General features: G+C 37.4%; 1 protein-coding gene across 1 annotated transcript; it reads left to right on the forward strand.

Annotated features, from left to right (window-relative positions):
- The first annotated feature begins 5586 nt into the window (after positions 1 to 5586).
- Positions 5587 to 23625, forward strand: LOC149772961 (uncharacterized). Its single transcript, XM_089947032.1, has 4 exons — positions 5587 to 5721; positions 10314 to 10482; positions 14388 to 14614; positions 23321 to 23625. Exons 3-4 carry the CDS (start codon positions 14572 to 14574, stop codon positions 23623 to 23625), a joined length of 348 nt encoding a protein of 115 aa, XP_089803158.1. The 5' UTR covers positions 5587 to 5721; positions 10314 to 10482; positions 14388 to 14571.
- The last annotated feature ends 48464 nt before the right edge of the window (positions 23626 to 72089 follow it).

Below are 72089 nucleotides of genomic sequence, written 5' to 3' on the forward strand. Positions count from 1 at the left end.
ATTCTGAGCGCCTAGGGAGGCAGCTGTTTAAAAAAAAATTGTATGAATGGTATGACTTGGCCGGGGTTCGAACCTGCGACCTCCCGCATTCGAGTCAGACTGTCCATCTTCTGGGCAACCAGTGCGGTTCAGTCGGTGTCTACTTGGCTTTGCCTTTGTTCGATTGGTGTATATGTGGATAAGTCTTTGTTCAGCTGGTGCTTATGTGGATAAATATGTTCAGTGTCAATTTCTTCCTTTAACTGCATTATTAAGCCTTTAGTGTTCTTTTAAGGATGCCAGCAACTTTGCATTCCGATCGCGTATGTCATAATTATGTTATTACTTGACATCCTTTTGTACCTTGTCATCTTGTATATCATAATTTTGTTATCGTTTATACCTTTGTTTCCACTTGCCATCTCGTATATCATAATTATGTTAGCACCCGATAACCTTGTTTTACTTTGTTATCTGGTATATCATAGTTATATTAATACTTGTCATCCTTTTGTACATTGCTACCTTGTTGGCATCAGTTAGTCTCGAGAGACGATGGAACTGCGCCCATGAGAGATGTCCCGGTTTGTGGTTGTGCAGCGCCTGCTGTGGCTATGTAGTCCAACACGGAAATGGCAGTTCTTGCTGCACTTGAAGGTTGCGTCTGGTGTTGGTTGGAGCTGCTCCTTCTTACTTTGCGATGATTTTTCATCAGATAGCAAGCGTAGCTTGTCCTCGTCGGCTTTCAGACCAATCATCAGAGCATGTCGCCAGGTTGATCTGTCTTGAGAGAGCTCTTCCTAGGTGTTGGCATCGATGTCAAGGGCTTTCATGTGTCGCTTGAAGACATCCTTCAAGCGGAGATGTGGCCGTCATAAGCGAGTTTCGGATAAAGAATGTCTATGGGGATCCGTCCGTTATCCATCCGACGTACGTGACCCAGGAATCTGATGCGACTGTGAAGGAACAGTGTGACCATGCTGTGAATCTTGGCACGCTCGATCACCGCGTTGTTTGTTACTCGCTCGCTCAAGGTGATCCCGAGTATGCATCGGAGGCATCTCATGTGAATGGCGCTCAGTCTTTTGTCTTGTATGGCGTACAGACTCCAGGTTTCACTGGCGTACATGAGAGTGCTGAGCACGCAGGCACGGTAAACGGTGATCTTAGTGTTCAGGGTCAGCATGCTGTTGTTCCACACACTCTGCGACAACCTGGAGAGAGTTGTTGATGCCTTTCCATTCCGCTTGTTGAGCTCAGAATCGAGCGAGAGGTTGTTGGTGATTTAGAGCCGAGGTACATGAACTGAATGACCACGTCAAGTTCGTAGTTGTTGATGATGATGCTTGAGGGGTCCGCGTCCTGAACCATCACGTTTGTTTTCTTTAGGCTATTGTCAATCCAAACGCATCGCATGCTTTAGAAAAGCTGTCCATCATTCGCTGAAGCTCAGCTTCTGTGTTTGTGGCTAGAGCAACATCATTTGCGAAGAGCATGTCCCTGATGGTGGCTTCACGTACTTTGCTCTTTTCCTTCAGACGTGCCAGGTTGAACAGTCTGCCGTCTGATCGCGTGTGCAGGTAAATCCCTTCTGTGGACGTCCCAAAGGCGTGCTTGAGCAGGACAGCGAAGAAGATGCCGAAGACCGTGGATGCAAGGACGCAGCCATGTTTAACTCAAAGGCGTCGGATGTTTAGCCATCGTACTGCACTGTGCCTTTCGTGTCATCGTGGAAGGACTGGATTACGCTTAGCAGCTTTGGAGGCATCCAATTTTCTCCAGGATTGTGAAGAGTCCGTCTCTGCTGACCAGATCGAACTCCTTGGTGAGGTCTATAAAGGCCAGGAAGAGGGGTCTGTGTTGTTCTCTGCTTTTTCCTGTAGTTGCCTGACGGAGAATATCATGTCGATTGTGAACCTCTGCGCGGAATCCGCACTGCGACTCTGGATACACCCTGTCAGCAAGCGTTTGCAGTCTGTTCACGATGACGCGAGCGAAAACTTTACCCACTATGCTGAGAAGACATATCCTCCTGTAGTTGTTGCAGTCGTTTATGTCGCCCTTGTTCTTGTATAGGGTTATGATGTTGGCGTCTCTCATGTCCTGAGTCACTGCACTCTCGTCCCAGCACTGGCAGAGGAGGTCGTGCAGGCGTGTGAGCAGCACGTTACATCCGCACTTGATGATTTCTCATGGGATGCTATCCTTCTCTGGGGCTTTACCTAAGCACAGTTTCTCTAAGGCATTCTTTAGTTCGGCTACAGTGGGTTTCTCGTCCAGGTTGGCCATGAGACGGAGGTTTTCAATGGCGTTAAGGGCATCATTGGTCACGTGGTTCTCTCTGGAGTAGACTTCAGAGTAGTATTCCACCCAGCGCTCCATCTGCTTGCCCTTGTTGTGGATGGTATCGCCTGCGGAAGACTTCACTGGTGCTATCACTTTCTTCGTGGGACCCATTGCTTCCTTTATACCATCGTACATGCATCTGATGTTTCCGATATCTGCTGCTGACTGGATGCTCTGACAGAGTTGAAGCCAGTATTCACTGGCACACTGCCATGCTAATCTCTGCACTTTGCCTCTGGTAGACCTGTATGCCTGTAGTGTCTTTGGCAGGGGGTTGCTTGTATTGCAGGTGAGCACTCATCTATGGCTGGCATGAGTGTGGTGGAGTTAGCCTCAAACCAGTCATTGTTCTTTGATTCCTTCTTACCAAAGATCCGCATGGCTCTGCTGTACACAGTCTCTCTGATGTGATCCCATCTTTCTTTGGCACTGCCGTTGGAGGGTTCTGAATTAAACGTCTTGGAAAGAGCATAGATGGATTCCTCAGCCTTGTCTGGATATGATATTTTGCTCATATCAATGCGTGGTTTACCCTCTTGCCTAGAGCGGTGGATCTTATTCGGCTGAAGCTTGATTTTGCAGCGCACCAGTGCTGTGGCTTTGCCTGAAAGAATGAATTGGTGATGTGAGATCGTGGTACGAGCACATCTCTAGAAGCCGCTGCCCATTCTCATCCATATTCCCAACGCCAAACTTGCCAAGACATAAGGGCCAAGAGTCATGGTCGGCACCCACCCTAGCAAAATCAAGTTCTCTTCCTTTGGGAATTTTGTCAATGAGCGAGTTTATCTCATCGTAAAACTCATCCTTGGTATATGTGGAGGCGCTTAGTGTGGGAGCGTAAACGCTGATCAGGTTGGCTGGCCCGTGTGTGGTGTGGAGGGGGAGAGATAGCTGTCTTCCATTTCCTTGTTGGCAGGGTTATATCATCCCCAGCAGAGCGTTCCTGACAGGGACTGCAACACCAAACTATCTGGCTTCGTCGGCGCTCTTTCCTTGCCAAAAGAATGTGTAGTTCTTTTATCTGAGGGACCCGGAATCTGGTAGTCCTATCTCCTGTAGCGAGACGATGTCGACCTGGAGTCTTGCAAGTTCGTCGTTGGTGACTGAAGTCTTTCGAACATTGCTGTCATCTGAAAGCCCAGTCAGCATGGCCCGGACATTCCAGGTACCTAGCTTGAGGATTGGAGGTTTCCTTATTGGTTTTCTTTTGTTATTTCTTGGTGCAGTAGTTGCAGTCCGCTTGTCTTACGCACCCAGCAAGACAATCGAACTGTGGCGAGACGGTACCTTATTGGCTGGGGCTGCTCAGTTTGAGGCGGGCGGTAGCTGTCCAGTGAAACCTGTTGATTTCTCCCACCGTCAGAAACAACCCTCGGCGCGTGGCTCTACACCAGTCGAGTGGTGACTTATAACCGGTATACTGCTGCCTCCCGTGTTGTATCGACGCTGTGGAGTGAAGCTGGAGTGTTCTCTCCAGGGCGCAAGCCTGGGCAGGGTGATATGGAGAATCAACAGTTGCCCATGCAGCTGATCCCCCCTCTCCACGCAGCTGATGGATCCATGGGAAAGGACAAGCCGATACATCATAGCACCAGCTGCGTCGCAGGAGTTGCCGAGATGACACTTAAATCAATGCCATTTCGCCTTAGGGACTCCGTCTCCGGATTTTCTGTTGGGATTTACTCCCTTAGCCTTTCCCATGAGAGGGTATAGTCGCAAGGCAGCGAAGGTTTGAAATCGGAGGTTACCTTCTTTTAGGTGGGCGACCATCCAAGGTTAACGAACCTCATCTGCCCGAAGCATCTGGTTTTGTTGCGCCAGAAACTCGCCTGTCATCCCTTCTCCAGTTAGTTTAAACAGGTTCCGCCACTCGTGAAGGCCTGGAGCTGGATTTGGTTGTCAGAGGCACTATCGGACGCAAGCCATTGGGAGATTTCCAAGGGAAGTGGGTGCTTATCTCCCACATCGCCTCCGGCGATGACAACCCTTGGAACCTACGTTGCTACCACGTATATCTTAATTATGTCATCATAATGATGTTACCACTCGATACCATGGGTTTATCTTCCCACCTTGTAAATCATAATTACGTTACCTTGTTCTACCTTGCCATCTCGTATATCATAAGCATGATACCAATTTATCCCTTGTTTCACCTTGCCATCTCGAATATCGTAATTATCTTACCACTTTGATACGCTTTTTTCACCTTTCCGTCATGTGTATCATAATAATTTTAGCGCTTGATACCCTTGTTTTGTATTGCCATCTCGTGTATCATACTTATGTTATAACTCGATTCCCTTGTTTTGTATATCATAATTATGTTACCCTTGTTTTACCTTGCCATCTCCTATATCATAATTATGTTAACACTAAATATCCTTCTTTCACATTGCTATCTCGTATGTCATAATTATCATATCATTTGGTACGGTTGTTACACCTTGCCATCTCGTATATCATAATCATTTTAGCGCTTGATGCCATTGTTTTATATTGCCATCTCATGTATTATAATTATGTTAACACCCAATGCCGTCGTTTTACGCAGCTAGTTCGTATATCATAATTATGTTACCCTTGTTTTACCTTGCCATTTCGTATATCACAATTATGTTACCAATCGATACCTTTGTTGCACCTTGCTATCTTGTGTACCATATTTATGTTACCACTTGATACACTTGTTTCACCTTGCATTCTCGTATCTCATAATTATGTTACAACTAGGTATCCTTGTTTTACGTTCCCACTCGTATATCATATGTATGGTACCCTTGTTTTACCTTGCCAATTCGTATATCATACTTATGTTAACACTTGTCACCTTTGTTTCACCTTGCCTTCTCGCCTATCATAATTATGCTACCACTTGTTACCCTTGTTTCACCTTGAATTTCTCGTATATCATAATTATGTTACCACTCAACATCCTTGTTTTACATTGCTGTCTCGCATGTCATAATTATCTTATTATTTGGTACGGTTGTTACACCTTGCCATCTCGTATATCATAATTATGTTGCCATTCGATACACTTGTTTTATATTGCCATCTCGTGTATTATAATTATGTTAGCAATCCATACCCTTCCTTTATTTTGCCACAATACTTACGAAGATTAAACCCTTTTGCTCTCGATACCGCCGCTATCTCCGACCCATTTTAATCATTGTGCCAACATGTTATCAACATGTTATAAACTAATCCCCCCGCATACTCCAGACAAGGTAATACTCGAGGATGTGGTGATCATTGACTGTTCAAAACATACAATAAATACCTGCATTGGGTGGCAGATCCCGCTTTAAAGTTTGTAGCCTAAGAGACCTTGTGCTAAAGAATATATTCAGGATATTCTGAGTGTGCAAACAGATGACAATAAGACAGGTAAATATAACAGTAACGTTTTGGTATACATACAAGGAACGGTATATGTTAATGTATTAATAATTATCTGAAGTAATGAGTATAAGTGGTAATCAGTAAGTTTTTTAAGTAATGCATAGTGCTCTCGGAAGAAAAGTTGAGCTGTTTTTTGACAAATGATGCAATAAGTTTTTGACTTAACTGTTATTTAGAAACCGCAGTATCTGTTGAATATGAATGAGTCTAGATTCGCTTTCGTTTCATGATTACGGTAAAACGTGTTTCATGATGTACTGGAGTTATGTTTTTAATCATATTTATTGTTTGTGTACTGTTTGTTCGATCCCGTTTTTGGAATTTATGTAATGCATGAATTTCTTCTCGTTTATTGCTATGATTCAACTTGCCATTTTTCAAACCTGTTCTACAGAACGTCCCACTCACACAAGCACACACACACACACACACACACACACACACACACACACACACACACACACACACACACACACACACACACACACACTTGCTCTCTCTCTCTCTCTCTCAAATATATACCAAGGGTATTACATATAATTTTAGCAAGGTTCTATTTACAGGTTATATGCCCTATTAAGCGACTCGATGCGCTTGTTGCATGGAAGGGTCAAAATATAACATGATTATTTGGGCAACCTTTGCGTATTTAGTATTGTTTCAGTAACGCTATATATGTATTACATGCGTCGATATCAGTACATATGACAAGTGCAAGCGTATGTGTCAGTACACATTGCCAAAAGTAAGCGTTGATTACTGGGAATGTACCATCTTCTCACACGGAAGAGGCAAAACTTGTATCTACGTGGGTGATAAGTTAAAACTACTTAAAGAACAGAAGGTTCTTTCTGTTTTAAATACATATTGCAAGATCGGTTGTATGCATTGCCAACTTGTAAGAAAGGCTTTCCCTAGTATTATAAGTACATGTCAGGATATCTTTATTAAGGAAGGGCATATTGCTCAAAACATGGTTAACAGATATATCTCACCCTATTTTAAAACAGATTTTAAAAAGCGCAGTTTAATGTAATCCAAAGCTGATTGGGGATGTTTATGCTCTAAATGAAACAGATGCAGGCAGAAATTACAAGGATGGGGTGATTCACGAGTTCTTAAGAAAGCATGATTTATCGAGTGCTGGTCATTTAACAATATGCAGTGGTCCCGATATATATATATATATATATATATATATATATATATATATATATATATATATATATATATATATATATATATATATATATATATATATATATATATATATATATATATATATATATATATATATATAATCATGTTATCTACAAAACAGTTTGAGAAATATATTAACGAACAGAATGTCACTTGGCTCAAGATATTAATTCTAGTATTCCTAGTTCATAGCATATGGTTCATTATGATATGGGATTAGTCTGAGACTTACACTGCTGTTGTTATCAGTACAGTGTAAGGTCGCGTTGGGTTAACGTATTTCAATATTTATCTTGATAAATGAACAGCATTATACACAATATCGCACAACTGCTTTATTTTTAAATTATTCACGTTGGGCATTAGGGCAAAGCTCTTGTGATATTTCTAAATATGCACCTTTCCTGTCAACGGACATTTTTCGGTCTGCTTGCCAATTGGCCAATTAGTTAAGCAAGGAGTAGCTTGGTCAACATAGATGATTACAATATTTCTGAATGGCTTACTAGTCCAGTTTGAGGGTTGTGAATTTGGAACAAATATATATATATATATATATATATATATATATATATATATATATATATATAACTTGAGTAACACGTGGCAACGTGAGCGTAGTGCCACAGAGTTATATGATGTTTTTGGCAGTGTGACATAAATGAATTATGACAATATTATATGATACCTGAGATCGTCCTATTTACCTGATGCTAATATGGAGAACGGATTAACGTACAGCTTACTCTACCTGTCCCATCAAAGGGGCGTCAAGGAAAAAGTCATTTGTAATGTTCCTTTGGTATCAGCATAAATGCATCTAGTTTTAAATTTTCCGTTGCTGCAAAATGATTCGAAGTAGTAGTATGTCCTTCAATGTTTATGTTAGTGAATTATGGTGTAATATTTCATAAAGAGATCTCTTCACGGAATAGAGAATGGATGTATTTTGCCAAATATTGACAAGGCTTCTCAACACATATACGATCAGACGTATACGATCAGACATTGCACTTTGAGGGCCTGGGTGGACATTAGCGCAGTTCGAAGTTTATAGAAGGAAACTAAAATATTTTTTCATTACACACAATAGAATTGATGCATAATGATATACATATGAAACGTTTGTTTTACAATGCGCGATTTCACATCATTTCGAACGGATGCAAGTCAAGCTTTCGGTTAATTTCAAATACGTATGATAGACTGAAGAAGTTTCATTTACATCAGTATCTGGCTATTTACAAAAGCTTTTAACATTTGTTTTGCATCAGTATCTAACTCGTTATTGGCATCAATATCTAACTAATTATTTGCATCAGTATCTAACTCCTTATTGGCATCAGTACCGAACTCATTATTTGCATCAGTATCTTACTCCTTATTTGCATCAATACGTAACTGATTATTTGCAACATTATATATCTCACTATTTGCATCAGTATCTATCTGGTATTTTTGCATCAGTATCTAACTCGTTATTGGCATCAGTAGCTTACTCGTTTTTCGCATCAGTATGTAATTCGTTCTGTGTATCAGTATCTAACTAATTATTGGCACAGTACCGAACTGTTTATTTGCATTCGTATCTAACTGGTCATTTGCATCAGTATCGAACTGGTTATTTGCGTCAGTATCTAACTGCTTATTGTCACCAGTATCTACCTCGTTATTTGGATCAGTATCTAACTCGTTATTTTTAATCAGTATCTAACTCATTATTTACACCATTATCTAACTCGTTATTTGCACCAGATCTCAATCGTTATTTGCATCAGTATCCCAATCGATATTCGCAACGTTTCCTTAACTATGCGCGATTTTGCATCATGTAGAACGGATGCAAGTAAATATCTGTTAATTTAAAATACTTATGATAAACTGAAGGAGTCTCATTTGCATCAGTATCTGGTTATTTACATCTCTTTAAATAGTTTTCTTCCATCAGTATCAAACTGTATATTCGCACCAGTATCTAAATGGTTTTTTCTCACTAGTTCCAAACTGATTATTTGCATCAGTATCTACGTGCTTATTTGCACCAGTATCCAAATGCTTTTTGTCAGTAGTATCTAACTGGTTATTTGCATCATTATCTAGCTTTTTATTTGCACCGGTATCTAAATGGTTATTATGAATAAGTATCTAACTGGTTATTTGCATCAGTATCTAACTAGTTATTTGCACCCGTATCTAACTGGTTAGAGTCGACGTAACATTAATTTTTAAACAAATATAATGTTAAAAAATAAATTCAGCGAATGTGAGTTAATGGTGAACCTGCTTAAAATTGTCTTTGGTTAAAAGGACTTGTGACATTTGATTCAAAACATGGAAAAAATGTTTAAGCTTCCAATATATTTATTAATACATTTCTGTTGTGGGAGATGAATCTTCACAGAACAATATGTTAACAAACATTATGATTTTTTATAGACGTTTCTACGATTTTTAAATTATTTTGTTTGAGGTAGATAAAAAGGACGCATTTTTCCAAAAGAATATATTTTGATAAAATATTAAGGCAGAGAAATGTTAGTATTGTCTGGACAAATCTTGGTGTATGCATAACAATATTGGTTTCGTAGATAACTTTATAAATGAAGATAAATCGTAGGTGTATTTAAATGGTCTTTACAATGTTCAAGGTTCAGATTAGATGCTGGCACTCCATTATATATATATATATATATATATATATATATATATATATATATATATATATATATATATATATGATATCAAACATTTTTATTTTATTACATGTACAAGTGAAAAACAGATGAATTTGAAACGATTGTGGTGTTTTATAGTTGCCATAGTTGTGTCCATTTTTCTTGTGCAATATGGCGTATACATATATTTATTTTTACCTGCTTCTCATAGCCTTCTTAATCTGAAAGCGGTTGATGAAAGTCAGATCGAAAGAATCATTCCATTTAGCGGGGGTGGTTTTGAAAAGATGAAGCCAGTGAATCTTGTCAGCTGTAGAAAATTATTTGATGGCGATTCCATTGAGATGAACAAGACGTATACACTTATGGAAACCTTTAAGCCAAAATCTATAAGCGACACAGAGTATATCAATATGACCAAACATTGCGACTCTTTTCTAGACAAAAGAGGATATATCATGAGCTCACTAACGTCAGTTGAAGAAACCTTTCCACTTGCCTTCAGCATCTAGATGTACAAAGACGTTTATCAGGTAGAGAGACTCTTTCGAGCGATATACAGACCTCAAAATATATATTGTATACACGTGGATAGAAAAGCTGCACAGGACGTGAAAGACGCAATGACAAGCATTGCATCCTGTTTTGAAAATGTGTTCATTGCTTCTCAGTTATATGATGTCCAGTGGGGTATACTTTCAGTTCTAGATGCTGACCTGTCTTGCATGAAGGATTTACTGAATAAGCACAAGTCGTGGAAATACTTCATCAGCCTTACTGGACAGGAGTTTCCACTCAGGACAAACTACGAATTGGTCAAAATACTTCTTACATACGATGGTGCCAATGATATAATGAGTGGTAAAGAAAGGTAAATTTTCAAAGAATTTTGACCTCAGTCATCTCTTAGGACTAAAGAAAAATATGAATACTTTCTGACACTTAGTTATTTCATTGGTACTTACATTTGATAATGTTTAATACTAAATAATTTAATCATCTTTTCCGTCACTTCCGTTATCAAATAAGGCCACAATAGTAATATGCTATCTTAGATTACATTAAGACGTTATGCATAACACGAAACTCTATCATATGGATACTATAGTGTGTGTCAGGTCCTCTAATAATCATTCTCCACCTCGTCTTCCAATGAATTTACTTAATTATAGTCTTGCTGAATATTATTTAACATTTCACATCCTTGAAAATTTCAAGCCAAATTTTGGTCCGTCGCTGGAAACGTTTGTAATCTGGAAATATAAAGTCGAGAACGGTGAGTGCAATGATAAAAAATCTTCATCCCCCTATCTCCCAATAACACTTTGTATCCCCTTCTTTCCCAATATCACTTTGCAGCCCCCTATCTCCCAATAACAATTTGCACCCTCTCTCTCCCAATAAAACTGTGCATCCGCCTCTCTCCGAATAACACTTTATACCCCATTATCTCCCATAACACTTCGTATCCACCTCTCCCAATAACACTTTGCATCCCCTTCTCTCCCAATTACACTTAGCATCCCCCTCTCTCCCAATAACACTTTGCACCCCGCACTATCCCCAAAACACTTCATTTTACGTTGAAACGTTGAATGTTTGCTATTGTATCAGACTATATTTAACAGTGTTTGTTTCTGATTATGTTATTTTGTTGGCAAATTAGTTTAAATTATAGATAAATGAGCGTTGTAATTAATACAAAGTCTGGAGGAAAATGTATGCACGAGACAATAATCCGCGTAATCGACGTCGTATAATCGTCATTTTATTGAGGTGTAGGCTAAACAATGTTTATGTGTAAAGAAATTTGAGAATGTTGATAAATTCGAGACTCTCATTTAAATGGTGTCTTCGTTTCCTCGTTTGTTTTGAAACATTTAAAATTGCACTCTGTCATTTAAAAAATGTTCCGTTTAATTTCATAGCTTACAAGATTTCCAATACCTGTTCATTCAATTCACACGAGGCATCACATAAAAATCGCTCCGGTAATACTTCATCATCACGGGACTGATAAACACCAGTCAAGAAGAACTTGCTGATAAAGCAGAGCTCTTCCAGTCTCGACTTGTTCAATATTTCTGTTTACAGAATTCGCTAATTTAGGACACGAAAAGAAAAATTATAATGCACAGTTGAATTATAAGAGTAAATTTGCATTCAATATAAATTCCTGAACATTCCATCCTAATATTTTACATACGAAACTTGTAAGGATAAGCAAGCTAGTGTTGTTTTTATTGTTGTTGTTGTTCTTCTTCTCACTACTACTATTACTGCTACTGCTGCTACTACTACTGCTACTAATATTACTACTACTACAGCAATTACTATTACTATTACCAATACTACTACAGCTACTATTACAGCTACTACTACTACAGTTACAACTACTACCAGCACTACTGACGCTACTACTACAGATACTACTGCTACTACTACACCTAATACTACTACAGCTTCTACTATTGCTACTACTAGTATTACTACTGCTGCCAACTACTAATATTACTACCACAGCTACTAATGATGCTACTGCTACAGCTACTTCTGCTATTACTACTACAGCTGCCACTACTGTTACTGCTGCTACAACTGCTACTACTACAGCTACTACTGCTACTAATACAGCTCCTAATGATACTATTACAGTTACTAATACATCTACTAATGCGTATAGTACCATCGCTACCACTACTACTGCTGCTACTACTACAGCTTGTACTGTTACTACTACTGCTACTATTACTACTGGAGATAACGAATCGCAAAAGGTGACCGTTTTAGTACCATGTGAATTGTTTCCTTTTCTATGCCACTGAATACGTGTTTATAATAGTCGATACAACGTGATTGAATTTAAATATACAACTTTGCTACTACTACTAGTATTATTACTGCTGCCAACTACTAATATTACTACTACAGCTACTAATGATATTACTACTACAGCTACTGCTGCTATTACTACTACAGCTGCCACTACTATTACTGCTGCTACTACTGCTACTACTACAGCTACGAATTCATCTACTACAGCTACTACTACAGCTACTAATGCTTCTACTACCATCGCTACCACTACTACTGCTGCTACAACTACAGCTTGTGCTGCTACTACTACTGCTACTATTACTATTGCAAATACTACCGCTACTACTGCTACAATTACTACTACAGCTACTACTGCCACTACCACTGCTGCTACTACTATAGCTGCTGCAACTACTACTAATACAGCTGCTGCTACTACTACTACAGCTGATACTATACAATTAGTAATGTAAACGGGTGAGAAGCAGCAAGTATTGTACAATTCAACAAATAACTTATTCCCTAGAATAGAAAGAGAAAATTTAAAAATAGAAATTTACTCTATTGCAAATTAGATCCCAAATAATCATGTAATTACAGAGTCCTAACAACTAATGTTTTGATTAAACGTTAGAGGAAATCCAACTAAATCCAACACTGAAGGTGTCGATGTGCCCGTAGTGGCCTGTTTAATGTTAATGTACCCACAGTCCTTTGTTGGATCACAAAAGTACATTCCTGGAATACATTGTTATTTGCCATTGCAATATAAATTCAAGTGTCTTTTTCCAGGAATGTTAGTTTTGAAGAGCACTTTGTATTTCCAGATACGAATCACTTGAATGAAATAATTTAATGAAATAAATTCCAGCCCATTATAATGTAGGACTTTATATAATACAAATGATTCTGCCAAGATCTTAAAGCCAGATCGGATAATTGTTTCATTAACAAGATTATTTTGTCTTCTACATGACCCCAGGTTGCAATTATCATTTTCTAAAACTAACATTACCTAATGGAATATAACCTTCTTAGTTATAATTAGAAATCTGTTGCTAACATTATAATATACAATGTATAGTAAACAACCCGGCAATTCAAAGTTCATGATTCAGATTGTGATAAACATGTTTACTATAAAGCCAAAATCAATAATTCAGTTCAGATAGAAAATTAAATTGATTTTGGACAAGGTCAAGTGCAACTTAGAAAATCACATTATCAATAGCATATAATGAAATTAAAAGAACAAATAAGAAACTAACAAACAGGCAATGAAAATTAAATATGCATAATCCTTTTGAAAACTATTCAGCTGTCTCTGGTTCACACAATGAAAGTTTCAGGCTGACACATTCACTTTAGTTGTAAGATGGCGCTAACTTTTTCAAAACGTTTTCTCTATATAACACACACACACACACGGGCACACTCTCACACACACCTCAGTGTGGTGATTTTCAACAATTGGAAACCATAATGAACTTCAGCACATTATAATATGCCCGAAGGCACTGAGTGTAAATGAAACAAACAAAACAAACACATTCTAACTGCCATAGGTTTACTGACCTGGGAGGTAAAATGCGTATTCATCAGACTGGGATAGCTAGTCAAGACACCAGATTAGTATTAAACTGATGAATGAAACTTTCAACAAATAATGCGCAGCCAGAAATGTAGCATATTTAAGATCTGAAAACACCAAATAATTCTGCCTGATATGGTTTTCAGAGCCTAAACTGAGTGAAATTGCCTGCATCGATATGTTTTCAAAAATGTCTACCTACTATTATTGTTCCCTTATGCCCAGTATATGTTGACTGTATTTAACACAAGACTCGGGTTTGGGTCTAAACTACTCATACATTTAGAATAGAATCTTGCATGACAAATCAACCGTTGTTGCTTCTGTCGTTTTAATCCAATCCTATCTCCTATGATTGTTTTCTGTAGTGAATGGCATCATTGATGGGAACACGCAGGAACACCGCCACATAATATCCGTCCTTTCAAGGGGGGTGTCCACATTGTGGCGAACAGAGACTTCGTTGATTCGCTCATAAATAATCACGTAGCACAGGACGTCTACAACTGGACCAAAAATACCACAATACCTGATGAGATTTTCTTTAATACCATGAACCATAATCCCCAGCTTGGGCTCAGAGGGCAATATAATGGTAAGTTGTATAGTTATAATTCTTCTATCGAACGGGACTTTCTTAGTTTGGAGATAAAGAATCGAAAAAGGTGACCGTTTTAGTACCATGTGAATTGTTTCTTTTGTAGGCCACTGAAGACGTGTTAATAATACTCGATAAAACGTCATTGAATATAAATATACATCTTTGCTTGTTCTCTTGTATGTATGCTCCTACATGTATTTTTTTCCTATGAGTGTGTCTTAATCTATAATGTTAACTTTCATCAACTGTGCAAAAATATATAGATATTACCTAAATATCACGTGACCTTTGCAACATACGTTCAAAGACGATTTCACATTGTCACGAGTGCTTGTATGGAAAATTTCATACATATTTTCGATACATGGATTTCACATGGGTAAATACAAGTTAGTTAATATGTATAATCAAATGCATACAATAATATTTAGTGTCATGATAACTACAGATAATTAGGAAGTGATCCACGTTCGTCACGTTTCGAATGTTGCATGAATATTTAACATAATCGTTGGAAAATTTTAACAATCTATCCAATATAATGTTTCAAACTTTCAATTCTTTCTAACCTATGATGACATGAATTGTTTCTTTCTATATTATATCGAATAAACGCAATATTTTGGTCTTGATTTCTTCTTTTGTGCTGCAATTCTTTAATAACAATAAGCATTATTTTCGGCCTTCATTTGTTCCATGATGAGCAACGTTATTTATTATCTCAGATGAATATGAATTTTGTTACTTTTTAATATGTTGAACAGAAGGAAATGTCACTTTAAGTATTCAGTTTGAGTCTAGACTCAAATAGAATTCAAAGATAAGGACCCACTTTTCTGAATGAAATTTTGTATTTACCTTTCTGGCTAAACAGAAATACTTTTTAATTAAACATGTATCAGTTCAAATTCAGATACTCACATAAACTTCTTCCACAGTTGGATCAGAGGAGGGGCGAACGAGCGGAACGACCATTTACTTCAGCAGTGACACAGATCATAAGAAATATTGTGAACAATACGTTTTAGGAGTTACAATCGTTTCCCAAAATCTTCGACAATAGGCAAACATACAGAACACAATATGTTCACAGAAAGGTCGATACTATAATACATGCTACAAGGGAGTAGATGTATCTTCCAGGTATAAGTAAACATGTACTAATGATGTGTACAAGCCATTGTAAGCATTGTAAATAAAATGAATAGTATGTGTAATGCGTTTTTGCCCATAGCACTTTACATTCTTTTTTGAAGCATATGATATTATAGTATGTTCATTCATTATATTATTTTAAAAAATATTGGTTTTCAATGCATATATGATATCATAAATAACTAATAAGAAGTTATCACTGTAATCTAAAAGTATTTTTATATAAATAAACAATAACGACATAGTACAAATGAATATAATTAACAATTTTCTTTGGTTTTCATTAAATCAATAGACTACATAAATTTAGATGTAAAGTGCCTAAATAACATTACATTATGTATTATTCATAACGTATTACTTATATGATTTTTTCTTGAGTCTCAAAGATTAAATAGTTTAAACATTATATTACAGAGGAAAATCTTCAGGTGTATTTATAGTTTTGAGGTATGGGTATGTCGTTTGTATATTCGGCCAAAGAGAGAATGTATTCGAAACACCTCATGGCTGTTAGATCTATTGACTGCACACACTTTCGCACTATAATTGACTCGTTGCTAAAAGCAAGATAATGCTGCACTCTGTTGAAATTGATTCAAATCGAAAATAATGTGGATATTGGGGAACCGTTATAGCTAAGGAAAAAGTCCGTATCTTGCCAATTCAGGACTGTTTTTGCTTACGATAGCAAGGAGCACTTTTTCTGAAGACGAACAGGTTCACAAAAAACATTAGAATTTAAAGAGATTAGATATAGGCAAAAGTTAATAATCAGAATTTGCTTTTAGTTTTTCTGGAAATCGCTGGGTAGGAGAAATATTTTTGGGTAGAGTGAAAGTCCAACTACATTTAACAATTATACTCGTAGGAAAAAAAGGATAAATATTCCGTTCGATATCTTGATATCACAGATCCTCACATCTGAACACAATGCACAACACGGTAACGGAATGTAATGTTTTGATGATGTTTAATATATGCTAGAGGCAACAGTTAAGGGGGACGTAAGACGTAATATGCATGGGTGTTTAATCAAAAGATATCATCGAACGTTACATATCGACATATATCTACCGAAAAGATATCAATGCTACCAGAACTGGCAAAATATAAATAAAGCCGCCTCAATGTTCTATATAGACCAAATCAATTTGTATGTCATATAATCTGTTATTTTAAGACAGAATTGGTTAGTCGTAGGTCGCTCTCCTAGATCCAGTCATATTGAATTTGCTTTTGTTATCGTCAGTCATTTTAGTTATTACTGTTAAATCAGTCGATGTTTGCAAATACGATAACGTTATCACTATTTAATAATCGTCATTTCCTGTTGTATTACATCACAATTAAAGTTGAAAATTCTCAATCATGTTGTATGATAAATTGATTAAACTGTTAACGTGTAACTGCTGGATTCTCGACAAAAAGCCCTTTCAGTTCAATTTTGACTTTCCACTTATACATTGTATTCCTGTTTACTATCTTTATCTCCCTGCATCTGTTATACTCGGTGATTAAATTACTCGAGACTTATTTTATTATTGATTTACACACAATAGCATCAGCCTACTTGTACTAAAGTTTAGAATCTTACTGCGGTTTCTTTGCTTCAAATCTTCATTGTATATTACCTTTTTTTAACAACACATTTTAATACTATTGCAGCAAGACAATACAACATAGAAAGGTTATAATTCCTATTGTTATTCTTATAACTACGGACCTAGGAATTGCTCTGTCTATACCACCTGAATAAATGACCATATTATCTTCTATCGAGTTCAAAAGTTTGTACGTTGTTTTGAACATTTTCTTACCCATCTCTAACGTCCGATATAATGAGCTGATTCACTTCAACTTCCGTTGCCTCTCAAGAACCTAATTTTATTTTTTAGTGTTTCTTTTGTCCATAAGGAATACTAAATATGATACACCTTTCATTTTGCCTGAAACATATATGTGATAAATGTACAGTTTTCTACTATAGCTATCTCCTCTGTAGAAATAGATATCGTTCTTATCTTTAACATTTATCAGACATTTTTAGTTTTGTGTTTTTGCATATATGTTAGCTTTCTTTACTAGTGAATTTAAGATCAAAACATATGTATCCTCATTATGTCCACTGACACTGCATTATATAGATATTGTCATGTAACATCCCTTGTGCTATTGTCATAAGATGAAGCCGGGTTGGGACTGGATTTGTGAAGACACCAAAGCAACTGAGTTTATAAGATGTTTATTTATAAACTCAAATTAAATATTAACAAATCTGACACGATTATAAACAAAAAAGAAAGGGAAAATTAGGAAATTCCTAACATGGAACTATCAACAACAATTGCCTCAACGAAAAAAAACTGAAACATGAATTTATCAAATGGAATTTCAAACAAACGTGAATTAAGTCCTATCACCGATGAACAATATAAAAGTATATGATCTACACCCCAAAGTCTTGAATGTATCGTTCATATAACGATATTGAAATGCATGTAAATTTGAATGTATCGATCATATAACGATATTGAAATGCATGTAAATTTGAATGTTTCGTTCCTGTAACGATATTGAAATGCATGTAAATTTGCTCAGATAGCAATAGTGAAAACAACAACATGGAACACATAATATATATAACTATCGTGGCGCCCATTTGGCGATTCCATTCGCTCTAGTCAATGGTCATAGAAGCACACACGCATGGGCCGCCCCTCTCAGTCTGTTCAAGGTTCCGTCGAGAGCCCTCACATTTAACACAGACCCTATGGTCGCGAAGCTCTGGTCCCTCGCATCGAGAACACCAGTACACTCTTCCGAACCAACGTCACCAGACACAGAGTACACGTCACAAGAAACCACATAGAGTTATGTGACTCCACATCAAACCATGTATAAGACAGCTAACATTATAACAACTAAACCGTGTAGTACACATGACACGGTTAAGTACTTCTGCATTCATATATGTTGCGCATGCGCGCACATGAATTTGTTACCCATTACATTAATCGTTCAATGCATGCAGCGTATAATTAAATTCAATTTGTCTGTTCAGTTACAAAAAATAGCTAACTAGAACCAGACTATAGTATTTCTATTATGGAGTTGTATAACCTAGGTACTGACTCTCAGTAGAATTTAGAATAAATTCTAAAACATCTAAACTATGAAACAATTATGTCATATAAAACGAATAGTAATAAAGAATACTTAAATTGCATTATTCTACAGCTGGAGATTTGCTCCCGTACAGTGGTAAGCTTCCTGACAAGACTCGTCGTATAGGATTTTCCGCTGCAGGCAATTCGCACATGCAGCAAGATTTGAGTTTCGCTCAGTATTTCGAAATAACTAGAGCCGAAGAAATATACCACCCTCGGGTTACTCTGTTCGCGGCAACAAAGCCCGTGTACATTTTTGACAACATATACAAATTGATATAACTCATTCACAATTCCGTGAAAGCTTTCACGTAATCAATCGTAAAATGGCTTTATGTGTTTCAATTCAAACTTCTCATGCCATCTGTCCCTATTATATCATAGCTTGGGTTCTGGCCCTTTCAAACGTTTACTGCCTTAGCATTTTACAAAATCTTCAGAATGTTTCCCGGCCTCTCTCTCTCTTCCTCTCTCTCTCTCTCTCTCTCTCTCTCTCTCTTTCTCAGTGTGAGGTTACAATCTCTGTAGATTTGTCTATCTTCCAAAATTTCTTATAGGTCTCATTTCACGAACATGTCGGCTTCTCTCTCCATTTTACGTTTATTTGCAACAAAGTTAACAGTTAAGGCTAGTATGCTTCTAAAGCTAGTAGCAAATCATTATTCACCGTCTCTTAACTAATACAGTTGGAGAAAAGCCTATTTATTTATCTTGTTCAAGGTTTTGTTGCGTTGTATTTGAACGTTATTTGGGTTATTAGTATTATAATGCTGCAGGAAGGATCTACCATATACTACTGAGTCGCAGTTGTGTAGATATTTTTATTTTCTGTGAATACATATTAATATGAATGTGTGTAAATATTGTAAAATGTACACTTAATATAGACATATTCATTGCAAACATAAATAAAGAAAATCCTGGAAATATATAATTCCATTTCATCTCTTTCAAATCCGTTTACTAAAATTCAAGGAAATTATAAATTTTAGGAAAATTACTTAAAATATATGGTAATCCTATTATTGCTATATCGGCAAATGAATTTGATATTTCGTTGATCTCGGATTTGAAAAACTCTCTTACTTGCTTTAAACGATTTTTGTTCATAAATGTTTCCGACCTTATTGTAGTGAATGTGTTTTCAGTTTTTATTTCTTAGCACTTTATATTTCCAGAGAAGAATATGGAAGTAAATAAATTGAATAAATAAATGCTAGCCCAAATGAATTACCGGACAGCACAACAATAACACAGCTGATTCATATATTAAGGCACGAATACATAATTCTCCAGAAAAGATTATATAGTCCTTGGTCTGATCTCAGAGATTATCATTTTCTAAACAAAACGTTTACCTAATCGACCCTTTCTGGAAGGTCCAAAATGTTTACCTGATAAACTCTTATTTTTAATTAGCACGTATTTTACCAAACAAAAATGTTAATGAAAATGGGAAACACAATATCCTTGACTACCCAAGTTAAATGTTTCATTCTATTGATAAGAATTATAATATTATAACCATGCTCACTGAGAACATATTAGCAATGCATTAATTATTCAAACAATAAATGGATATACATCATTCAGGTCAGAAAGAAAATAAACTTCATTTTGGACAAAGACTAGACCAAAATAAAAATATAGGTATCCGTTGCATATAATGAAACAACAAAACAAAAGAACCGAACTAAAACCAATGGAAATTAAATATACATAACAGTACAGACAGTTAACATATATCAAGAAACCAAAAGCGACAAAAGGCAAGAGATAATGGAAAGGACACACTTAGCTGATTAATTAACAGGCATCTCTATATGTAGTATAACATTATAAAAATTACATCACCAACAATAACATAGTTTATTTTAACTTTCAAAACTGAATATTTTGCGAAAATCTTGTCATAATGTTTCTTATCCTTGTTTACTTAAGACGAAGTATTCAAACACGTTTTGCAGTGTGCACATGTGCGAAAATAGACGTTGTAATGGATGTTCTATTAAGCACTATATATGTATATTTCATTCGCACTCCGCCATACTCGGATCAGTTACACGCCAAAAAGGTATTCACTCAAATGTGCCAGTTTAAATGATTTTGCAAATATCTCAAATATAATTTTCTCATTCTATTGTATAATCATAGTTACATTTTCAAGTGCAATACTTGTTCAAGATGTTGGGACGTCTATGACTGACAAAACTTAATTTAATTTTTTGTTCTTGATTTCAGTTGCTATTTAAGCTTCACATAGGCAAGATAACCAATATAATGTGTTAATCTGAAATTCTAGAAAATAATAGTGTAATGTTCTTTCTACCGATATAATAACAATAATAATAATAATAATAATAATAATAATAATAATAATAATAATAATAATAATAATAATATAAGACCGATCATATATTTCTCACAAATTTTGGATGTTCCTCATCGTGGAGGTCTCTGCAAACGATATTTAAATGACAGTGCATTTGAATGGGAAAATGTGAACAATTTTTACAGATGGAAATACTGCACGACCTTGGGAGTGAAGTATATCCATTCAACAAAACGAGTTCCTATTTTCCCATACAGATGCAGCAACCCTTTTATCATATGCTCATTTTCTTAATCTACCGTAGGCTTAATTATGTAAACAAAGATACACTACACGAAACAAAGTAATTGAATGTATACCGTATTGCAAACTAATACACAAGTGCAGATTCATCATTGCACAACAACAACATTATTAATGCGCATATAACTTCAGCGAGATAAACATTAAACTTTGTTGCGCGCTAGACATAACTTTCGAAAGAAAATGGCATTTTAGTTTACTTGAAATTGAAATTTCGAGTCATATCTTTTTAATTAATGCGCACTGCAGTAACTTTTTCATGTGATCTAGAATGAATAGATTTTTGTATTTTAGTCGATACTACGAATGTTCGTGACTATGGACTGGATTTATCTACCAATTGTACTTGAAATACATCGGATTGAAGCAGCGAGTGAAAAGCGTGTTGACATTTGCAAGTTTGTTTCTGTTCTGTCATTGCATTTGTCAAATAATAATGTGGGAAAATATAAAACGTTTCAATTGCAATTAGCAAAAGGACGCTGTGGAATGGAATAGTTATTGCATTTTGAATGTAATAAGGAGGATGTAATTGCATTTGGAATATAGTCGAAATTAGAGTACAATTTCGAAATGTGTAATCTATCTTGAGACCCATGACAAGACTCGTTTAATTCGGATTGCAGAAATAAGAAAGTGCATTTTGAGTAAATTTAGGATGTAAAACTGTAAGTATATTTTTGTCATTATTATTATCAGCAAAATAGAGCTTATGCCTTGTCAATTGCATGTTACCAGCAAAATACAGTGTATGCCTTGTCACTTGCATGTTATCTGTAAGGACGCAGTCTGGCGTCCATAACTAGCCTAAACCCAAAACACTGAATCAAAAAGTTCACTTGGAATTCGGCAAAGCAGCTCGTATGTCGTAGTCTACGAAATATCTGCTTTAGTTCATTCAGTTGGTTTACTTCATCAACAGACAAATAAAGTAAATGAAAAGTCCAGACGTCTGTGTCCAATGTTTGGTTACAATCGAAAGTAGTTTCTGTATTCACGTGACTTTAATATGAATTGAAAACGAATTCAGTATCGTAAAATGCTGCACAATCCTGACAATGTAAAGTTAACGCAAAAAACAATGAGGATATAATTATAACTTTAACACTTACTGCTGATCGTATTTCTTATGGTTGCAGTAGTGCCGTCGCTCAAATGTTTGCAGTATTTAGTCATTGTTAAATATCTCTATGAAAGGGAGTTCTATAATTTATATATTATACTTTATTGTTTCATTTTTGTTTTCTAAATTTATTTTTAATTCATTTTTTAAAGTTTATGCAGTCAAAATAAATCGAAATAACATTTTTCAGAATAATAGAAGTGACCCTAGAAAATATAAAAATATATCAAATCTAGAATTGATGTACCGACTCGAAAGAAAATAAATCAACCTTTTATTATATAGATCATTGTGCCTTGAATTTTTGCAAGACGATTTATTGTGTAATAGTTGTACAGTAATACTGGACTCATCATTTATACACTAAACTACCAAATGTACATATACGTGGTTATATCCGTTTTTCATTGAGGACTGTTGTCGTTTTAAATCTTTTTATACGGCGCTAACCTCCCTATTATACAGAGTGTGGTGCCCTTCACATAAAGTATATACACAACTGCGCTCTAAACGAGGTCTCTATATTTGTTTGGTATTGTTAGGATTCCACTTTTAAAATGTTATAGAAAGAAGTATCATTTTTATTTCATTGTTATGTTTTCTTTTGCATTTTACAGGATCATTAGCACCTCATGAAATCAGGTACTTCAGCCGTATCAAAATTTGGACAGCTAGTGTCGGCGCTGATTGTCATGGAAAGGTTGTTCGTGATATATGCATATTTGGCATCGGAGATCTTCCGCTTCTAATGACAAAAGAGGAATTCATCTTCAACAAATTCCATTGGGACTTCCAGAGTTTTACCCTAGACTGTATTGAAGAGCTCTATTTTAATACAACTAGAGACGAATACTTAGGCATTAAGGACTTTAACACGTCTGTGTATGAAAGAGCAGATATTGTGAAATACAAAATCAAATAAAATTTTGGACATTTGGAGATTCATTGTCTTGGAATCTTGCTTCAAAGCCAGATCATTAGGAGTGACTATATTAACTTATTTTCAAATAATGTTTTATCTAGAAACTAAACAGCTATGATATATACAAATGAAATTAACATACTTACATATTTTGACTTTACAATCTTCACCATAACACATGTTGTTACATGATCCTTTTTTTTTGTCGTCTATTGACCTTTCTGAAAAGCGTACCAAATACGATATGTATTAAAAGTTCCGAATATTTTGTTTTACATATTTTGTCTTTTCCCATGCCATAAATTTCAACCCTAACGCATATTGCCAGTTGACTAAATAACGCTGCATAAACTCCATAATGATACGTCATACGAATGTGTTAAAAGAAAACTTATCAAATGGGAGAATGTGTCTCCTGAATATTTTCTCGTTACTTCTAAGACTCAACGTATCGTGTTTTGCGAGGTAGTGGTTTACACCTAAGGTATTATGATCAGATAATACATCTGATCAAGAAAGACGATACATGTCAAACTATCTTCGACTATCAATGATATATTGTGTGTTTCCAAAGTTTGAGACAAATCAATAAAATAAGGACAGTGCATGTCAGGTTAATCCTCACAAAATAGTTGTTATTCTTGAACTGTGATTTAGAAAATAGAATATCGGTCTTTTGCGTTGAGTGGTATCAAAAAGTAGTGCAATAATATAATTTTTCTATTTTATATGTTTATATTAAGACCTGCTTATTAATAATATGTATCTATATATTAAGTAATAGTGCATAGTATGTGACTTAGTTAACACAGATCATAATATACATATGGACGGGAAATTGTACAACCACAAAAATAAAGACACATGGTAAATTAGATCTATCATAAACAAACGGGTACGGAACAAAACTGAGAGGTAAGTTAAAACCAGTGAAACAAAACAAACGAATCAGCAAAACTAGAAGAGAGGAGTTGCGACATAGAAGAGATTATGAGAAATTAATTGTAAGTAATAATGGTAACTGCTAGCACAGAATGACGGGGAAGAAAATAACAAAATGCTTCTAAATCTACATTACAAAAACTTCGTTAGTAAAATGATGCACACCCTTGACAAATAATCGAGGTAATTGAGAAAGATGCTGAACTTTGATGTATCGATCTTCACCAAAAGGAATACATAAAGAAAACAAACGAATATCCTCCTAAATCAAGCCTGTTGGTATCGAGACTGTTCGTAATTAAATTATATTCACATGGATTTAATGAATGGTCCCATATCCTATATAGAAGACATTAATATTGTCTGCAAATGACAAATGAGAAAAGCCCAGGATTTGATGGTGTCACAGTATTACTCATGATGGATGTGAAAGGTACTTGAATATTTATATCGTATTTATGTCGATATTCTAAAACTTTAATTTAGATTTGAAACAAACAAACAAACAGCAAAACTGAAATTATGTCCTGAATACATACTTAATAGAGAATAGAACAAATTACTTTCATAGGACCTTAACTCCTGAATTATTTTATGACATAATTCAATTCCTACTTGTTCCTTCGAAAGTAGTGTAATCACAAATTTAGTTTACCATTAGGCAAGCGTGCTCTAAGGCAAATCCAGAAATATGGCAGTAATAACGTCAGATGATCTCAGCAGCCAAATCTTTCAGAATTCTGATGGTTGAAACAGAATGGAGAGAAAACCAAAATACAACAACAAATTGAAATAAAATGCAACTATTGCAGAAGTTGAAAGATGGTAAATGTTTCTTCATTAATCGATGGCTTAAAACTTGTAAATTATATCTGGGAAATATAATTGAGAAAGTCTATGACAAATTGCGTTAAATACTTTTTTCAGTTATTCTTTTCTAGAAAAAGTTTTGCTCATTCCATAATAGTTAATCTTAATCAGTATGGGATAGATATTTTGTTTTCACAATTATATTAATCAATTCATGTTAATTCACAGGAATATGTTTCAATGTTTTCTGTTGCTTAACCGCAGCGTAAAATAGCTGATGCAAGCGCATCTAACAAAATGGGGTTTGAGAAGGGTGTCATTTATACTATTGATATGATTGTTAAAAATAGTTCCCATGATATTGTTACGTGTTTAGGCTCTTCGAAAGAGCACCAAGAAAAGGTGAAGACAACAAGCTTTGTACAGTTTAACAAATACTTTATTTCCTAGAACATCAAGGTCAAAATGAGAAAAAGAACTTCCTATTTCAAATCCAAAATAATCCAAGAATTAAAATATAGCAAAAATAGTAATATAAATTACTAATGAAAATGAGTTCGAATCCCGATGAAATAAGTAATGGAAGATCATATCGTATTTTGTGGTCAGCGTTGCACTGATGTGTCAACAGTTCTAAAAATTAATATTCCGGTGTTTGAATTCTGTCCAAGAATTAAATTTTTATTTCAACTCTTGCTGGTTCAGAATCAAAGTCAAAAACTAGGTCAGCATTGGATACAAAGTTTCTATTATTAGTTGTTAAAAAGTTAGAGGGGAAAAAGAACCGAACTGAACTTTCAGACAATGTCAAATCCAGAAATAAAGTTACATTAATGTAGAATAATAGTAGAAATTATAACTAACAACCAAACAATTAAATTAAATAAAATATGTATTAAATAGATATACATAACAATAGGTTTTGTTTTATATAAAAGTCATTCAATTCATTCTCCATTAGCTGTAGCATCGTAGCTTGTTAAGACATGCAAGCGTATATAACATTTTGCAAATGACATTTAAATTAAATTGGAGTTATTGTTTATAGCAATAGGTTATAGATGTTTTGGCACACCCTACAGACAAACATCAGAGAGGTATTTAACGCCGTTGTGCAAACGTAATTGCAAATGGTGAAAAACCAAGCTTCACATCTAAATGTAATGTTCCTTTTAGTAATAGAGCAGTAAGAATAGGCATGAATATTCTAGGGTTCCATAAAAAATGACGAAGTCCCCAATTCTTCCATAGATGCTATGGAATATTTCACATATATACTTTTACATTACTTAAAACAGTCACGACAAATAATCTTTGTTCCCTCTGTAACTGCTGAAAATATGCCTCGTTACCATTAACATATGACAAGCATTGTTAACTGACATTTTACTATGGATAAAGAGAACGTGCAGTAACACCAACAACTTAGCATTCCTAAAGAAATGTTTAATGCTCAGAAGCGACGATAAAACGAAATATGATGATGTAATAAATTTACTACAGTTGTATTTAAAGTATTGCTTAAAAAACAAAGATGCTAGGAAGGAAGACAGACCTTACTGGTATACTTTAGAACATTATTACTTATATTTCGTTACAATGTTGAACCTCATTTAGCATATATAAAATGGCGGAATGGAATCGAACCATAGTAATAGCTATGAAACAGACATATGATCGAATAATTATGTTATAATAATGTTTGTGTGTAAAGAAAAATTTGTTAATTTGCTTTATCTTTATCTTTACTTCATATAACGTATAATATTTTATATGTTTTCTGTGAGCGTGTGACCTTCATCAGGTTCAAACAAAATCTTATTAAATTTAAATAAACATACGGAAGACGTTCGTGTGGTCCTCTCGTACGTATATATATGTACTCATTGGGTTCCCTCTTCTATTTCTGGTTCTTTTTATTTTGTTTCTTTTAATATAATTCGTTCTGTTGTTATTAACATTAGAGCTCATTTATATTTTAAATGGTTTATTTTAAGTAACCTGTATTTATAATCACAAACAAATCGACACAATACACTAGGAAATAGTACAATGTCTTAAAGGTGTTATTTTAAACTGGTCTTCATGAAAGTTGATATTTCTAACTGATCGTAATGACATATTAAACACCGAACCCTATTAACTGTATGTGCATTCTTTATTTCATATTAGTATATGTACAACCTGATCCCAAAGATACCAATTTTGGTGCTGTTATCTTCATGGGGATAACAGAAATTTGGACCCAAAGACCCAAACCTTGGATCGTTATATTAATTGGGTAACAAATCTGAACTTTAAAACATGACTTCAAGATATTACAACTGGCTAGAAGTTTCTAAGCACTGATGAATAACATCAAATCAGACACGTCATTAAATATACTTAATGTACCGGCTATTACCTTCTAAAGACAGTTGTTCAGCTTTATGTAATTATACGGTGTCAGTGATAGTTTTCTTCATATGCGGTTGTGTGTAACGTTTGGCCATTCCAGTCTTAATCAACATAGACACCGTTTATATTGTACCAATGCCATATGAATGATAGCCAGAAAAACCATGACCAGCCATGAGAAACTGCCTTTGATCAACAAAGACACTGTTTCTATTGTATGTAATATGCATGATAGTAAGAAAAACCATGACCAAGCACGAGAAACTGCTCACGATGACGATACAGATTAGCACAAGAAAGAAATTAAATCATTAAATATTTTTTTAACTTCGTCACTGAGAAAATTGTGTGAGCACACATGCAGTTGAGCTGTATATTTTAGTGCTTGACAAAAACTACTGCAACCACTAAAAGCACAAATGTGTCAAGACCATAGCAAGGGTGTGAATTCTTGCTATTAATCATTTGTTTTAAAACGTACTGGTTATGTATTCATTGTTACAACAGGTTTTTGTTTGACATTATCCTTATTGATTTCTGATGTCTTCTTAAGTTTAGATATTGTCAAACTTTCACTTAGTATAGTCAGAGGCAAAGCTGATTTAAATGCCAATATTCCGTGAAAAGTTTATAATTTTATTCCTGATCATGTATTCATCTTTATGGCTGAAGTATACAGTCTATTATGTCGCAGAATAAAGGGATTGGATAGCCTTCTTTGATTTATTTCTCAGTCATCATTTCAAACTCTCTTTCAATCATGATTTTAGGTTATTTATCTTTTTGTTCCATTTGTAATAGCGAAACTCAGTTATTGATAATGTTTTTTAAAATTCAGGATACACGGAGTTATTTGCGTCTTTCAATAAATCCCATTTTCATTTTGAGTGGTGGGTAGCCCATGTTTTGTTATTTGCATAACAAATGTGAATACAATTGAGATGATGATGTAGTATTCTCACAACAGGTAGACGATTGTGATCATGTACATCTGGATGTTACTACAATCAAAGGTACAAATATTTAACAGCAAGGTCTTGTCCTGTGGAGATAGGACTTATCGGAATGCAATTTCCTTAATGTATAACAACGATAGTACAAAAGACAAACCACTAAATTATGAATATATGATGGAACAATGGCTCTGATTTCAAAGAAAGGAAACATCAATTATATACTAATGCGTATATCAGAAATGCTTTGCACACTGTCTATTCAATATATATCGAATTTTGATTGTTAATGCTCAGCACCTTAATTGTCTTCAAACTTGCTAATGTCAATAGATTTTGCAATGGTTACCATGTACGAAACTGCGCAAAGAAAAGAGGACGTTGGGTTTATCATTACAAATAACAGGATATCATACGTTCATTGAAAATGCGTTGATTTTATTATGACCCTACAGCCAAGATTTGCAATCAGTTTAAAGTTGGTTGCTGCCGAATGTGTTTCTCCGGGCGTGTATGTAATAATCTTCGAAACGAATATAGGTGCATGAAGATTCAATCAAGTGAATACTTGGCATTTAACGATATGTGTAATCTAATTCTAATATTGCTGAAATAGTAGCTATTGAAAGCCCATGTGACCTGTAAACTTGTACTATATCACGCTAATTTTTAGCAGTCAAGAGAAGTGGGACATGTACGACTTGTACCATACCACCCTATACTTGAGCAGTCAAGACTAGTAGAACCTGTGAGACTTGATCTATATCACCCTACATTTTAGCAGCCAAGACTATTAGGATCTGTAAGACTTGTACTATATCACACTACATTGTAGTAGTTGAGACTAGTACAAGCATCTATGCAAATAAATGGTTAAGAAAAGATAATTAAAAGAGCGATAGCAATGACTATATTATCGATTTATCTGACTCAAACAATGACATTATTATCGATTGATCTGACGACAGCAATTGCTATATTATCGATTGATCTGACGACATAAATGATTATATTATCCTTCGATTTGACTAAAGCAATGACTTTATTATCGATTTGAATAAAGCAAATTTGGTATAAAGTACATTTTCCTCTCCACTATTCCGATTAATTCGGGAGCCAGCAGAATAATTTGTGTGGGCCGTTGTGGAACACATTAAGATTTGAGTCATCATGCTTTGCGTACAGTGTGCGACTTCTACATGCAGTGGTATTGTAGCGAAGCGACTAAGGACCTATATTATATACTTAAATTTGTGTTCTTCTAGAGTGTCATACAACGTTGTTGCGGATGATTAGTGTGAGGGAACATCAGCTAGTCCAAATTCATATCCATCAAGGTTACATAAAACACAATTGTTCTTGTTATTGTAATGTATATAATTAATACAAAGATGACGTATCCCAAGGAGTATTCTCTTCAGCAATGAAGTATTGGGCCTAACCCTTTTGAATCATTACGTAGACTGAACGCTTCCAGATAATATTGTCACTTGCAAGCAACAACAGCAAAAAAAGAATAGTACGCATCACAGTAGTAGCAGTAGGGCGGTAATAGGTGGGTTGTAGTTTGGCATAAATTATTGCTCAATGTTGATGTTTGCAAAGTTAGCAAGGATGAACTTGAAGAAATGAACATTTGGTTTGTACAGTATCCTTTGTCGAGATACGAATTTGCGATGCATGAATAGTATGCAAGTATTGACAAATCTTGTTTAATTCTTGTGACATGGTGTTCTTATCAAGTATTTGTTAAATTACTATAATTATGTTGGAAATGTGTATATTGTTATCAAACCTTTTGGTGTAACAATACAATATCGTTCACTGTCCTAGGTGGTAACATCCAGTTCTAATGTTTGATATCACAGAAGCCCTTATTCACAGCATCTTGCCCCTTTATTATCAGGTTTTATGGCAAGCTTTACGGTCTCTAAAATTAAATTTCCAAACCCATATATATATAACTAAGCAAAACAGATATGCCCACATTAAATGCTAATGCACACAAATGTCAAAGTATAGCGCAATATAGAATGATGGGGATGTCCGAAAGAGGCCATGATAAAAATGATTCAGTGGCTTCAAATAATTAGGGCATGATTATTGTTGTTACTAGAGGGTATAGTTTTAAAAGCAATTCACAACTTGAGACAGTAGTTACACTCATCGCTTATTTGACTGTGCATTTTACTATGTCTGTTTTTTCATAAATATAAGTGGTAATGTTTTCAATTTGTTGACGAAGAATTCATCTGTTTTTCGAAGGAACGGAAGATCACCAATCCTTAATATGCATATACCGCAGAAAATCTTACCATGACAACTAGTTCCAATCCAAAAATAAAAACAAAATGGAACATGATCGAAAAGAATTTTAACGCCGTGTAATGTATTATTCTCATATATGTGTTAAGTGAAATTGTTGCATATTTTATGTGTAAATTGAGCTCCATTAAAAGGAAACATAAATCTATGAATTTACACCATTATAATATTTTTCTTACAATGTAGCAGCATGATATTTCTTGAAGGTTGATATATTTTAACTTTGCAATCTCCTTTAAATTTTGTGATCAAAACGTTTGGGAAAATGGGTTCTTCTCAACATAATAGGAACGAGAGGTTGGTCTTTCGTTGTTGTGTGTAATTGATCAAATATGTGTTCAACAGTATACACACGTTCTTCCAGTCACACATGTCATGCATTTAATGACCTAGCCATTTAAGAAACCGTCCAAAATTAAATTAGATTGAAAAGGACACCGTTTGTAATTGTCAAATTCTTTCCCTAATAAGTCAATACTGGTTGACAAACATATGTATGAAAATGTATCCGAATTACCATTATATTGTCCTCTAACACCAAGCTGGGAGTTATGGTTCAAGGTGGGGAAAACGTTTCATCTGGAACTCGGGTCTTTTTTGTCCAGTTGTAGAACTCTTGTGCTGTGCGATTAGTAATGAGGAAATTGACGAAGTCTCTATTTGCTACAATGTGGACACTTCCTTTGAAAGGACGAACATTTTATGGTGGTATTCCTGCGTCTTTAAATCGTGTAAGCCATCTTCTACAGAACCGAACCTATCGAAGCAAGATATAGTTCGAAACAGGACGATTCCAAACGAGGAACGTATCTCGAAGATTCAAAATATCATTTCATGCACTATTTTCTGTATATATGATTTGTATAGCACCCTAATTTGTTATATTAAACAGTCGAATCGATCTTGTAGTAAATAATGGTGTATATTCATGAGTATTTCCCATGTCTGAAATAATAAATGCACAAAAAATAAATATAATCGTTCCACCTGAATAATTTCAGATTTCAAAGGAAACAATCATACACCTATAAGAAACTCTAGGGAAGTTTTGCATTAAGGTGTTGTGACTGTTGATGCAAGAGAGAACATGCATTTAAAGGTTGTATCTGAAAATAAACCCGTGCTGAAACGGTCCTTACGTGGCCAACATTTGTTTGGTTCTTAAACAAATGTTTAACCGTAAAATGACATGAGAATGAATAATCTTTAATAAGGAAAATGTATTGCTTAATATGTTAAGTAGTAGGAGAAGAATCATACACGTATCGAAAATACCATAAAAACGCTTTCTCTGTCAGTAAACATCGTTTTATTTTTTCATTTCAAAGGTGTCACTTACATCATCACGAAACTGTCATAAAATGTTGACTTTATAATAAGATCGTATATTCTAAAATCACGAAATGTAATTTCACATTGTAGTAAAAGAAATCCCCGAAAGAAAAATCAATAAGAATTCATGACACACCAATGTAGTCTTCTATTCAGAAGTTGTGTTGAAGGAACTGCTCATGGCTGTATGGATAGGTGCGTGAATAAATGTCCAATTTTAAATATTGTCACTGTTATGGCTTTAGTGATCTTCTTCGAACTTTGTTGGAAAAAGATCAACGATCACTTACGACTTACAGCGGAGATGGAGAAATTTCTGTAGTATCTAAAAAATGAGTTGTCGTAAAATCAGGAAATCAGCGTTTTTGTGTATCCACGCATATATAGCGCTCTTTATCTGAAACTTTAACTAATGGGAAGCTTAAATGCAACATATTAGTAGGTGGACAATACTTTCCAATATTGTCTTTTGGTAGAGTTTCTGTAAAGAAACTGTAAATCGAGTCAAATGTTTGTCTTGTTAACCCGGTTATCTTGGTAGTTGCTAAATTGTGTTTAAATATCTCAATTTTACTTTTCTCTCATAATCAGTTCGTCGGAATCATGTCAACTCTATTTTACTATATCGTCGTTATAAACTGAATATTGATTAGCGAGACAAAATTTGTGTTTAGTGAAGTTCATACATTAACATAATACGACAAGTTTATGAATGTAATCAAAATTGTTTTCCTATACCTATAACGAGTTAAGAACAGAAGAAGAACAACAGCACTCGAAGTATTTACCTATCTGTACTGACCGATATATCGTTGGATCAATCGTACATAGTACGTATTTTGACTAATTCGTAGTTTTTCCTGAGTGAAAATTGATGTCCAGTCAGGTTGATGAAGTATTTCCATGATTTGTGTTTTTGTAGCGATTCTGTCATGGAAGACAATTCTGCATCTGCATCTAAAACAGAAACTGTACTCCAACGGACAGAATGTAATTGCGATGCGATGAATAAATTTTCAAAACATGATCCAATACTTTTCATTGCCTCTTTCACGTCGCGTGCAGCTTTTCTAAGTCTATGCATATATAATCCGAGGTCCGTATATCGCTCGAACGAATATCTCTGCCTGGTAAACTTCCCTTATATATGACTATGCTGAAGGCCAACGGGAACAATTCTTCAATAGAATGTAGTGGACTCCTGATGTATCCCCTTATATTTCCAAAAGAACTTCAAATTTTGGTAACAATTGATATAATCCTAGTCATTTATGGCTTTATGATTGACGTTTTTCAAACGTGTATACGTCTTGTTCATCTCGAGCGGATCTCCATCGAATAATTTTCTACAGTTGACAAGACTTACGGTTACTGGCGTTATCTTGTCTAGCAAAATTTCGGCATTTGGATAATTTGATAATAGCAAAAATGGAAAACGTCTTCGGATCTGAGAGCAGTAATTCTCTTCATGATATCAAAATTGAGAGAACATGTTGAGAATAAGTAGATATAAACCACCATATACAAGGAAAGACGTCAAAACTGTAGCAATAAGAATAAAACAAAATCTGTTCAAATTCATATTGAATTAACATGCTTTCTGTCTGGAGAATCATGCCAGCCTGAAAAGAAATCAAAGGAATGGTGATTAGAAATTAATTCATTTTTCTCACATTTGCAGTATACAAGGTGCAAAGATTTGATGTACTGTATCTGAATGCATTGTGGGATTACACTTAAAATGAATGTAGATCAGGTTTCAGTTCGCAATTCTTGCAGAATATTTCAGAATATTAAAGATTGGCAATCTAAACTATATATATATATATATATATATATATATATATATATATATATATATATATATATATATATATGTATGTTTGTCAATGGAAAGATGCCAAATGTTTGACCATTTATTTCCCTGCATTTGCTAGATATTTACAAATGATTTAGCTTTTATTCCTTTTGAACAGGGTGTTCAAATTGCATCGGATACAGCGATATGACATTTATAAACATCATAACATCTAAAGCTAAGGAACAAGATCATGTCAACATGAACGGTTTCCATTCTATAAATAGTATTAGTCAGATACTAGTTCAAGAAGGTGTCGAGTGATAAACTGGAGCGTGTATCGTGACAATATTATTGTCATGTGCTGGAAGACCTCTATCACAATACGTAGTTTATATTGATGAAACCAATACTATATAGCTAGATTGAAACATTTCCATGCAAAATCCCTTTCTTTATCATTAAATATAAACAAATTTTTTATATGGTTTCCTTTAAATATTTATTGACTTGCTGATTGTTTGCATACTACCAGCAGATGCACGTAGCCCGAGCTCTAACGTAGTATGTACGTGAGAATTCAAGGTACTACCTACAGGTTCTCACAGGGCGTCACCTGACGTAAATGTACATAACAATTCCAGTTACTAACTACAGCTTCTCACAGCCCAACACCTGACGTAGAATGTACATGACAATTCCAGTTCCTACCTCCAGGTTATCGCAGCCCGACATATGATGTAGAATGTTTATGACAATTCCAGTTACTACCTAAAGGTTCCAGCAGCCTAACATCTGAAGCAGAATGTACATATCAATTCCAATTATTACATACAGGTTCCTGCAGCACAACATCTGAAATAGAATGTATAGATCAATTCCAGTTGAAATCAGGTCACAATTAGTACTTCCAGTTCAGTACCCAAGAATGTAGTTCTGTGTAAGAACATTCTTTCCTCTCTCGTTTTTGTTGGTGATAGAATAGTTATATGTATGCATTTATTGATTTAAAGGCATTTGTTTATTATTGAGAATATGATCTCAGAGTGTGGCTTTCCGTGTTATTTCGGTGACAGTGCACAGTGAGTAAAAAAGCATTGGTGATGATCCGGAAGTAAAATCTGTGTTCTGTTTACATGCAGCTCTTTTGACAGTCCAGCATCTCGACAAAATGCAGGTTAACCGTTGACGAGAACTTCACCCTGAAGTCATCGTTGAAGGTATTAACATATGGTTTGTATTGATTGTCACCCAATGGAAAGATCAGTATTGAGAAGCAAATGTAGTGTTTGATGGGGTGCTTCCAATATTTATTTAAATTATTATAGAAGTCCTATCCAGGCTCGAATTTGGTTTTAAGTTCTATTAGTGAAAGGTAAATGTAAAGCTCCGAGGCCTCATCAGCAATGCCGACGGTTAAATGATTGAATATACAAAAAAGTGAAATTCAACTAATAACAATTTAATGACAATTCAATAATCAAATGATTCATAATTCCCAAGTGCTCTCCTTCCGCTCGACCCCGTGAAAGCCTATTGCATCGTTTGATTTGTGGTGTGATATAGCTTTACACCTGTTCTTGCATTATAATCGTCTGTGTATTCGCTCATATTCCTTCAATCCCTTCTCCTCTTCCTTCCGACCTTTCCAAATTCTTTGTCCTCCTTGACTTCTCTATACTTCTCCACCGTTTTCTCCTTCTCTTCCTCGACTCTATACCGACTAGACTTACTGACTCCGACTGCTCTCTATCCTTACTTCCGTCTACCCTCTTAAGGACTCGGAACTTATCTGAACCGGAAGTTCAGTTCCCCCCCAAAAAAATGCTTCATGTGTAAACACAAGGGCGGTGCAATATTTTCCTAAGCCCTCTAATCTCACACTTCACCTACCCTATCATCAGATAACGGCTATTAAAGTTCTTCGGTCACGCATTCATTCACATCGAAATGCACATACCTTCTGGTATGGTACAACAAAGTCGTATTAAAAGCAAGGTATCAAATAGTTCTCATCCATACATACATCAATAAACTGTGTCACGTCAGTACATATTCCTAATTCCATTATACCAAACAATATCACAACATTCAGTCGCATTTCTGTACACTACAACTCATACAAAGTATACATATATTCAAATATCCAATGCTCTGATATATCCATACATCCATATGAACTAATCTTACACGCTTCAACCGTTTTCCAAATTCACAATCAAAGCATGTGTAAAGTCTAATACATGACATGAATAAAGGCATTAGTTTACTACGAAGTAACCTAACAGCGAATTACAAAATTAAATCTGAGTAAAAGCTAACAATCTACATAATGATCTACATAATACTCAAATATGTATCTAAATTAAGCGCTACAAAACTAATTCTACGTACTAAACGATACCAGTAATTACGTATATATACTACACATAATTACAATTACAATGTCGTAATATTCTGAAAGATTCGAGCCAATAACATACTGAACTTTAATAAGCTTTGTCTTTCCTTAGAATCTCCTGTCTAAGTTCAACCGCGAAATTACGAGTGGCTTCCTCGGAATACCTATATTGCTCAGCAATCTTCCTAGGCGAGGGTGCATTTTCGCTTGCTTGTTAGAAGTTATTGTTCGTATCGAAATTGTTATTACTCCCTCCGTCTCATTTCCGATTAGATGTCGCCTTGACCCAATCCAATCAAACTTACCAGACAATGTCCTTCTAGTTGTCTGTCCACGTGGGAACGGATTTAGATCAGACGGGTTACTCTTATCTTAGGAGAAAGCTATAACACATAGGTAGGAATTCACGCTATCTAACGCTTGTGCCGATTCAAGATGACGGATCTTCTCTCTGCTCACGGTAACCTTGCTTAAGAGATTAACACTAGGTTGCGGCAATTTTCATACATGAAATCCTTGCCTTGTAGTAATAGTTTAGTTTATACACGATCTACGAACTGGGGCTTAGCAAACGTGACATCCAGCCAGTCGCATTATCATGACACCAGGCCGACGTGTCCTAACACTAACCCTTTAATGCTGAGAGCCTAGCGAGGCAGCTGTTAGTACCATTTTTATAAATATTTGGTATGACTCGGCCAGGATTCCAACCCACGACCTCCCGCATCCAGGGCGGACGTTCTAACCACCAGACCACTGGAGCTGTCCACGGAGTGAAGTATTATTGAGTTAAAAATCCATAGTTTACTTTTGGTGAGTTCAGTTTAGCGCTGCACGAGTGTCCCTGTCGCTCAAGAGTCCCTACTCATATCTAATTGTGTAAATTAATTACGTAATCCTAGGTGCGGTATTTATAAATATAGACTGGTAAATTATACAATGGAATAAACTACAAGAGAATGTCCCGACGTCGGCAGATGCCGTTTATGTTTTAGTGTAAAATTATTTATGAATTGGACACGTTGTATCTGGCGTCTAGTGAAATGTATAACTTGCAGAGGGATTCACGCTAGGGTTTGTGATCACTGGAACAGGAATCGTTTTTAGTAGTTACAACACACACACAGACAAACACACACACACACACACACACACACATATATATATATATACCGATAAAACAAATTTGATCATAGAGTCGAATGAACAATAAAACTCATTGCTCAGCATGCCGGCATAATCTGTTTGTCTCCTTCCAAATTCAGTGTTTGTGAAAGGTTAGAGTCGCTGTATTCCTTTTCCACTTTTCTCTCTATCCAGCCTCATTTGGTTCAACCGCCATAACTTGGTTGTCTGTTGTCTTTCCCCACTGGTTTACATATAGAGTTCTTTTCCCCTTATGCTTTCCAAGACACGCTCTCTTTTCTATGACCGAATGTCTTCGTGTCCCTCACTTCCAGACACTTCTCATGGACAATGTTTTAATGAGAAAAGATACTTACTCTTTTTCTTGGAGTGGGGCATCCACTTCCTCAGAAAAACATGGACTGCCAAAACGTTTGGGGAAGAATATTTAAAACATTGAATTTTGTCATGGAAGCACACTCCTCATTTAACTTAGAATAATTCTCTCTGGTCCGTATATTGATAACTCTTCAGGAAACTAATGTTAGACACTTGTTTCCAAATGGCACTAGACTGCTCCAGTGGCCTAGTGGGTAGAGTGTCCGCCTCAGATGCAGGAGTTTGAGGGATTGAACCCCAGTATTCATACCAAAGACTTATAAAAATGTTTCTAACAGCTGTATTGCTAGGCGCTTAGCATTGAGAAGTTAGTGTTAGGACTGGTCAGCCTACTACAATGTGACTGGGTGGGACATCATGCTACATATCTGCGCCATGATACCCTAGTGCTAGACATCACAATAAACTTCATTACTGCAGAATTTGTAGTGATATGACTGTAAATTTGTGAAAGCTACATTAAAATTCCAAATCACATGCACACGATCCAAATGGCACATAATTGTCTCTGGTTTGTCTCTAAGTTGCGTTTCCCGCCACTTAACCCCATGTTAATATCGCCTCTTTTATATCTCTAACCATTATTCCAGCAGGTCCTAACTAAAAATCAATCATGCCCTATCCCATGTGGCAGAGCATCCCATCTTTCACAGACAGTTATTTATTTCAGGCCAAGCCTATACCCTAAAGTTAATTGTTACATGCCACCTTGACTGCAACAAGATTCCACTTAGTTATGGTACAATAATCATCTTCCAAAATTCATACTGTTACATTGATTTTGTAGTCAGGGTCACTGACCATTTAGGGAAATATAGTTTACTGACAATATCTTCTGTTCTTTGTTACCTACTATAAACCTGAGATTGTGGATGTCATGCATGTGAGACTAAAGACACCTATTGACTTGGGGGCAAAGATCCCCAAATACAGTTTCAACAAATTACTTTAAGTGCTCTATAAGCTAATTGGACCACATTTTGTGGATGACTCACATTTTAGACAAGGAATACATGTACTGATTTTGTGGCTTTGAGCTCAAACTCACATTGACTTAAAGAACATATATTACCCGTCTTGACACATTCTGAACTTGAGATCTACATCCCATACTCTGGGCAGAATTTTTTGTTGGCTTGCATTTCATGCTTTAAACAAAGAACTGTTTTGATATTGGAGTCAAATGGGCACATGTACTCCATGAAGAAAATTGGGTTGACTGTGTAAAAAAGGAAAACTTAATTTATTTCCATGACCAAATTGTTATTTGATTGCATTTGAGTTGAGAAAGATGAGGTGTTTGATAATATAGTAGGTAACCACTTTTGAGGTTCCACCCACCATAATGGAGGTACGAGGGCTGCAACTGATTCTTGGGGAATGCACTGAATGATGCTCATAATTTTGGGAATGGATGTTTGGTGTACCATTTATTGAACTCATTTGGTGATAGCAAAACAAAACTTAAAGCATGTATCTCAGAACATGATCAAGTGGATTATTTCTACCCACCATGCTTTATTGTTTGTCAGAAGCAAGATATTGCCTTTTATGGAGTTAAGAATGGTTTTGCATTTCTAATGAAAAAAGTAAAGTGTCGTATAATTTCAGCCATATTTAGAGATGTTTACATGAAAACTTTTACAAAATATAGCATGGGACATCTGTCACATTGCCATATGAAACATACTTTGCATAATATCAGGATCATATGGAACTGAAATCAAGGCATGCAAAATATCTTGCCTACTCAGGATGTTGGAATAAAGGCCTAGCGTGATGTCTGGTGAAGGAAAATTAGGCTTCTTGCTGCAAATCTTGGCAGATTTTGGGTGATGCAGTAACCACTGACAGTTTTCAAATTTGGCCAGAAATGTTTGTTGTGTTTTTGCTGTTGTAAACAGCATATTACATTGCTAAGCTTTCTTTGTGATTTTAGTTTATATATTAAGATAATTATCACTTAGAGATAAGCATGTTTACAGATGTTGAGTTACGGGTCTGTTTCCTTTTTAAATGAATGTTCTGGAAGCAACCTTGCAAATTAATGCATGACATACAAGCAAACCTAACAACTTGCTTACCTCCTACAGCAGAACAACTCGATAACTGCCTGCGTTCATTGCTCGACAAACATGACCCAGCTACCAAGTGAAGAGTATCAATTCAAAAGTGTTCTCCATGGTATAGCAGTGTTAGGACCAGCTTAGCACTGCTAAAAGAGACCGCCGTAAAGCTGAAAGGCTTTGGCTCTCCACCAGACTCGCTGTTCATAAGCAGATCTATGAAGCCGCTAAGAAGAATGCCACAAATATAGTCCATGCAGCAAAATCAGCCCACTACACTACTAAGATCATGGAATGTTCCAGCTGCAAAGAGCTCTTCAAGAGTACTAACAAGCTAATGTTAGGGAACAAATCTACACCACTTCCAACTACCTTCTCTCCTGTCGACCTTCCGGACATGTTTGCAAATTTCTTCCGGGACAAAGTACAAGCCATTAGAGACAAGCTTGACACCAGTTTCACTTGACTCGTCATCACCATACAGTTGGGAGACATAATTTGAGTGGCAACCATTAGCAGAATTTGAACCTGTCTCTATGGATTTCGTACGTACAATCCTGATGAAGAGTGCACCAAAGTCATGTGAACTTGATCCAAATCCAACATCACTGCTGCTGATGTTATATATATATATATATCATCAGGGGAATTCCCATCAGTTTTCAAAACTGCCATTGTAAAGCCTCTGCTGAAGAAACCAACACTAGACCATAACGATTTAAAGAACTACTGCCCTGTTTCTAATCTCCCATTCATTTAACAAATCTTAGAAAAGGTTGTTCTATCCCAGCTTGTATCTCATCTGAATTCAAACAGTCTTATTAGCAGTGTACAATCTGCATATCGCCCTTGCCACAGTACTGAAACTACTCTTCTAAAAGTAGTTAATGACATCCTCTCTGCTTTGGATAGCGGAAAGATTACAGTCCTCACCCTCCTTGATTTGTCTGCAGAATTTGACATAATAGACCATGATAAATTACTTCACCGTTTCCAGCATGTATTTAGCATTCATGATACAGCCTTATGTGGTTCAAGTTCTACTTGGTCAACAGGACACAGATTGTATCTGCAAATGGAATACACTCCAGCCCAGTTGATTATGTTGTGATGTTCCACAGGGTTCTGTTCTTAGACCTGTTCTCTTCATTCTGTACACTCAGTCGCTCTCAAGTGTCATAGATTATCATCCAGTGTCTCACCAATTGTAAGCTGATGACACCCAAATATACAAATCTAGCCACTCAACCGAAGTTGATGCTACCATCCAAGGTGTAGAGAGGTGCATTTCTGATGTGAAATCATGGACGACATGTTACAAGCTGCAGATGAATATGATAAAACTGAGGCCATTCTGATTACGACACAAAGACTTTCTCATTCACATCCTTTACCTCAAACAATGATTATCAGCAACATCAACATTAAGTTCACATAATCAGTACGAAACCTAAGTGTTACTCAGGATAGTACTCTCACATTGCACCATCAACTCATGAACATATGCAAGGCTGCATATCTTGAGCTGAGACGGATCAGTTCCATTTGCAGGTATCTTTCAGTTGATGCCACTAAAACACTTGTGTGTTCATTAGTACTTTCAAAAATGGACTATTGTAACTCTGATTCATCTCAATATTTACTCCAAAAACTTCAAAAAGTTAAAAACACAGCTGCTTGGATCATACTTAGAGTACCACGATCAGAGCACACCTCCCCGCTGCTCTGTACCTTACACTGGCTATCCATTCGATCCAGAATCAAACACAAAATTTGTTCTCTGTGCTACGTTTCACTGACGGACTCTAGTCCAACATACCTATCTTTACACACCAGCAGGATACTAATGCTCCTCTTCTGACAATCATAACCTCATTATTCCCACTATGAAAACAAAGTCATATGGACAGCGTTCTTTTGCATACCAGGGCCCAGAAACGTGGAATGAATTGCTCACTGATTTTAGACACAAATACACAGTGATCCCATTCACGAGTGCTATCAAAACTCACTTATTTCGATGGCAAGAACAAACTTAAAGAGCTAATAATGTTTCCAACCATAAATATTCTCAGCATGTTTTTTATGTATTGTGAATTTAATGGCAAAATGAACTTTTGACCCTCATCCAGGTTATGTTATTGTGTCTTGGCTTTTGTTATATATATATTGTTTACTTCAGAATGATTCATATCTTAACATCAGTCTACTGGAGTCAATTGTGTTCAGTTATATTTTGTGACAATTTAATTTATTTATTTCAATTATTGATTTTAATTGCAAAGTACTCTTTGATTTTAGGACTAAATTACTATCTTGGAATTATTGTGAATTGATTCAAGGATATTTTGGGTTATATTGTTGCGTTACATCGAGACTGTCAGCACATCCATACTATTCCAGACTTCTCGCACATCAGTACATTCAATATCAAATATCTTTTGGATTACTACTGGAATTCATTTGAAATACTTGATACCCACTGGACTTAAGTTAGAATTGTTGGGACTATTTGGGATGTAATTCACAGTAGTGTAAGTTCCTGTTAAACTTTCGCTTTGTGTTCTTGGGAAAGAAATTATCTGTTGAATTTTATGAAAAGCTTGTTGGTTTTCACTATATTCTGATACCAGTCAGTGTTGTGTTTGGGGGTTTGGGGTGTAAAAGAGATGTACAATACTGGAATAATGTTGTGCCATTTTCCTTTGCATATAACCTAGTAATTGTATACTTTTTATAATTATGGATTTATATTTAAAAATTGCAGCTAGATTGCACTAGTTGCAAATTGTCATATTGGTTCTTTAATTAAATTGGAAATAAATTAAAGGATACTGAATTCCTCTTAAACAGGTCTAACATATTGTTGCCATGGGGAGTCGGGTCAGATCCCTTGCAAAGTTGTGATCATAACATTTTATGGAAATGAAATTAATTCTGAGTTGTTTTGGGGTGATTTTGTAACTGTCAATATTCTGTGCCCAAAGTTTAAGCATGTCAGTGTAGATTAACAGTACATGCATACAAAATTTGTTGTTATCTATCTGTTTATAACATCTTGAACTCACTAGACAACACTGTGGCATGCAGTTATATCAATATATATTGCAGTGTGAACTGTGTCTGTAGGCTTTAATTGAAGAACTTAAGGTACCATGATGGAACACTGCATTACAAGTTTCTCAGATTTTACTTTTCACACAAGAATTATTTGGGATTCATGTAGAGCTTAAAGAAAAAATGAAACCTTATAGCACAATAGCTAGGCACCCTCTAAATCAAGATTGTGCCCCTCTTGTAAGCTACTGTCTTATCTGTTCACAGAAGGTGCTGTATAATTTGCCTCAAAGAAACCATGATCCATTTGTCGAAATTATGCATTTGCACAAAAACTTCAAAGTATAGGACTGGTATAGTAATACAGTTTGCCCAGCTCTCAAAGTTTTGCCAGGCTAGCAAATTCTTTCCTGGCTCCAGCTGAAAGTGCCCCCCCCCCCCGCATGAATTGGTTAGTTGATTACCCCCCCCTGCCAATTACACCATTAGAACATTTAAATAGCAAAACTAAATTTATAAAAACAGATACTAACTTAGTTTAAAAAAATTATAAGAATAAATCTCTGCCCCTCCCATATATATTAGTTTTTAAAACCAATCATATTAAAATAAATGTTTATGTTACAACCTTCCATATTAACAAAAATATATATAATATGTCCATTCTTCATTGAGGGGGTTATATGTTTTTCTTATTTTGTTTAGATTTTATATATAATTAGAATATAAGATGAGGAAATATAACTTTTGTAAGGTCTCACTTGGAAGAAATATGATTGTCCCAATTTGTCAGTTTTTATTAGCATGTATAAAATAATTTTGTATTTTATTGAAATTGCAAATTAAAAAGAAAACAATAGGAAGTTTGCAACCAGTGTTGTAAGTATTCAAGGCATTCCTTACTTTATGAATAATTTAATGAAAGTGTCACAGGTGTGATGATTACAGGTGAATGTTATTGTTCTAACGCATATTTTGGGAGTTCAGTGGATCAGGGAAGGGTGGTCAGATTTTGAAAAGAAAAAAAGCCACAAAACTTGTCTATTGCAAAACTCACCAGAAATGTCATATGTTCTATACATAGTAATTTTCATAGGTAATTCCAGGTTTTTCTTTTCAGGAAATTGGTATATAATCCCATTTATAAGAGCATCTGGTGGCATAAAATCTTGATATAAATAAAGCTGAATATCCTTAATATTACTTCTTGACTCACAATCATGGATGACAAGTTATACATTGATATAGTATCGGACGTTAATGATGGCACCTACCCAGCAAACCTGGCAGCTATCAAAGCTCTCAGTAAGAGAAAAAGTGAAATGAGGTTAAAGGCTTTACTGCAAGCAGTGGTATACTTTATAAAGATGACGTCTTAGAAGAAAGGAAGTATCAGCAGTCCTAGCAGGCTTTAATGATGGTAAGTAGTACTTAAAAAATTATTAATAATAATATAATGTTAATGCAAAATTCTAAGATACTCAGATAACATGTACAGAGCCTGGGTCTATTGGCCGTAGTCCACACAAAGAACCAAATATAACACTACTTGCTAAGCTACTTAATATATTGATACATCCATACTCTATCAAAATCAATTATTCATCAGCATTCCAGGAGTGGAGTCTCTTTGTCTCTGTTCCCTCTCTCCCTCTCTCTTTCTCTCTCTCTTGTATCCCCTCTGTCTTTTTCACTCTTCCTCTTTGTCATCATTTCTTCCTATCTCCATATTCCTTGTTTTCCTCTCTTTCTTCCTCTCTCTATCTTCCTTTCTCTCCCCCTGTCTTTTGTTCTCTTGTCTCTCTTTTCCATTCTGTCTTCTTTTTTCCACTCTCTCTCTCTTAAGTCTTCCACTTGCCTTCTTAATCCCTTTCCCTTTCTTCCTCCCTCTTGTCCTGTCTTCCTTTCTCTCTCTCTGTGCCACTTCCTCTGTCTGTCTTCCTCTTTCTTTCTCTTCCTCTAATATCTTTCTTTCTATCTCCTCCATCTCTCTCTCACTTTTCTTCTATATCTATTCCTCTCGCTCTCTCTTCTCCTATCTCTTTCTTCCTGTTTTCTTATATCTCCTCTATCTCTCTCTCACTTTTCTTCTATGTCTATTCCTCTCACTCTCTTTCTTCTCCTATCTCTTTTTTCTGTCTTCCTCTCTCGCTTTTTCACTCTCTCTCTCCTTTCACCATCTGCCTCTAGAACTCTTATATACTCCTCTTCCTGTCATTCTATATCCCTCTCTCTCTCTCTTCCTTTCTTTTTCTATCTCAATTCCTTTCTCTCTTCTTTCTCTCTAGCTCTTGCTCTTAATCATTCTTTTCTTGTACTTTTGAAATATAATTGTTATATTTTTATTTTAACAGATAAATACACATGGTGGACATGACAAAACATATGAGATATGCCAGGAAGGGTATTACTGAATGTAGATGAAACAACATATGTCAGTGACTGCAATAAATACAATAGAGTGACTCTAGGTAAATACAAGGAGCACCTCCTCTGAATTCGTTACCAGTGCCATCAAAAAGTGTTGAGTTTAGTTGGAATCAATATTAGCTGTCCTCTTCCAATAACTAAAATTGTAATCTGTATTAAATTTAATTGTAATCTGTATTAAATTTAATGTAATGGCTCATTTGAAATAAATCCTATATGAGTTTGTTACATGAACTTATTACATGTATCATATTTCACATGTGGATTCTTGAGCAGATTAAGAAAGAGACCATTAATGAAAAAATAACCAATTAGTTGTAGTGGGGAAAAATTGGTTAGCTGATTCTGCCCCCCCCCCCGATTTGTTAAGTGAGCAATTCTATGTAAGGTATTTCACTTGTAGGCATTAAGTATATTACGAAAGAACCCATTAATAATAATAAACTATTTGGTTGGGGTGGGGGAAATAATCAGCTAGCTGATTCTGGCCCTACCCCCCCATTTGTTAAGTGACCCATTACATGTATGATATTTCACATGTGGACATTAAGCTTATTACCAATTAGTGCAGCGGGGGGGGGGGAATGGCTGTTAAACTGGTTGGGCTAAATTATACTCTGATATATATGAAATTGGGGCATATGTCTACATTTAATAGTGAGACACAGTATGTGCATGCTTGTTAGAATCTAACTGCAAAGTCTGAATATAATCAGTAAAAGAAAATAATGCATTTTTTTTTTGCTGTAGCAAGATATGCCAATGGATGTGGGGAAAGTTTGGGGTTGAAAATCATCTCAATCCAGATGGATTCAGCCTAAAATATGTATCACATAATGAGGGATCATAGCCAGTTATCTTCCTTTTAAACTGATTGGTGGCAGCATGGAACAAAGCAGTCCAAAATTATATGCGGTATACTTCCTACAGCATCTACATTTTGCTTTGCAAAATGTCTCAATCATATAGATCATAGACATTATCGGCAGTGAGAGAAGAGTTTAAATGACGAGCTATGTTATCTATGTAAAAAAATGCGTTAATCACTAGGTTAAGCAAACTAGGCATCAGTGATATTTTTGCCTGGCTCTGTCAAAAGGCATATTTATTGTAAATTTTTACCAAGTCTTATTTACCTCTCTGTGACCATGTATTTGACATATGTTCACCAAACATGTTTTTAAACTTTTTAGTAAGGCTTAAATACAAAACTGTTCTCAAAGTTGTTTTGCTTTTTTATTGTCTTATAATGAGTTACTGTGTAATTAAAATAATATATCTAGACTGATCAGTAATAGATTGTTTTTAGGAATGATAAAGTCCAAGGATAACCAAATATGTTGTTGTGTTGTTGTGGGGTTTAACGCCATTTTTCAGTACACGATAGGCTATACATGGCGGCCAGTATTAATGGTGGAGGAAGAACCCGGGAAAACCCCGGAAAGAACCACCGATCCACGAGAAGCTACTGGCAAGCTTTCTCACATACCCACATTGGCTGAATCCGAGACTCGAACCCACGCAGAGAGAGGTGAGATGGCAGTGATCCGTAATGGAGAACGTTTTAGACCACTCGGCCACTCGGGGCCCCTGATAACCAAATATCGGGAAAATGTTATTCTGTGGCTCCATGTTTTGGAAAGACATCTGGCTATGATCCCTCACTGAAGCATGTTCAACCATGTCATAATTCTTACGTGCAGGGTAAAACATCGCTGTATTAAAATGTGACCAGGAACATTATATTTTCATTTCTTCATACAAAATATTTGAAAACAGTTCAGTAGAATGATTGCACTTGGTAACCATTTTATTAGTCTTTCATGAAATGAGGCTTTATATACTATACTTTAAACATTTTAACTGTTTCATCATATAGAACTGTGTTCATTTAAAATGTTTTATAGAAATAATAACTAAGCAACTGAACACTGAATTTTTGCATTATTAGCTGAAATGAAGATTATGCTTAAGGTGGAGATGGAATTTAGTATTAATATATTTGCATTGCTCCTATTCTTAATGTATGGAAAGTTGTACTGTCTTTAAACTGCATTGTTTGAGGAAACAATATGGGCATTTACTGGCATCTATTGGTCAGTATGACTGGCCACATTTATTTTCAAACCTTGGTTAATTGCCTGTCCTGGTATGGTAGTTTAAGAAAAAGTATATAAATAAGTTAACAAATAGAGATGCTTAAAAGAAAGTTTGAAGATAAAACTACCAAAAAGTAATAAGCTTTTTAGATGAAACTCGCAACCTCTTGTTCGACTGTGGGGACACACATAAACAATTTTACAGTAATCAACTGACAAAGTTAGTCACAAAGACCTGGTCTCATCCTCCCATGACTACATATATCGATATGCCTTTAGTTAATATTTCTTTAGAATTTTTGTTATACAGTCATGAAATTTGAATATTTATTTTAAGAGTTTGTTTTACCCATTTGCAAAAAAAAAATGTAGAACTATGACTTACATTTCAGGTTTTGTTTATTATGTTCTTGGTTTACATTAAGCTGATTTTCTGAAATCTTGAATACTGTTGCCTGTTGAAATATGACACTGAACCAATTATTAGCAAGAGTTGGTCAAAGCAACATATTATTGAACATTAATGCATATTTATCTGTATTTTAAAAAAAATCATGACACTAATCATCACCTATATATACATTTTCATTTATCACTGGTAAAAATAGGTCACATTTAGCAAGAGTTGGTCAAAGCAACCAAAACAACTTGTTTATATTGTTTGTGGTGCTGATCTGACATCAGATGTGACTGTTATGGCAGCTATCATAGAAATATTGTTACTGTCATCTTATGAATGGAAAATCATATTGACATGTGGTTTTGCACCAGATGATTTATTATCAAGCCTATATGAAAGTAAATGACAATGGTTCCAATCTTCCGATCAGCATGGCTACCAATGTAGCCATCTTGAATTTGTTTTTGCATTCTTCTGAATGGATAGTTATATAGACATTTGGTTTTCACCAAAAGGCTTTTAATGGTCATAAATGAAAACATTGTGGAGGTGACATCCACAATGGCCACTATGGCAGCCATCATAAAATGTTATGTTATTTTTAATTCTCTCACATTTTTTGATTTTATATTTTGTTTAAGTCAATTTATATTTTAGAAGACTTGAATGCTTGTTTGGTTTTACCTTGTCTTGTTACCTAAGTTCAAACCCTATGACATTGTTTCTACTCTTCCTAAATGAATAATCATATCAACATAGGGTTTTCACCAGAAATCTTCACATATAAAATGGCCCAATCTTGCATCCATTATAGTTCTCATGGTGGCCAATTTGAAAATTGCTTTTTTCCTCCAGAATATCAGAGATAGTTTCCACACAATCAGTAAACAGAAAGAAACAGTCGCTGGTTCCTGGAAATTCATTTTGGCCAGTGGAGTATCATTGTTTGAAGGAGCTGTTGTTTTACTTAACTTGGCTGTAAAGCCAAGCGAGCTTTTGCTATTAATGCCTTTTTGTGCTTTGGTATTGTCTTTCATCCATCGTGCATCATTTTGTGTTCCTCGGCAACTGCTATATTGATCTTGACATACTAATTTCAACCAGACTTGTCAACCTTGTAAACATGTTCAGGTTTAAAACATTGCATGTTTGTTTTATGGTTTTGAGATAGAGAAGCTTATTTTTATTATTAAATATGGTGATTTTTGAAAAAAGAAAAGGCTTTTTTTATTTATTGAAAACGAATTGACATGCTTTTTCACATTTTTTCTTTCAGTTTTGGTTATGTTTTCTTTCTCATCAATCCAATCGGAAGGTTGTATTCCTTTATATCTGTGCTTTTCCCATGTAAATTGGTGGTTTCATTAGTCTTACCACCAGTCATTGACTCATGAACCAAACAAAATAAGTAGATCAGTTGAGGCCAGGTACACAGGCAAAGGGTCTGACAAGGTCTTATTCAAACGAAGATGGACAAAAAGACTTTCATGACTTTACTTGTATAAGCAATTTACATTATGACCCTGATATGCATTAATGCATTTGTGGTAAAGAAAGTGACCCTTCTGCATTACACACAAAGCTGACGTTTTCAGTCAGGCATATATTATTGATTGTGGCTATACTACAAATTCTTATGTAACTGCAGAAATAGGAATATTGATCACTACTACAATGATTTTATTTTCTGTGGCAGAGGTAGTTTGAAATTATTTTATACAAAATGCAGCAGAGGATATTTTTATAATAGACAAATACGGCACTATATATAAATGGCAAAAAAGTCACAGATTGATATTATAGTATTTTGAAAGAATGTATCGACGTATCAAATTGTGGTTTTATTTGACCAGATCAGTGAATTATGCACAATGCTACATGTAAAGATTAAATTGCTGTTTCACATAAATGTATCATAAAGATTAGTCAAAGACTTGTTAAAGAACATATTGATAATTTATTAAACTTAGAAATTGTCTTGGAGTAGCAATGATGTACCGGTAAAGATGACTTGGGAGAAGAAAAAAAATGATGGAAAGTCCATTGATAATGTACAGGAAAGAACTAAAGTAAAATAACATTTAGAGAACCCAAAAATGAATAAATACTGCAATGATGATGATAGTGGTGACACTGAAAACATTAAGTGAATATAGTAGCCTAAGAGTGATGATCATCAAGAATGAAATAATTAGAGAAAGATGTATTTAACATTAATATCCTGATTTACGAACAACACCTTTACATGAATAACATGAGACTGTTTTCGATGATGAAGAATCTAAGCAAATGATGCAGTGTTATAAGTTTTGTGGAAGGACATTCACATGCAAAGAGAAATGCTATAGTGTCAATATACAAGCAGTGCTTTAAGAACATCAGATGTTATTGTACAAGCGGTGGTCATTTATGTTTTGGTATAATACATTGTGATCATGTTAATCAGCACTCAGATACTGCAATAATGAAAATTATGTTAAGACACACAATTATATTTGAAATTTATCCTTGGTTGATGCAGACTGGTGTAAAAATGTTTGTAAAATACACTACCACAGGTTTGCGAATTACTTTCACAGCGGTGTATTTTACAGCAAATGGCCATACAATCAAATACTGTCCACTTCGAGTATTTTGAAGACCATTTGTATATGCTGAGGAGCACATACACCTGATAATACGTTCACCATCATTCCAACAACAACAAATTAGGGGCCCTGTGGGTGACTAACTGGTCTAAAGGGGTCACCTTTACTGATCACTGACATGTCACATTTGCATGTGTTCAAGTCACAGGCTAGGCCAATGTGGATATGTGAAAAACCTCGCCAGCATATGCATATGATATTCAAAATACTCATAACAATTAGAAACATAAATTATGATTTGTATGAAAACAGAAATTATTTCTGTTAGAATACAAGTTATAAATATATAAAGTTCATTGGCATTTGTATGTAATGACTCTAGAGGTGTTGGCCTTGGAAAATGTTAACTATTAAGCAGAACTTGCCATTATATATACTGTAAGTTACATTTGCTAGCATGACATGCTGGTATATGTGTCTTAAATGTGGCATCTGAGTTAAATCACATAATTAGCTTTGCCGACTTTGTGGATCTGTTCGTGAGTATTATTGTGCACTCTGACAATGATTCGCTAAGATATATGTCAATAAAAATACCCTGTAACGTTAACACTGTTGAGGAAACAAATATGTTTTATCCAGGGTTGAACCAGTTCAGTTTATGATCCTGATAGAGTAAACAAACTAAAAGAAAATTATTGATGGAATTTGTAATTAGAGAAAGATATTCCTTTATATACCAGTACCAGTAAATGCAAAAGTACAGTGGGATATTTCCATTCGTTGCAGAGATTTCAGTGCTGTTTGCAGTGGTAAAATCAAACATTGTTTAGGTGTCTTTATGCGGGGGAACATGCGTCGAGGATTCCACAAATGATACAAAATGGCATTGTTAACTTAGATTTGACAATGGGACCTAAAATGCATTGGGTAACATATATATTAAGACCCAAACATATTTTATATTTTGACTTGTATTGGCTTGTACCACCGCCTAAAATTGTTAATTATTTAACCCATGGTGATAGCCCAGATTGACAGCCATCATTGTCAGATGGGCCAATATATGGTCAGGTTGTTGTTAAAGAATTACATGCACTTGAGCATTCACCATCCCATCAATTATGTATTGAAATTACGTTTAAATTTGCTTAACATTATTCAAAACGTATGTTAATATTTATGTTGTATTGATGAAAATCTGAGCAGATTTTCCACCAAGGCATATTTGGCTGAGATTTGGCTTAGTTTACCAGCCATATTGTTGCTGACATTGACCCAGATAAGATTTTGAAGATCGAACTGTTAAACTTAATATGTGTAACATGCTATTTGTGGAATCGACACAGCAACAGCCTTTGGTCTGAGAATGGTATGAATATCATTCACATTGACTACTATAGCTACACCCAGTGGAATTGTCTGAACCACTGTCACAGATGGTGCTGGTAAAATTATTTCGTTATGGCTGCATTCTGGAATACTTTTCTATTCTAAATTTTTCATGGCAGCGCAAAGCAGTTTCAGTACAATTAATAACTCGATGGCTATTGAGGATCAAAGAATTAGCATGGCCGAGTTTGAGTTAATGTTGGTATGAATGGAAAACCACTGGTAACTTGGTACACATGTACGAAACCAGGGGTTTGTGGATTTACAGAGAGTACAAGTCGAGTAATTTCATTTTAAAATAAAAAGTTTAAAAATGCCAAAAATGAAGCGCAGTTCATTATATTTATGTCACAATCACGAAGACGTGGTAAAAACGGTATTTTGTTGGTTTCCAATATAATTCACAATATTTTACTCTACATGACTATCCTCTTGCATGGACTGTTGGTAACGTTCATGGATTATAATCCACAGTTCACATGCATACGTGTGATTTCATAAGATATGAGGACTAAGTCATGTTGGATAGAGGGTTGTCACCTGTATCAGTAACTGTTATAAGTCTATAGTCATAAACTAAGTCATAGAAAGAAGAAAAACTGACGAGTTTTGTACAACTTAACAAAGAATTTAATTATCTGTGTTTTAAAAAGAAAATCTAAGAGTAACATATAATTGTGAACTGAATCCAAAATATTCATATTAAGGTCCAAAAGAATGAAATGTTCAGAATAATTTTCAGATCCAAGAACACATTTGTTTGCCAACAATCCTGATGTGTCAAAATGGTGTCATCCAGAACTCGTTTGAATAATTCACACTAATTCAAAATCAAATTATAGTCCAATGAACACTTTCTATTTCCACTGAATAATCAAAACATTTCCAAAATCAGTTTCTTTTTAACTTTGTATGGACAGTTAATATCTAACCTAAATAGGATTTTGAAGTCTTGGCAAGAGAGACAGAACTTTAACGCCAGGTTGAAAAAGTCTTTCCTTTGTACTTTTGACCTGCCTTAATTGTAATTTTGAGTGAGTAGACAGAAGATTATATCTTGCTACTTCACAATCAGAGATATAATTTAAAAAGATTTGTATCAGATTCCTCTGTATAAAAAAAGCATTTTCTTTTAACAAGTCCATGGATAATATATGTCCATAAACTAGTTCAAAAGAACTGAAACCAGCCATTGACAAATTAAACAAGATCTACAATATTTGGAACATGATGTAAGAAGAGGTAAAAATGATGCAAGAACTTCTGATAGGTTTCGTTGACTCGTAAATGACCAGCCAAAATACTTTCATGAGCTAAACTATGAATTTCCTGTCTATATGACATAAGAGCAACAGTTTGATAGCTCACTGACCACTCTTCACCAGCAGGTGCCTCAGGTGGTTTCGATTTTATCATAACGACCCATTTTCCAAAACTATCAAGTTGTTACTTCTGCTGAATTTGCTTCACTAATAACCTTCTGAAACAAATAGGAGATATCAGGATCTTTTTCCTTTTCGACGACAAGTGAATGTCATTTGCCAGCCTGATTAGAAATAAGAGAATGAGTAGTTAAAATATGATCACAATGATCAATACCTTTTTATTGATCAGTAACAGGAGTAAAGGTGCCCTCATCAAAAGTCTGACCAACACATGTGTCAGGCAAAGGAATAATTTCCTGAAACAAATCTTTCACAAGAGCGTTTTATTACATAGCTTTAGTAACTGCACAAGCAGGGTATACATAAGGGATTTCGTTTTCAATAAGCCTATCAATAAATAAACATCCTCAATGGGCAAGGAACTCACAGCGCTGATAGTCGTTGGTCCTGAAACTAGGCGTGAAGATAAATTAACCTTATGGAGTGGAATTCGAAGAAAAACGCACTCTACTCCCTAAACAAGAACACTTTCGTCAGAAGAAGACTTCTCAGACAAAGGAAGAGTACCTGATAATAAAATAATGCGAGAAGCTCCTGCTTCCCTTAAGATCTGTATTGGGATAGGATTGACCCAATCACCAATAAGTGATATAAAACCTTTTGACATAAATGCTTAAAATTCTTCATATAATCTGACCGGGGTTTATTTGACTCAGCAAATGTATTTTTCCAATATATGACAATGACCTTGACCTCAAAGAAATAAACTTTCTCAATAGCTGTCTTTATTCTTTAGCAATAATAAATAATGTACCCGTTCTATTCCACTGAATAATCAGAAAAACTGTTTTTCTTTTTAAATAATAGTACATACAACATATAATTCGTCTGCAAACTCATTTTAATATATGAAATTATAATCCAAAATAGGAATGAATTTGATTGCTCAGTTCTCTTATATGAATCTTCAAGACTTTTTGTCACCATATACTCCATGGTACAGATCTAACTACTTAATCTAACATTTATAAAAAATACCTGTTCACGTGATCTAATCTATAAAATAGGAAATAACATTTCTTTTAAGAATCCACCTAACCGACCATTCCGGTGGGAAACAACGCAAACCGTGTCAATATATTTACTACTTTTATTATTAGTAACAGCAAACACGCGCGTCGGCATCTATTTATAGATACTATGCAATTTTACGTTCATAATTTCTTAATATAGAACCTATGAACGTGCGAATTTTCAGCTAAAGATAATCACTGCCATTTTCAGTCATGAATGATAATAAAAAATTATAGATCTACATCAATCAAAAACCTTTATTATTACTCTACTGTTTGTGTGTATGTAAGTATAGCACGTATGCATAAACATTCCGACACTTTTTGCAGGATTGTGTGCTTGAACGGTGATCCAAAAGCAGTTGCTGGATTGATTAAAAACAGATCTCCACTGTTGTACGTGAAGATCTGACAGCGACAACTTAGGGATCGTGTTCTGGTAACATGTTATTACCATAATCGCTAATTTTATCAGCCAGTCAGATGAAGTCTTATATCTTTGCGTTTGGAGACTGAGCAGTGTGGATGAAGAACAACAATGTGTACGGAAAGATTTGATTCACTGCCAATTTTTTTAAAGCTGCGTTTCTATTGGCAAATTCAAAGGTCACCAGAACATGACCCTTAAAGGGTCGTCTTCATATCTTCACGTTTGACAGCGGAGACCTCATCTTATTGAAATTGCTGGATTGTAGTCTGTCTTTGGATAGTGATCAAAAAGCGGTTGCAAGATTATGGGACGCGTGTATGGCACTAAAAACAAAACGGGTAGTCTGATTGTAAATGTGGCGTATTAGATTTTATTTTTTAAAAAATAATATTATCATTCCGAAAATTCCCGTTTGGCTCCAGGAACATACAATGTTAAATTCCTGTTTGGCTCTAGAGTGCTTCTTATGTAAACCTACAGTATGGCATAATTTTTAAAACAATCTTCTCATTGACTCTAGGATGACCCATATATGAACTCGCCGGCAATGAAAAATTTAGAACAAAATGGAGACGGGTAAGAGCTGAATGATTGTGTGTGTGTGTGTTTACAATTTACATTTCACACAAGTACATCAACTTGAGTGGAAGCCTAACATTAGATTCTAAATCATGCCGGAAATACATGGAGAAAAACAAGACGCGCATGACATTGATTCACCAAAGACAGACAACAGGCTAGTAGAAACCGATACAATGAACGCACAATTCTGCATTGTTTCAACTACTATAGTGATATGGCTTCGCCTTGTATATTCCCAAAGGAAAAACGAGTAATACAGTAGTGACATGTTTAGGACTTAAAAAGTTCCTATATGGCTTAAACCTATCAAACACTTCAGGAGCGGATGATAAAATTAAAAAGTACTTAAGGCACTATCTTCTGAGTTGACACAAGTACTTACATACCTTTTATCAATCGCTGGACATTTACAACATCCCAAGGATCGGTATATGGAAAATAAATGGTGTGGCCACTACTGAAAAAAGGTAATCACGCAATGGTCAAAAATTACCGCCTGTTGTCACACTCCTCAGTGTTCTTTGCAAAGAGCTTGAACATATTGTCTGTTCTAATCATGAAGCATGGACAACTATATGATAAACCTGATGCATTACGGAAATTTCAGAGTTCGAAGCACACATTGCAAAGTTATTAATGATCGGGCTAAATATGTGGATGGAGGTGACCAAGTAGCAGCAGGGGGGCGAATCTCACAAGGTTTCCAGACCAAACAACCAGTTCCACCAATCAATTTACAACAGTATCCCGCATTCACGGATACAAACCCTTCCTCGTTTAGCATCGACAATAGAGATGTCTGCGCGTTAAAAAAACGGGTTTAACCGTGTAGTCAGCGCGGTTGACACGTTATTGCGCTGCGGTTGCCCATGAAAACCATTGTGGATTTGGCCCTCCCTGCTGCTCACAAATTGTTAACTAAAAAGTGTGTCAAGTCCAACACGATATCGCGTTGCAGGGTCGTGTAAATTTATCGTCACAAATCCGTGCGGGCGCTGCTGTGCACGACTAAAGAAGTTCCTGAATTTAACCAAATCCATGTCTCCGCTGCACCAGGTTTGGTGAATATTTCTTAACGTGTGCACGTCAACGCCGTTGAACACCGCAAGTAAATTACAATTATCTCTGATCACTTTTGGAATTTGTGTATACCGTTGAGTTACATAAATCACATCAGTGTTTCGATGACGACCGCGGAAAAATATTCTTGCCGGGTTTGTTTGCTTATCCAGCATAACATCGTCGTACACAACAAGATTGTTAATTGATCCATCAATGTCATCAATGCCGGGTGCATCACCGATATCAGTTATGAACTCAATTATGTCTTCGTCGCTGTTCACAGCTTCCTTTGCGCGATCGTTGAAATCTTTTAACACCTGATAGCATCGCTGATCGTCCACTGACGGGGCAATCAAATACAGTTTATCCCACTTCATCCACTTCATTATCATATTCAACAACAGTTGTGTTTTGCCTGACCCAGATGGCCCAATGATAATCATCCGTACGGAGTTGGGCAGCACACTGTTATGTTTCACTGGCTCTCTCCGTTTTGTCGCAGAAAAGTCGGTAACTTCCATTTGTATACAAATAAATAATATTATGGATTTATATTGTGTGAAGTGCCGTGCACGAACCCCCACAAACGATCTAGCAACAATTACTACAAAAAATAACCGATCCGCGCTCACAGGAAGATGTGCTCGATGTGGCACAAAAAAATTTAGATTCCAAAAAAAAAGTTTAGCGGAGGCGACATCACAGCCCAACTTGGAAAGTTCCCTGGCGCTCCCTGGGCAAAGTATCCCGGAGAAAAACATCTCCCCGGATACAACTACTGTGGCCCCGGAACCAGACTTGACATAAGACTTGACAGCGACAATCAGCCTAAACCTGGTGAGTACCCCGTGAATGCTATCGATGCAGCTTGTCATGTTCATGACGTAGCTTATAAAAATCCTGATTTGCAGCAGCGACATATCGCAAACGTGAAACTAATTCACGCGCTAAACGCCATCAAAAATAAATCTCTCAAAGAATCACTCGCTAATTGGTTAATAAGATCCGCAATGAAAACTAAACTAGTGTTAGGCGCTAGTAATTAATAATGGAGGCGATTTATTATTCACCGATCGGATACTGGAGAGGTAACGCAGCAATTAATAAACTCGCAAGCGCAGCAGGGGTTACGGCGGTTACTGCCAAAAATTGGCTATCAAAACAGGCAATATGGCAAATTTATTTACCGCCGCCTAGCCAAATCAACTTTGCGCATTTTGATGTTAGTGTGCCCAACGAAGTTCATCAGGCCGACATACTATTCTTGCCTCATGATACAGTTCGGCGGAAAACGTACAAATACGCGTTAACAGTAGTTGATGTTGCAAGCAGATACAAGGAAGCAACGCCGTTGACAACAAAGACAGCATCTGAAGTGGCTGATGCGTTTAAACGAATTTATCAGCGAGGACCTCTACGATGGCCACATTTGCTACAGGTTGATCCTGGCAGGGAGTTTCAGGGTGCAGTATCATCGCTGATGAAGCAACATAACGTTACCATACGACGTGGACACACTGAAATTCATCGTGATCAGGCAATCGTTGAAAGATTTAATCGAACACTTGCCGAAAGATTATTTGGGTATCAATACGCGAAGGAATTTATTCAGGATGCGAGATCGCGCGAATGGGTTGTAAGATTACCAAGTGTGACAACTGCACTAAATAACGAGATCACCCGAACAACCAACATGAAACCTGCCATCGCAATCACAAAAAAATATATACAGTTACAACGTAATAATATTTCAACACAGCCAGTGTTGGGTAATGTTACAGTTAGATATTTATACGAACCGGGCGAACTTGAAGGTGGCAAGCGAAGAGCGACTGATCCCATTTGGAGTGTTACCACACACAAGATATCCGCCGTGACAAGATCCACTGGCAGACCAGCAATCTACAGATTAGATTCAACTGCTCCTCGACGCGGATTTACCCGTGAGCAACTTCAGGTGATTCCGGATGATACACAGTTGCCGCCTAAATCGCTAAAGTGATTTCGATCACTAAGGTGATTCCGTTAGCGTAGCTGCACCTCTGCGTCTATTACACTCAAGACAGGTTAACATGATATTTTCGCGTACGTGGCCAAGGTTGCTATGTTTTCTGTCTACCGTGAATTGTCTTGGGTCATTTTTCGGGTATTTCCACAGGATTATACAATTACAGCTCGCGCAGTGATTATTTTGCTGTTGTTTCAACGCAATAACGAATTTAGCATCAAGATCAAACTTTCGATTATTTTTTTTGTCGCTGTGTTTCTAATCGGTTAATTTTTTTCTTATCGTGTTAATCATCGCTGACTCGTCGACGACCGATGTCGTTGACGTATCTAACACAATTCTCCCTAGCTGGGACATTTTTCGTACTCGCGACACTGCCAGGTAAACTAAATTGGACCACTCGATGCGATCATTAACGATCCAAACTTTTGTGTGTTCGATGGTTAATCCCTGCGCGGAGTGAATTGTCATAGCGTAACCTAACATCCACGGTGATTTATCAGCGGCAAGTGCAGCGTCGACAACATCAATATCAACTAACACAATATCGTTTAGCATCAGCTGTTGCCGTTCAGATTTCCCAGGAATGACAACATCGATATTTTGCAATCGTGTATCAGTTGGTCTATAACACAGCGGCACCGGCAGCGTTGGATATTTTTCTTTGTGTAGTTGAAATAATCGCTGTTGAAGCGCATCCCTGACTGCTTTTCTACTCGCCACCACAATATCATCCGGCTTCCACGTCGCCAGGAAGTCTTTCACGGGTGTCCTGGGAATTATCTTACGCATACAGTAGCACTGGGTTTTATTATTTTGTAGCCGGATCAGCTTCTTAAACTTCTTTAGTTTGTTATCAATCGCTCTGATGTCGTCGTCGATCTCTTCGTAATAGTCAACAAAATTTTTTAGCCAGTCATGCGGAGATTCGCCTGTAAACGGCGGTGGCTGACCGTGATCGCCGCACATAACGACTGCAGTATTTTTTGTCAACAACCACTCGAGAAACCGCTTTAACATATCCAGCGGCACCGTGGCTATCTCATCCCACAAAACCTTTTCAGGGATATACTTTGTGCCCATTCGCTCAGGAGTCCACGTACCTCCGCTGTATTTAAAAAAACTGTGATACGTGCAACCGTTAACACCGCGTTGTTTCATTTCCCTGGCAAGTCTGTGTGTGGGAGTTAGCACGATCATATCAGAGTTTCGAAACAACTCAATTACCCTGGTTGTCTTGCCACAACCGCCCGGTCCGTTCAGGTATACAGTTCTGTGTCTGGCAACAGGATCATGCACTGATGGTAACGTCGACGCCATCGATGGTGTTATCGCTGATTCAACGTAACAGTCTTTGATTTCGATATCAGCTGATTCACAGTATTCATGTAGCCGTTCCTGTTTCACGCGCCAGCGACCCCATTCTGCTGATTCTCCGACGATGCTCTTTACCAGCGGCAGATGCTCTCGTGATATATAAAATGAATCCGTTGCAACTCTCACCGCGGTCCGGGAAAATCTGTTTACCATCGACAGCAGATTTACAGTGACATAAGCCAACATCGACGATCTCAAATGGGTATATTGACGCGATTCCCCGTCGAGGTAACTAACAATCGTGCCCAGTTTTTTCCCGTTAGACAATAACGCATCTTCGCGGTGGCAAAACACATCTTTGGCGGCGGCATCAGCTATTATAAAATTGAGTTCGGCCTCATCAAGGATTAATCTGCTGTGATGTATTTTGTGATCAAATGCTGCGCCCTGGGTAAACGTCCCTATAAGTCTTCGTCCAAGGTCCTTCGCTTCGCTTTCCCTCATTGCCATGTATCTGTCAAACCTTTCCTGTGGCCACTGTTTCATTGTTTCCTCGGAGACAAAAGCAACCGGCGTTGGTAACCAAACCTGAGTTTGTTTCTGATAGCATATAATTGCTTCGCCGACAGTCAACGACGTTAGTATTCCGCTGTCTATCATGAATCGCAGCAACACAATAGGTGCCCACGCTTTCTCGGCAAGATGTTTTCCAATCCATACATAACTGATCGGATGCAGCCCCGCAGCGAATCGAAACGAGGTCACCTTGGCGAATCCAGTCAGGTCATAATCGGGCAGTTGTCCATCAATGGATACTCTGGTCATCAACGCAGTCGGATGGCCGAATCTGTTAAAATACTCGCCGCACTCTCCGTATCCAAGGAAGCTTCCCGGGTAGCACGCTGCCATGTCTACAGATATCATATCGCGGTAATCATACCGGGTATTCCACAATCCGCCGTGACCGTATTCGACACAGCTTAGTTTGATATCCTCGAGAAATCTGTCGCTGGTTGGTTTCCAAAAGTTTCTATCCCTGGCTATGTGCGCGGCAACACTGGGAACAGTGAAACAGCGAGTCAGCAGCTGATCTATCGAGGAATCATCGACTGAGTATTTTTCTGCGAGTGTTCTCATTGTGTGTTGCAACGACTCAGTTCGGTATACTTCCCCGTTGGGCTTCACGAATTGATCGTATTCAGATTCTTCGTCGCTGCTAAATAACCACACCGACACGGGATCTGTTTTACTCGTTTCGTGTATGTAATCAAATATGTTACCGTCGTAGCGCCTCACAACACGATCTCGCGGAAATATTCTAACCGACTCTGTCCAGGCGTGACTGTTGTGATCAATAATTTCAATCGGAGATCCGCGACGGTTGCATTTTGACTTATACAGTTGCTCTCCCGTCAACGACTTCACGGTTATTGGAAATTTTAGTGATGTTTCTAACGCAGCAACATCAGCTATTGTTGCCCCGCCATCGCTGACTTTATCAGCCCACGCTGTTATCGCTGCTTTTCTTGCCGCGGTTAAACCGTTGCCTCGCATGGCGTTGCTGAAATGTTCCATTACTCGCTCAGCTACGCAGTTCAACGTGGAAGACATTCGCATCGGAGCGAGTTTACCAATTTCTCGTTTTTCCAGCGGATACAGCCCGTAAACAACCGCAGTTGCAGGGTACGCTCTGTTATAATATAGACTATCAATTCCAACAAGCATACCCGGTCTGCTATCACGACTCAACAAAACAGTTTTTCCGCTAGCAAGAACAGGATCGCGTTTATCACGGGTAATCCATTTATCGTTGCCATCCTCGTCGACGACTCCGGTTATAAATTTTATCAACAGCGTGTAATTGGTATCGCCGAGATGCTTAATGATCCTACTGGCGCGGTCATCTGACATTGTACCGTCGATGACGTCGTCGACGGGATCATTATCCCCGAATAATTCCTCAAAGATATCATCGACGGAGAGATCGTTGATAATTTTGTACGTCGAAAACACATAAGCCGCACCATCGTCACGAAATTCTTTTTTCGCCTGTTCGATGATCCTGTTTATCTCGGTCAGCGTATTTCGTTGTGGATCGCTGGTTAACTCGTCAACATCAAATCGTTCCCTGGTTGACATCGTCGATGACAACCTATCAAATTTACTCATTATGTAACAATAGGGCAAATTATGTTTAATTAAAAAAACATCATATATATATGCCTAAAAACTATTGTGCGTGGAGGATCATGGGAACCAAACAGCAGTGCCAGCGAGCGTGCATAGGTGAGTATTGTTCCTCTCATAATCAAAATTTCAAGCGAGGATCCAACGGCGGAATTATCTGCGCCGTATGCAACGTTACGGTCCGTGGCAAAACAAAGTTATGTTTAGGATGTGGCGGTAAACGATTTCGCGAGCTAGCCAGATATTATCGGCGCAAATACAACCGTGTATACACGGAGCAGGAATATATCAATGATCACCCGATACACTATTTAGACAAACAAATGCCATCTAGTATAAGCAAATGGAGTTCAGAAGACACCCAATCTACGATTGCTACGAATCTTCCACAGACGGAACGGTTAGACACTGCAGATTGAAAAAACCACTCGAGAATATTGGCAAACACGGATATAAATATGTTACGATCCGGAAATCCGGCAAGGTAAAATATTATTGTCTCCATCGATTTGTTTTTGAATGTCATCACGGCGGGATTAGTTATTGATCACATTAACCGAGACAAACTAGATAATCGCTTAGAAAATCTGAGAGCGGTTACCCCCAGCGAAAATCTTCGGAACGCAACAAGAACCGCTCAAAAGATTCCTCGGAGGCCTGTTGTTGCCGTGTTAGGCTCGGATGAAATAGAATTCCCATCGATGTCTTCTGCCGCTAAATATTTTGATGTAAACTCGGCATCAATCTATCGAAATATTAATCTCGTGACAAAATTAGTTTACAGTAAAAAATATGACGCGCTGCTATCCTTTTACGAACCTGATCAGCCTTAACATTATATTAGAGAAACAAATCAGCTATAGGTATAATGAACGAGGAAACAGTTGCAACACTTATCGATGAAATCAATTCGTTGAAAAAATATACCACATCAAGTGAGATCTTCAACGCTGACTGGTTGCAGGATCAGTACGATTCTATCTCGGAATCTCGCGCACAAGGCTACAAAACACACCGACGTGAGTACAAAACTATAAAGATGATCGATAACGAACTCAGGTACAGAATTATCTGCCAGCATCGGGATCAGATCAAAGTCTTCGTACCAATAGCTCGCGCGCTGAAAAAAATCCTTGACGACATCGGAAAAATATTTGAGCAGGAAAAACTGTCAAAGACGCTCTCGGATAAACTCGATAAATTACTCATCGATGACCAATAATTGCTGAAAATGATTTCCGGTAACTATTCTTGGAAATAATTTTCGATAACAATTACGATAGCAATTATTTTGTGCGTTTTTGCAGGTTTTTTGACCAAAAAAAATTTACATCGACATTTTTTTTACGACGTCGAAACGTAATAATTATTTTCGCTGTAGTAATTTTTATCGCTGTTGTATATGCGAAGAAAACCGCTTGATCCCGAGCAGGTCAAACAAATTCAACTTCAGCGCGGTGTTGTCCCGATCGCAGACATTGCCAAACAGTTTCACGTCGGATACAACAGGATTTATGAAATATGGCGTCAACAAGACCCGGAGTCGATCAGACCTAAGGTCGTGACGAAACCAAACCAAACCGAGATAACAACGTTGACACGCCAGCGAGATTCCGCTGTGGAGCGCTGCAAACAACTTGAAGAGAGCGCAGCAGAGTTAACCACCGCCAATAACCAGCTCGTGATCGACTTGATGAACGCCCGCGAGGAAGCAACTAGGCTATCATCGCTGGTAGCATCCATGGATGCGAAGTGTCTTGAGCTCGGTGTGGCGATGCATCTCACAAAGACAATTCAGCAACTGAAAAAAAATAGGGCAGCAGCTGAACAAGAGTTCACGAAGCAGCAGCAGCGCAACAATGAGCTCAACGAGAAAATTAACAAACTGAAACAGCGCAACGATGAATTAAAACAACAGCGCAACGAATTAGCCTCGACGGCGCCTAAAAAAGCAAAACGACCAAAGAAGCCAAAATTTGCTGTTGAATCGCAGCGCGATTTCACACAGAGTGTTTCCACGCAGCGCGACGACGATTGGGAGCAACAACTGCGTCAAATTGACGAAGCTTTCCGATGATAGATCAACAACATATCAGCATCGTCATGATTCGCTCGAGGAATTTGAGCGCGTCGACGCTGCCGCGTGTGAAATCGCGGCGCGATTTGGATTTGGTTTCGCGGTAATCCGAAAACTTCCACACGCTGCGGTAACTGTCAGCGAGGATCATCGCGAACACACATTTTTTTCACCTCCTTGTAACACCATGTCGTCGCCGTGAAACAATTTAAGTCGGTCAAAGATCGACTTGTATTTGCGCCCCGGTACGATGATGGATGGGGATTTTTCGCCGCGGTATCCGTCGTAAAAGTAGCAAATTCTCATGCTATATTTAGGCAAACATATTTGTTTATATGCGCTATCAGGGTATATTTTCGCCCGCGAGAACGTCCGTCAACTGCGCTAGGGACAAGCACGAGTGTGCGTAGTTCAAAATTTCATCATCGCTGAAGAACACGACGACGTCGCCGTGGTCACGCAGCCGCGCGATATCATCGTGACGCAGCAGCATGCTATCGGTGCCGCCATCAGATATTGGTATTCGAGTGTCTTCGAGCCGGCGCGCGGTTTCATCATAGTTTCGTGCAAACGCAGCTCTGATTGCGTCGGCAAGTTCTCGTCGGTCAAGTATGGTCACGCGGACGTGCTGATATGTCATTGCTATGTTAACGTGGTTTATTTAATATAGTTGATCACGACGCGACTGTCCTTGATTGTTATCCCTGCGTTTCCCACCGGGCTATCATCGGAATCGCTGGAATCACAAAGTGATTCAGAATCGCTCAGCGATTCGTCACTGGAGTCACTTTGTGTGGAAACACTTTGTGGGGAAACATTTTGTGTTTCAGATTCAGATTCGTAACCGGATTCGTAAATAGTTTCCCAATCTGAATCGCTGTACGATTCGTCGGTGAAATCGCTATCGCTGCACGAAGACATTATATGTTACGCACGCGATATTGCTAATTGAAAATCTTAAGATGGAAATCCTTTAGGATTTCACCAGCAGGTTTATACTTATCGTTTCCCCGCGCAGATCTAACAGTCGCTGTTGTTGGTCAGTGACTTTAAAATTTATTCTTGTCAGCGTCGGGTTGTGGCACCGAAGAAATACTGGATTGATTGGCTCCTGCACAATCAAAAACCCAGGCGGTTGTGTGGGGTAAACGAATAAAGTATAAAACCCTGCCGGGCTTGATTCGATGTTGTCGTGTCTACGCTGTAACTGCCATCGATGACGTCACATACGAGATTGACCGCGACCACGTCGGTGATGTTCACAATTCCCGGAGAGATGTGCCTGCCATCGCCGCTGGTGGAGTTGTCGTGTTTCAGGATGTCAGGTTCCGGGAATGATCGCTTGTACGCGGCAAGAATATCTTCGAAGGATTGATCGATGAGATCAGAGAGTGATTTTTTCAATTCGGGTACTTTATATCCGGGAAATTTGTAATTTGGTAAATTATTTCTTGATCCCGGAAAAAACGAATAAAATTCATTTTTCACGGGGGCATCAATTACCGCCTGAATCATCCGCTGGTTAAAATATTCCATATCGTCGACTAGTTGATTTAATGCTTCAATGTACTTGATGATTTCGTTACGTGAACCGGATAGGTTGGAAATGTGTTCCTGAAACAATTGTTGTAGGTGCTTTAGATATATTTCAAAATATCGATTCATTTCGCGGATACCATATCCATAATGAAGAATATTAATAGCGCGGAAAAGTTGCCTCCAATACGTCGCCGTCGTCGGCGAATCAACATCGGGTTCCTCCTCCGTACTAAAATTCCACCTGGAACCAGCAGCAGGCCAGACATTCCCCCCCTCGAGACACTGAGCCTTCGAATTTGGATTTCTCATATCAGATAACAATTCAAGGTACGGGGGGGGGGGGACGGGGACACATCGTGGTATGATTTTTTGTCGGAAAGATAATCTGATTTTACAGGTTCTGGTGGACGCGGTTTTACATCAGGAGCGTCCGCTGGCCACCCTAGCACGGCTTTGATTGAACTGTTGTAAATGGCGTAACCCGGTGTTGAGATTTCGATGATCGTGGACAGCGTTGGCTCGTGCGCTGATACGCTAATCTTTGCTTCGTTTCCGGTGACACGCTTTATTTGACGCTGTATTTCTTTGTTGATTTCTTCTATCTGATAACTCCCAGTGGGAAGCGTAATAGTATTCCAATCCGGGGTTCCATCAGTGTTATTCTGATACGAAAAAACAAACGAATTATTCGGCGATTGTCCGTGAAATGGTGTCGACCTGATATTGGGCCAACTGTGATATACTCGTAATTGTGCCAGCGCAATTTCGGTAACTGGAATTGCAGTTGGAAAATTAATTCCGAATTCGGGTTGCATCGACGACACTGATATCATTGATGTTCTTGTCGGAGTTGTGTTCGCGGCTATGTCGAGCAACGCTTGTCGTTCCATCGTTATTGTTGTAGTTGGCTTTTAAATGAAAACAAAAGTCGCTGTAGCAGCTAGACATCAGCGCGAACTCGGAATCGGATATGTTATTGTCGTCGACGCTGGATGATATCAGCGAAGACAGCCTCTGGTAGGCGCTGCTGGCCGCGTTGGACAGTTGTTGGTGTTCGTGTAGTTTTGTCGTCGCGCACGACGATATTTTTTTCGCGATGATATTAGCGACTCCCGCAATTGTCGTTGAGGCCGAAATCGCGATCGGAATTGCTACGGCGGCGGTTACCGGAGTCAACGCAGATAATATCACGCCCGCGGATGCAACCACCGCGGATACCGAGTACACTGCTATGTCCAGCACAGTTACACGGCGTCGGTATTTTTTTATTTTTGTTGCGCATCTGTCAATGGTAGCTTTCAACGTTGATTGCCACTCACGTACCTGATTGTATCGATATTGTTGAGCATCTGGTGTCGCTGACATTATTCAATTACGCGGTAACCAATTGAGGCGTTGTTGCGACGAATTCCAAACACCACCAGTAAGATGTTGCGGTTAATTTCTTGTCTGCGGCTTCAAGTATAAATATTTCTTCGGTTCCGCTGTTTAGTATTATAGTTACAACCCCGGAATACTTATCGGTGGAATGTCTCCAAGGATATGTTGTGAAGATTTCAAATTTAGCGGCTGAAAACACAGACAACCTGTACACGCCAGTGACCGTTGCTGTGTATTTGATAGTGTTATTTTGTCGGGACCATGTTGCGAATCCCGATGATACCGTGTATACGATGTTGGTGATATGCCCGGGGGTAACTGTAACGGGGACTTTAATCAAACTGATTTTGTTAACGATCTCAGGAATTCCCGATACGATATCCTGCTGTGTTCGTTTGATCGTGTCAATGTCGGTCTTGATATCAACGAGTTTCACGTCGACGACTGGAGGAGCCCCAAAGAACTTATCAATGGACTCATCAGCTTTTCTAAAGTCTCTACGGAGATTTGTAAACGCTTTTATGTGATCATCATACTCAGCCCGCAACGTAGTTAGTTTACCATCAACGGTGTCCACGTATTGTTTGTTTGCGGCATCTTCGGGACCTTCCGGATTTTTTAGAACGGTTATTTTGTTGCCGTTCATGCTGAGTTCGCCTGTCATTATGTCGCCGGATTTTGCTACACGTCCCGCGGCGACTTTTCGTGCATCATCTCGCCGCATCGCAATTGATATCAAAGAGTCTCTGATTTTGCCTCCGTCAGCGAATACAACGATGTTGCCTGCGGTAGCTCCAGAAACTTTGACAATTATGTCACCCAACGGAACGTTACTAGTTTTTAGTTTGCCGTGTTTGTCCTGGAAAATAGCAACCTCATCTGGGTCGACCAGGGACAGATTTAAAAGATTATCAATTTCATCTTTGGTCGCATACTTCGATAAATCGACGTCGCCGTGGTGCTGTTTGGTTCTGCTTGATCTTCCGTAAATGTCAACCATTATTTGTTACCGCCGTTTTCAAATGTGGTGTATTTGTGCACGACCTTGTGAGGAGGCATTGATGGGTTTTTTGATATCGCATCAAGGACGTTTAGCACCTGCTGCCCACAGATGGGCGGATCCGTCATCGTTTGGGTTGGCAGCGTTGACTGCCAGACGGGAATTGGAAACCCTTGGACGTACCTGAGAAACTCAACTGGCGGTGCTAACCCGTACGAATCGAAATAGATGATTCCACGCGGATCGATCGCGTAAGCAACCCAATGTGTTCCAGGACCTTCGCGGTTGTCAAGGTTGATAATTCCTGTCTCGACGCGTTTTGGTCGTGCCGGTAATTCATCTCGCATAAATACACCGCGAAATTGTTTTATGCGCAGTTGCTTGACAGCGTCAAGTAAATCAAAGTTGGACGCTGGAAGCGTTTTTAAAACCGCTTTGGGTACCATGACGCGGGAGTTCCCGGTAGTCTGAGACCGCGGCCTGTTTTTTTATAACCCGATCCTTGCGACATTGCCCTCAGAGCTTGTAGCGCTACTGCCTTAGCTGGACCAGTAGTAGCAGCTCTAGTTTGAATCAGAGATTGAAGCGCTCTAGAAGCAGGCGATGGTGCTGACCTAAGTGGCGACATAGCTTGATTAAGTGCTCTAGAAGCAAGCAATGGTCCCATTGCCAACAATGGTGCTATACGTGATATATTTCCACCTCGTTTGTTATATCCCTGTCCAAGTGCCTTTTTGAGACCGATTCCTGCTGCGGTTCCAACTGCTCCTAACGCTGCGGCTTTTGCTGCGGCGGCTAACGCTGGTGCTGCTGCTGCGGCAATTATTGGAATAAGTGGAAATATTCCACCGGATTTAATCATGTCACGGACAGCCGTGGCAGTAAAATCAAGTCTGATTCCGGTTCCTGATGCTCTTGCGCGATTGATTTGATTAAGCTGTGTTTGAGTGACCGACAACTTATTTTGACCACCACTAAGTTGTGCGTGTTTAAGTGTTATTGACGCTCCAGACGCTGATGCTTGCTTGGATTTCAGTTTGCTGATCTGACCAGGAGTCAACGCGACGTTGGCGTGATGATATGACATTTTATTTAACAGGGGTTGGTCTAATTGAAACTTACAGATTTTCCACTGGTGCATCAATGACTCTCATCCTGCCGCCAGTACCCTCGAGCAACATTGCTTTATCGGAAAGTATAACCGCGACAGCTCTGTAATTAGCTATAGCTCCTCTATCCACGGTAGCCTTGAAGTGAATATCAACGACAGACTGTCTGGTTAAATCAAGATGCTCCAGCGAGAAGTAGTAGATTGGATACTGAGATATAAAATCCAGCTGTGATATTTGCAAACCAGTGTCGATATTTAGATCACGCGCTAGATACTTTGTCAATCGATGATATGCACGCGCAACATGGTTGTTAGCGAAATTTAATTGTATATTTTCAGCTGGTTCTTGATGACCGTTTATCCTCAGAGAAACGTCAGTGACACCAAGTTTATCAAATAACATGTGTGATCGTGTTTGTGAGTTTAATCGTGTAACATCCTGAAAAGCAATAAAAATATGCCGCGGCGCTGAAACCCCCTGTTGTGTTGCTATATTCCATGTGAACAAACCATTGACGTTACTTTGAATACTATCTGTGGTTGTTGTAAGCCACTGTATCAGCGTTTTACCGCCCTGATCCATGAAGGAAAGCAGTCGCTGTTCTTGGGCAAGTGCAGGGGACAGCACTGGCATCCACAGTGACAGTTTTGTTATTTCTACGCTACCATTATCACCTACAGGTCGCCATATCGCATCATTGTCGTCGCCTTTTCTAACAAGCACGACTGTATGCTTTGCTCCGAAAATTACCTTTCTGACCCCGCGGCAAAATCCAAAGATATGAGACAGCGGGATTGCACACGAAAAATTTCTGCTATTACCCCTTAGCGATAATCTACGCGTCGCAAACCCCACGATTTTTTGGTCGTCTAACAATAAACTGATCACTGTCGGCACTATCAAAAGTGTCCTTGGCGAACATCATTGATGGGCCAGTTGATCTCGTGTAATCGTCGGAATATCTTGCTAAACCAATTATTGTTGTGGCAACGTCGACATCATTCTGAATCGCTTCGATATTTTTTCCATCAATCATGTAAATAGCGCTACTAAACAGCGCCATAATTCCGTTGTTGACAAAACCGACTTTAACACCGTCTCCGTAGTCTGTGCCGTCGGCTTTTATAATTTTTCCTTCTACCTCGATAAATGCTTCAGCGGGCAGGAAATATCTGCTGGTATCCTGAACCTGAAGTTCAATTCGTCTTCGTCCGTTTGGTTCTCGTGCGTCATACGAATAATACTGATAATCACGTACCGACTCGTTCTTGGAGACTGGCGCATCTACGTCGAATGCGGTGTGAGACTCATATTTATACATTTTATTGTAAAAGTTATCGTCTAAAACGAAGGCCGCTTCCCGCGACCAAACTCGTGTTTATTTGCTAGGGGATTTCGTTGACTAGCGCGGCCAGCCTTTGATTTGCGGCCTCGTTTATTACTTTACTGACACTCGCTGGCATATCTGCGGTGGCTGGTAATGCTACCTTTGGAGGTTTTTTTCTGCGTATCAGTCGTGCTAGTCTGTCCTTGACTGCCGTGAATGCTTTACCGGCGGCGCTACCAACAGCGCTGAGAGGACTATCTTTAACAGCATCAAAAGCTTTTGCTCCTAATTGTTTTACGAGCGGAATTGCTTTAGGTGCCACTCCAGCAAAGAATTTCGTGACAACATCGCCGAAACCGTCTCCGTAAGTCATCCTGTATACGGGCAGTCGTGAATTTACTACGTGGACCATGACTGGTCTGCGCTCGGAATCGTGTACTAACATTTTATTTATTTGCTATTTCTCTAATCGTCGATAAGCTCATCAATAAGTTCGCGATAGATGGGCGCGTCCATGATGCCACTACGAAATAGTCGCTGACAGATATCAGCGGCTTCATTAATTATTTCTGGCGAGTTATTTCCGGCGCGTTTTCCTCCGATGAGAACCTCCAACCGTGACACATCGTTGATAACGCTATCAGGGCAGGTAATGTGACCACCAAGACCACTACCTGTAGCTTCAAAGAGGCCAAGATCTTTGAGAACATCATCGCCTTCATCTGGACGCTTCTCTGGTGGCGGTGAATAGGGAAGCGGAGGTCCTTGTCGTCCACTTTCGTTAAGTTTCTTTATTGCGCCTATAAGTGCTGTGTATTTCGAATCGTTAGATTTAGCCGTTTTCTTGTCGTAGTACAGATGATAAGCCCATTTAATAAAATTTTCATCAGCCGTGTACTTATATTTATCGGCTAAAAATTTTCCTTTGTTGTATAAACCCGCTAAAATCAATTCAGGCAATTTTTCTTCTGGAGTGTTTTAAGTAATTTAATAAAATCCGGATTAAATTTTGCAGTTAGTTCAACAATTTCCTTTTCTGGTTTGGGTGCATCAGCTTCGGCGACGGGCGGAGGTTGAGCTTTAACTATTTCAGCCGGAAGACCTTTTAAAGACTTTTTTGTTTGTTTGGCCCGCTTTGCAATTTTTTCAGTCCGCTCAGCAGTTTGTTTTAGCACTGGAAGAATACCCGGTTTTGTTATATCTGTTGGATCTCCAAGTAAAGCTTCCTTGGTGACCGCCGCAGCCCTTTCAGTAGCTGCTGTAACAGGTTTAAATAATTCTTCTGCACCTGTTGCAAATTCAACCTGTGCTTGCTGCCGTGCTTGTAATTTTTCTCTGACACTATCTCGCACAGGAATAAATTTTTTTATTGCTTCTAGTCGCTCTCGAGCTAGTTTAGCAGAATGTGATTCTCCAATGTTGGCCATTATTGTTAACTTAAATTTTTAATTCCTTAGTTAACAATTTGTGA

The sequence above is a fragment of the Sinohyriopsis cumingii genome, unplaced genomic scaffold (assembly GCF_028554795.1).
Source record: "Sinohyriopsis cumingii isolate HCF-2022 unplaced genomic scaffold, ASM2855479v2 utg000957l, whole genome shotgun sequence".
NCBI classification, from domain to species: Eukaryota; Metazoa; Mollusca; class Bivalvia; order Unionida; family Unionidae; genus Sinohyriopsis; species Sinohyriopsis cumingii.

Coding starts and splice junctions, on each gene's coding strand:
- LOC149772961 (XM_089947032.1), top strand. CDS start 14,572: ATGAACCATAATCCCCAGCTTGGGCTCAGAGGGCAATATAATG. Junction 14,615..23,320: donor GCTCAGAGGGCAATATAATG/GTAAGTTGTATA, acceptor TGCATTTTACAG/GATCATTAGCACCTCATGAA.